The sequence below is a fragment of the Cyprinus carpio genome, chromosome A9 (assembly GCF_018340385.1).
Source record: "Cyprinus carpio isolate SPL01 chromosome A9, ASM1834038v1, whole genome shotgun sequence".
Lineage (NCBI taxonomy): Eukaryota > Metazoa > Chordata > Actinopteri > Cypriniformes > Cyprinidae > Cyprinus > Cyprinus carpio.
The window spans coordinates 9,612,032-9,667,976 of NC_056580.1; the positions used below are offsets into that span (position 1 = coordinate 9,612,032).

General features: G+C 37.3%; 3 protein-coding genes across 5 annotated transcripts; 2 read left to right on the plus strand and 1 right to left on the minus strand.

The window, feature by feature from the left end:
• Window positions 1–2,549: 2,549 nt before the first annotated feature.
• LOC109090682 (desmin-like) lies at window positions 2,550–8,829 on the plus strand. The gene is made up of 9 exons (XM_019104513.2): window positions 2,550–3,174; window positions 5,120–5,180; window positions 5,314–5,409; window positions 6,187–6,348; window positions 6,458–6,583; window positions 6,899–7,119; window positions 7,210–7,253; window positions 7,654–7,754; window positions 8,440–8,829. Exons 1-9 carry the CDS (start codon window positions 2,618–2,620, stop codon window positions 8,479–8,481), a joined length of 1,410 nt encoding a protein of 469 aa, XP_018960058.1. The 5' UTR covers window positions 2,550–2,617; the 3' UTR covers window positions 8,482–8,829.
• A 2,557-nt stretch (window positions 8,830–11,386) lies between these two features.
• Window positions 11,387–31,160, minus strand: LOC109065801 (transmembrane protein 198-B-like). The gene is made up of 5 exons (XM_042763409.1): window positions 30,871–31,160; window positions 17,732–18,017; window positions 15,661–16,236; window positions 13,136–13,383; window positions 11,387–12,995 (listed from the first exon to the last, which is right to left on the minus strand). The coding sequence occupies exons 2-5, from the start codon at window positions 17,898–17,900 to the stop codon at window positions 12,843–12,845; spliced, it is 1,146 nt and encodes a 381-aa protein (XP_042619343.1). The 5' UTR covers window positions 17,901–18,017; window positions 30,871–31,160; the 3' UTR covers window positions 11,387–12,842.
• Window positions 31,161–39,012: 7,852 nt separating this feature from the next.
• On the plus strand, window positions 39,013–51,835 carry LOC109108989 (myc box-dependent-interacting protein 1-like). Of its 3 annotated transcripts, XM_042763410.1 has the most exons (20): window positions 39,013–39,286; window positions 40,805–40,885; window positions 41,038–41,092; window positions 41,198–41,292; window positions 42,586–42,681; window positions 42,763–42,870; window positions 42,972–43,064; window positions 43,202–43,287; window positions 43,902–43,977; window positions 45,427–45,482; window positions 45,697–45,741; window positions 46,231–46,303; window positions 46,858–46,980; window positions 47,284–47,361; window positions 47,546–47,563; window positions 48,035–48,268; window positions 48,578–48,625; window positions 49,406–49,468; window positions 49,563–49,664; window positions 49,749–51,835. In XM_042763410.1, exons 1-20 carry the CDS (start codon window positions 39,200–39,202, stop codon window positions 49,848–49,850), a joined length of 1,719 nt encoding a protein of 572 aa, XP_042619344.1. In that variant the 5' UTR covers window positions 39,013–39,199; the 3' UTR covers window positions 49,851–51,835. The 3 variants fall into 3 exon arrangements, with proteins under 3 accessions (XP_042619344.1, XP_042619346.1, XP_042619345.1); XM_042763412.1 differs by lacking the exon at window positions 48,035–48,268; XM_042763411.1 differs by lacking the exon at window positions 45,697–45,741.
• The last annotated feature ends 4,110 nt before the right edge of the window (window positions 51,836–55,945 follow it).

Sequence of the window (55,945 nt, forward strand, 5' to 3'; positions counted from 1 at the left end):
TTCTTTGCTGCAATGCACAATATAAAGCTTCACACCAAAATGTTTAAAAAATATATTTTTCCAAACTATCCAAAATATTTTGAATAATCATCCTCTTGATTTTTGTTTTCCCTCTTAGTTTTGTTCTGACTGTAAATGTGAAGGTCTAATGAGATGTGGCCTCAAGTCCAGCTCTATATGTAAATGTTTTATAGAGAGACCCTTGCATACTTAACATCTTTCAATCTCTGTCCCGAAATCTCGCCATTTTCCCCTTTATCCCCGCAGCGTGGCATTTCACCTTGGTGGAATCTGTGTATGTCTGTTTGGTAGGTTGCTAAGGCAGCCAGAGGGAGTTTTTGAAAGATGACCTACTGGGCACCACTTCCCATAAACCCTATGTGTGGTTTCACATGTCCTGGCATTTAGACGCCACATTAGCAGACATTATGTTTTAGTTAAATTTCTTATTCAGTGACTCAATAAAAACAAAGCAATTAACAAAGCAATTTTCTTTAGATACTATAAGTAATGTATTTTTTATGGCACTGTCATCTAAAATACAACGGACTTACAAATAAGGAATTAAAAAAAAAAAACTAATTCTGTTTATTGTCTCATTTTATATATTTATTTCAAATTAAGGAATTAGAAAACTATGTAAGTTATTTAACCGATAAATATCATGGCATGCATCTTTATTTAAATAAATAGATTTGACAGCTGCTGTTACTGAAGCACTGATGAATTTCTGTTGTGGTTACCTGGCAACATAAACTCCATGTGTTTTGACCTTGTCAGAATTCATTTTTAAACTATCATCTTCCCATCTGACACATGCCTGTTTCAGAATTGCTCTGTAATCCAGGAATCTTCAGAGGCTGCTCTCATCATGTGCTGAAAATAATTTTGATTAATGATGAAACATTGTGATGACGAAACACATTTGTCAGATTAAATTAAGATCTTAAATGGTAATTTTGCTGTTTTTAATCTGAACATTTTATCTTTGAATGACTATCCTTTCCATTAGATATATACTACACACACAAATAATAATTTGTGCATTTATTTTTTTTATTTCACCACAACCTGTCAGCCTAGAAATATAAATGGCCCCCCAATTTGTGCGTCCTGGCACTGGTGCCCTTGGTTTGCTGAAAATAATGAACTAAAAGACCCCCCACCCCCTGCTACTTCACTCTATTGACCATGTTACACCAGGGACAATACATTCCAGATCACAATACATTGCATTCACACAGATGCATTCAGAGATATAAAATATCTAAAAGATTTAACTCATATTGCATTAATATTTACACGTTTGTATTCTGTATCAACAAGTCTAAATAAAGTGTTATGAGATTGTTGAGTCTCTGCCCCATCATGTCCACTCTTTTTCCAAGAGGCCCTTAGGAAGCAGCCTGGTGACAGGGTTCAGACTGGAAGTCTATTAATAGCTTTGACAGCAGCTGTGGAGTAACATTGGCTTCTCAGGCACTATGGTTAGCCTGGGGAACAGCCAGAACTACGGGGGCTGGAGTAACAGAGATTGTGCTCAGTTACATTACTTCCCAGGTGTAATGTAGGAGTTTATGACACAAGAAGAACAAATTAAGAACATTCCATCATTGAAAGGATGATGTGGTATAACTAAAATATTAAGCCCTCCTCTCATGATTGCATACTATTTTATATAGCTGAAGGCATTTAAGGCAAATACATTAGATTCAGGGAAATACATTTCACACTGCAAGAGCTCTATAATTAAACTCATATTAATCTGGAAATCATTTAGCTTTATCTTTAATATTATTAAAGTTAAAGCAAGAAGGGCATATTTAATCAAAACACACTCATGTTATTTTCTTTTCTAGCTTGAACTCAAAATGTCACAGGATTAATTATGATGAGGTTATAATCTTCTGTGTTTAACAAAGCAAAACCTAAACAGGGATAGTTCACCCAAAAATGAAACTTCTATTATCAAGAACTAAAACTATCAATTTTTATTTGTTATTCTCTGTGTGAGAAATGTAAATACGATTTAGTTAAATGCTATAACACTAACTTCTTTTGGGAAAAAGAAAATCCTCTCCAGGTCAAAATGACCGAAATACACCATGAGCATTAAATCTAATTTCAGATTCAAATAATATTTCAACTAGAAGACAGTGGCTTAAAAGGGAAGTATCCTTAAGTTATTTGTGCAAAGGTGAAAGCCAAAGTTTGGAAATATGTTGAAACTAAAAATATAAGTCTACACAAGCCAAAACCCCATGTAGAAATGATCAATGTAAAATGATTTTTATTCTGGTAAAAGAGCTCCTCATGTTAAGCATCCTCTTGTGTAAAAGAAATGACAGCACATTCTACGTGACCTGTGCCACCTCATGGCCCATCCATTTGCTCCACCCAGCTGCTGGAAACCAGACCTCATGACAGCTGAGGAAGCGAGGTTTAGAAAAGAGAGAGAGAAGTGGCCACCGTGTGGGGTGATAACAGTGACAGAAAAATGTGGGTGGGGGCAGATGGGGTGCTAGCTACACTATATATAGTCCAGCTTTGCTGCTTGACCCTCATTCTACCACACTGCCTTAAGCGAACCGGCATTGCAAACCATACAAACCCAGTCATGAGCAGGGCATATTCAGCTTCAGCCGAGACGGCTTCCTCTTACCGCCGTACCTTCGGCTCAGGCGTGGGCTCCTCCGTTTTCTCTGGCCATGCAGGTTCCTCTGGATCCTCTCGTATGTCCTCCAAAGTTTATGAGATGACCAAGACGGCCTCTTCGCCCATTTTTTCCAGCCACCGTGCATCCAGCTCTTCATTTGGTGGTGGATCAAAGGTCCGTTCCTACGCTGGCCTTGGTGAGAAGCTGGACTTCAATCTGGCCGACGCCATGAACCAGGATTTCCTCAATACACGCACTAATGAGAAGGCAGAGCTGCAACATCTCAACGACCGCTTCGCCAGCTACATCGAGAAGGTACGCTTCCTAGAGCAGCAGAACCAAGCCTTGTCCGTGGAGATTGAACGTCTGCGGGGCCGCGAGCCCACCCGCATCGCAGAGATGTATGAGGAGGAGATGAGAGAGCTGCGCAGACAGGTGGATGCACTGACCAATCAGAGGTCCCGCATTGAGCTAGAGAGGGACAACCTGGCCGATGACCTGCAGAAACTAAAACTGAGGTGAGACCTTCAAGAAGTATTTAAGGCTACGCATTTTAGCTTTTTGACCATTTGATTCATTCAGGTTAATTTACAGGCTAATTTTTGATTCATTCAGGTAACTTTTCTACTAAATGTAGATTGACAGCTTTGTGCTCATCTTCACTGAAGTTTGAAATAAAAGGATATTGCCATAGTTGTTGACAAAACACTAGCTCTGATCTTCAATATCCTGACAATCTTCTCACACTACATAACTGCTTACTTTTTGGAGTCATAGTGACTTTTATTATATAGTATACTCTTAAAAATAAGGGTTCTTTATTGGCATCTATGGTTCCATAAAGAACCTTTAACATCCGTGGAACCTTTCAAATCCACAAAAGATACTTAAACATTCTTTAGATTATGTTCTTCAATCTTCACACTAAGTAAAAATATTCTTGTAAGAACTGTTCACTGAAAGGTTCTTTGGGAACCAAAAATGGTTCTTTACTGGCATCGCTATTAAAAAAATTCCCCTTTTAGAACCTTTATTTTTAAGTGTGTATGTGAGTCCAGGAAGAAGGCACAGTGTACTGGAAGTCATGATTGAGCTTGTGATTTGTGTACGTCATTGAATTGGGAACTTAGAAAAGGAAAAATCTACCTACTATTCATAACTGTTAAACTTCTCCCCAAAACATTCTAGAACAATATGATTGGTATGTATTCAGGTTCTCCAACAATGACATCATGGTCAGATTTCTAAAACACAAGCACTAGACAGGAAATGGAGACCACACAGGAAAGTTCAGAGGTCAGGACCACCTCAGACATAAAGCTTATGTCAGATACGGTAACCGCAAACAGCAACCACTGGTGTAACTCATGTCTGTGTATGATGTTGGAAAGAGTATAAGAGTGTTATTCCTATTTGCAAAAGGACCAAGAGTCACATTACACACTGCCCAGATTAACCTGCTATTATTAGCCTCTTCGATATACCCCCCAGCACTGCAGAGAATGTGTGTCCCTAAAAATAACCCTTATCTCCCTCATAGTGTGTGTGTGTGTGTGTGTGTGTGTGTGTGTGTGTGTGTGTGTGTGTGTGTGTGTGTGTTTTTGATTAAAATATTTTTTTATATTCTAGTATCTTTTTGTGTGTGTGTGTGTGTGTGTGTGTGTGTGTGTGTGTGTGTGTGTGTGTGTGTGTGTGTGTGTGTCTGAGTGCATTGCACTCAAGGGACCCAAAATAACCACCCCACATTATCAGCAGTAATTAATGATAACTGTTTAAAGCCGACCAACAGCAGTTGCTATTGACAGACATTGTTCAAAGTGAACCTGATGGTGGGCTGCTTTGAAATGACATATAGAGATCATATAGAAGTCATTATATGACATGCAGCTATAGCTATGTTATTGCAACCCAGCATTGTATGAAAAAACAACTAAAAAGACTTTAATATCATTATTTTAGCTCTCCATTTTTTTTTAGAGACCATAGGGCCTAAAGAAAAATCTGTATGGTATGGTATGATTTATGGCACAACTCCCTTCATCTCTCTGATGAAAATATCAGATGCCATCTGACTGCCAACAATTACATTCGTGAAACCAGATATGTGCCACATTAACAGCATGCCTCTTTCAAAAGACTCAGGGATGTTTACATTAAACCTAAGCCATGTGTGACTCCGAGCAGTATGTGAGAATGTAATGTTCCATCTTGATCTCTGCGCATGAAGGAATGACATCTTCACAAGTCTCTCTCAGCATTTCTCAAAGACAGAGGACACTCAGGACACCTCTATTTCTGGCCATGTAGGAATTCTTGTGTAACAAACACTACAATATACATTAAAGACCATCTTGCTTAAACTGTAAAGACTTAACAGACTAGTTAGAGCACATTTAGGAGTATTTTAAGTCATTTGATTACTTCAAAATTCTGTAAAGACTCTAATATCTCTTTCTTCCACAGACTTCAAGAGGAGATCCACCTGAAAGAGGAAGCTGAGAACAACCTCTCTGCTTTTAGAGCTGTATGTTCTTTACGTCACCTTTAGTTTTTAGCAAAATGTTGTCAGTTTTTAAGAGTGTTACCTTGGGGGAAACAGAAAATGTTATTGGCAATACCAAAATTGAAGCTTCCTGTTGTTCTTGTGCTTTATGCAGGACGTAGATGCTGCCACTCTGGCCAGGCTGGACCTGGAAAGACGTATTGAAGGCCTTCATGAAGAGATTGCATTCCTCAAGAAGATCCATGAGGAGGTTTGTATACATCTAAAGTTACGTTCCTCAATACTTCCCAAATGTAGACGTGACTTACTGTTCATCTCTTTCACTGTCTCTGTCTGCAACCTCCCCCACTCTCATACCCAGCATACAACACATACACTGACCTTTTACTCATGAGGCTCTGAAGTCAAGTTCTTTAAATGCTCTCTCTGCTTTTTTATTTGACATGTAAGGATAAAATGATCACATGTGTGTCTGTGTGCGTGTCAGCTGCCCACTGACAGTGAGGGGGCAGTGTAAAGCAACAGAACAGGTGGAACAGATGCATCCCTATAATTAAACAGAGACAGATTCTCTGAGACAGCTGTGAGAAGGGAGGAGGAAAAAGTAAAAGGCCTTACAAGGCTTCACAGTCCTACAATTACATAAAACATTACAGCGACACTCTTAAAAATAAAGGTTCCAAAGGGGGTTTTCACACCGATGCCATAGAAGAACCATTTTAATAATCTGAAGAACGTTTTCCAACAATAAAGAACCTTCTTTTTTAATAAAAAGGTTCCATGGATTTTAAAGGTTCTTCATGGACCCATCAATGCCAATAAGGAACCTTTATTTTTTAAGGGTGTATGTTTTATACGCTTAACATTCAACATGCTGGATTCCACTGAAGAAAGTCACATTCAATTTCCACTCCACTCTCAGAATGACACTGGCTTCATACACCAACCCATCCTCAACTTGTCAAGTAAAATGACAACACTTAAGCACGCTCTGAATCCTTGTCTCTGTGTTTACCTTTTCCTTTAGGAGATCCGTGAGCTGCAAAACCAAATGCAGGAGAGTCAGGTGCAGATCCAAATGGACATGTCCAAACCAGACCTGACTGCCGCCCTCAGGGACATCCGCATGCAGTACGAAGCTATCGCTGCCAAGAATATCTCAGAGGCTGAGGAATGGTACAAGTCTAAGGTCTGTATCAGATATTTTGGACAGACACACAAAAGGCTTTATTGATATCTATGCATCTAGACTGAAAGTAGACAGGTGTTAGAGCTAAGCTATTTTGTTCCACCCTCAGGTGTCAGATCTGAACCAGGCAGTAAACAAGAATAATGATGCTCTCAGACAAGCCAAGCTGGAGACCATGGAATTCCGTCACCAGCTCCAGTCCTACACTTGCGAGATCGACTCTCTCAAGGGCACCGTAAGTTCTTAAAGATTCTGTGCGTGGGTTATTATTTCCCAGCCAAAACAAATATTAGCTGAGGCTCAGCACACATGAATCCATCTTATTACCAATCATGAAGTCTTTAATATGTTTCCCTTGATGCTCAATGAGTAAATGTGATTCAGCAAAGAGCCAGTAATGGCCCACTGTAGCGCTAGTTTTTATTAATATTCCACTCAGATCATCTAAAATCTACTTTTTCTCTTCCATCTATAGGCTACATTAGTTTCACCCTACTTCTTGTCTTTCCTTTCTCTCACTTTCTCCATCTTTTTGTCATTCCGTCTGCAGAATGAGTCTTTGATGAGGCAAATGAGGGAGATGGAGGAGAGGAATGGCCGTGAGGCCGGAAGTTATCAGGACACCATCACCCGCCTTGAGGCTGAGATCGCAAAAATGAAGGATGAAATGGCTCGCCATCTCCGTGAGTACCAGGATCTGCTGAATGTTAAGATGGCACTTGATGTGGAGATCGCCACCTACAGGAAGCTTCTGGAAGGAGAGGAGAGCAGGTAAGACATAGGAGGTATTTAGACTTTTGCTTACTGCTCCCTAAACTGATATGACAAAGCTTTATTTTATATTATTTATCATGTTTTCAGGATCTCCCTTCCTGTGCAGTCCTTTTCTGCCTTGAGTTTCAGAGGTGAGTTCTTCACAAGAAAAACTCCTTTCACACTTCTTAAAGGGACAGTTCACTCACCAAAATTCTGTCATTCTAAACATACATCACACAGGTATTATGTATTTTGTGGCCTGCAATGCAAGTCATTGGGGTTTCAAAACACCTCTGGACCCAATTGACTCTCATTTAAAAAAAAAAAAAAAAAAAAAAAAACGTGTTCCTCAGTAGAAAGGGAGTCTTACAGGGTTGAAAGATCATGAGGGTGAATAAATGATGACAGATAAACTGGATAAATACTTACCTGGCCATCTGCTTTGTGTTTGAATACCCAAACTAAAGATGACATCAATAATGCAGTATTTATGTATTAACTATGTGAGGGTGAGTTTAATAATGCCGTGATTGTTAACTGTTGCCATAGAGACCAGCCCAGAGCAGCACCACCAGCAACAACAGCGTGCATCTGAAGTCCACTCTAAGAAAACAGTTCTGATCAAGACCATTGAGACCCGGGATGGCGAGGTAACAAACACACACACATAAACACTCGCCAGTAACACAGGCTAGTAACTGCTTGATACAATTATTGTCATTTATGGATTTTACAGGCTGCGTATCCTCATAAACGTGTTATACACATAAACACACATTAGGATTGTAAATATGCATGTACATTATGGTTATCATCAAAATAATTCTCTATTTTACTCTAGATTAGGACAAATGAGGGCATGCATGCCCTCAGTGCTCAGTGTGTAAATTCAGTCATGGCTCATTTGTTTAATCTGTGTTTACAGTGGTTTTCAAACACTTCACCAAAAAAAAAAAAAAAAAAAAAAATGTCCTGTTTCCTATTAACCAGCACTGGGTTGCACTACAGAATCCTCCAATTCTCATGTGTATCACTGTTATTATCTGAAGATCACACAGAGTGTTTCTGCACAGCACATATGGAGAATTTATTTTATCAAAGAATGTGACCTTGCATTAGCCCACTATTGATTTCCAACAGGAAATGAACTGTTTTAACTTACAGAAATGCCTCTCCCAGCTGTCTCTGTTCCTTATTACTGAGTATCAACCATTCACTTTAAAGCACTTTTGTGTTTTCCCAACATGTATATGCAGCCATCCGTGCATGTGAATCATCTGTATCCTATTCGGACACCGTCGCTCTAATCATTGCCCTTTTTTTCTCTTGCTTCAGGTTGTCAGCGAGTCCACACAGCACCAGCAGGACGTTATGTAAAGCCTATGAAACAGATTGAATTTCACTGAATCCCTTTCCCTAACTTACATTTTCACTTATGGCCTCAGGCTTTTTATGCACACACCCAGTATTGCCATGACCCATTATCACATGTGCGGATGATGCAGAAAGACAAACGGAAAGTGGGCTGAAGAACGAGAGGGAGAACGAGCGAAATGGCATAATATGCATACTGTCTGGAAAGTCCTGTAATTGGCCAGTTGATCTCAAGAGTTTTTGTTGATATGAGTGTATGTGTGCATGTGTGGTAGGGTCATATCTGAGAAACTGTGTTCCACTGCTACAAAAAGACAACAATAAACTGCACAGTATTTTCCTCCTATAAAATTTAAGACTTCTGTGATTTTGATTCATCTCATACATAATATATAGTAAAATAATATATATATACATATAAACATATATTTTTAATAAATAGTATTTATATATATTGTGATATATATAATTATCATATGCAAATATATGATGATTCATTATCAAAGTATATATATATATTATTAGAATATATATTATTAGAATTTTTCTATATATATAAATATAATATATATATATTAGACAGCAGAACTGTTTCCATATACATATATATATAATTTTTTAAATAAAATGCTGTGTACACAACAACACTACCTTAAAATCTTGGTTATATAAAAAAAGATTAAACACGAACGTGAACTGTATATTAAATATTAAACAGCCTTTTATGCAAGATTAAAACAGTCAAATAATTATGAATACAAAAAATGTCAATTTAAAATATAAAACCTATTTAAGAACAACAGAATTTGTAATTAATAAATTGCATAAAATTACCATTTTCATTTATGAAAAACACCCATATATAGATAAAAGCTAAAAAAATTAAATACAAAAAATTGAACTAGGTGTTTGAAATCAACATGCGCTTGCAAGAGATCCAAATAAAAGACAACAGGGAACAAACTGACGGGTTGAGTAAATGATTCCAAGAGATTTCACAGTAAAATACCATCTTCTGTCCTAATTCAGCATCCAGCTCTTTGTTCCTGAGGCGAAGGCAGACACATATCTGCAGACTCACATCACTATAACCTTCACTCTGTCACCTTACAGTTACTTCGCTTTATACTGACAGGTTATGAAGGCATCATCATAACCTTAATGTGACTCTTTTATTAGCGTTAACTCTGACCTTTAGAAAGCCTCCAGGGGTATGTTGTGTTTCAGGCTTGCATGTCTGTTTCTGTTTCAGTGCATATAGGTTTGAAAATAAAAATGAAAAGAGAGTAATGATGCTGCAAGCTGGAGAAATCAAAACCTTTTTTAATCCTTGAATTGATCGATTTTTAAAGAAGGAATTTTTTTCCTGCAATGTTACTTTTAGTTTGATACATTTATATGGAGGCAACTGATAAAAACAAATTTAATTTTAGTCTAATTAATTTTAATCTAATTAAACTGATATAATTTGGCACAAAGCACCCCAAAGCTACAGACATGAACCAGCATGCACAGTCTTTCTTATCACCAGATTTCAAAAATATAATACACACAAAAAGTACAAAATTATCACTGAGGCGGTATGTGGACTTTCACTGCTAACTCTTCTCTTCAAACACACCCACACACACAAAAAAACATAAGCCGTTTTAGAGTTTATTGAGTAAAGAAAACACTGTTCTTATCAGTTATTAGTCTTGAGGATGACCAATAGCACCGATTTAAAATAATAATAACGAAATATAATAGAGATAGGGAGATAGGATATTGTTCCACGGCACACCTGACTACCTCGGAAACCCAAATCCTGACCCAAGTCAGGGTTAACTATTTGAAGTGTGAAAAGCTCTTTTAGGTACTAAAATGTATTTTTAAAGTACTAATATTTATTTAAGGTACCAAATAAGGATGTAAGGGTAAGCTAAGGTACAAAGCCCCGGCGATAGCTTTGTACCTTTTTTCTAAGAGTGTGGTTGTTGGTATTGTTAGTGTTGGATTAAAGATGGGCTTCTCCCTCTAAATGAAATGACAAGAAATGTCCCACACAGATTGTGGCTATTAATATAAGAGAGTACAAAACAGGCTGTAATTGGGAGCATGTAATCATGCTAAATCTAGCTGATAGTGTCTTCTAATCTAGAGAATCTAGACCGCCACAGAAAGCACATATTCTGAGCATGTACACATACATGAAAGAGAAGCTTTATCAGCTCAGCCCCCCTGTCTGAAACTCAGTGGACATAAACTAGACTCTTTTACCTTCTAAAAGATGATTGTGACCATTGCAGAAAAGCAAGGGTATATTTACATTTTGTTGAAGTAATTTACTAATTTAAACTATGCAAGAGCTCATAAGATGTGAAATTTTGAAAGACTGATAATTAAAAGGAAACCACAGCTAAAATCACATCTCTAGCTTTTCCCTTCAATTTGCAAGTAAAACAATAGGATGACAACAATTATCCATTTTAATGGGATTTTTCATTTTCCATGTAAATGAATTCTGCCCCTGCAGGGATATGCACATTTATTTTCGAAATGGAAAATTATGCTGTGCATCACAGAGCTACTTAAACATGTTTTGTCTTTATTGCTGGCGCTTTCCCGCCAGTAACTAGTTCACACGGTTTAATATGTTTCACCCCGTGCCTCAAAGGCATCAACCTCCACGTTCTTTGCCATCTATCTGCCAGCTTCTTTTGTAAACAGCAGTATGTTAAAAGGGAAATGGACACATACACACACACATGCTTGACTTCAGGAGCACAACATTTATGGTTATCGGTACTATACAAATACATGCTCAGGAATAATAAAAATAATAATAATGGTCAACATCAATTTAATTACATACAGAGCTCCACTTGAAGTCTTAATCTAATAAATTAGAAATAAATTATAATTACAAATGACTATCAATGGGACAATTCAAAAAGACAGTTCTTCAGCACACAGATGTAACCACTGATTAGAAAAAAGAAAGAAAACATTTATAAAATTAACCAAAGCACTAGCAAGAATAAAGAAATGTAAGCATATTTACATTCAGACAATGTACAAAAATATACAGGAGAGCCAAGCTGTCACTTCGAAAGGGACACAGTAAACAGAGAGGAATTTAAGACTTTGAGCCCTTTCACTACTTCAGAGTGAGGAAAAGATTAGAGTTTGACCCTTCATTGCTCCGAGAGCCCTGATAAACACAGACGGGAAACTGGGTGTGAAATCACCCCACATCCAAATATGAAGGTAAATCAGAAATTAAGACTTAACCCTGCAGCCAATCTGCTGCAGACTCACAGTATGACAAACGCTTCCACACATCCATACACCACACAAAATACTCCAAATACAGAGACAGAGAAGTCCACCATTGTAAATCTCTTCCACCCTTCTTAGGCATCTTTCTTTAATCCCTTTCAAAACTCTCTCTTGTAGGCAAGGACACTTAAATCAGTCCCATAAAACCCCTTAGTGTTCACTATTACATCGTTAGGGCTCCTCTCGATGCCACAGCCCCTGAGATTTAACTGGGAGCCAGCCAAACAGTCTCTAGATACTAAGCCTTAAACAGAAAAAAACAACTAAAAAAATAGATGTAACTACAACAAAAAAAGCAATGGTAGCACTTTGCCCACATGCACTGGCTAATGATAAACACACATTATATTTCATTATATGCTTGTGCGATAGGCTCAGACTGAACAGAGATTGTGTTCACCATACACGGTTTGACAGATTTTGTGTAGGCCCTGACACAGAGCAGATAAAGCCATTTGAAACGGTTATAAAACGATACACACTTCCCTGCCTGTGCTGTAAACATAATGTTATCTGAAACATCTTTAAAAGGTCACAAACGAACAGGAGGATTGAAGCTTGAATCTGTAAACTGGATATACGAATAGTCTCCCTGGCAGAATCCGAGCATGCTTTATGACAGTCCGGCCACAAAAAAAGCCAAAGCCATATTTGGTCCCGAGTTCAGATTGTACATTATAGATCTTCTGCAGTGGTAATGAGACCATTCTTCTCGGATGGAGTGAAACAGCAGCCTAATTATGGGAAGATGAGCAGACAAACATACCACAACCATCTTCAGCAATATATAATGGAGTTAAATGCAGGAGAACAGAGCCATACTGTGGTTCCACATTGTTTTGTAGGCAAATGATTCATTTGCTGCAAGGTTTGTGGCATTTAAACAAAAATAAAGCATGGGAATACAGCAAATCGATTTTGGTATGAAAGTCGTGTCAGCCATTGTGGCGGCTGAGGTAACCACATGCTCTAGATTTGATCCGGCCGCAAAGTTCTCGGAATGTTTTGTGCAGTGCAATTCCTGTTCAGTGAAGAGTACAGGGTCAGCCTCTCACTGCGGGGCCTGTATGGGCCGTTAGGGGCACTCGGGAGCCGTAGTCATATTCCAAATCTACAACATGTGAGCCGCCAATCAACCTGTCATGAGAGTAGCCCCTCCTGTCCGTACGTCTGTCACGGAAGTTCTGGATGTAACTCTAAAAGAGAAAGCGAACGTGTATTTAATCACTGATTAATTGAAAAGATAAGCATAGGGATTCATTTGTCAGGTTTTGCAGATCTGGTTTCAAGATAATGTGAACTGGCAGATGGATTTGAGGCGAGACAGATGACTTACCGGAGAAAGCACATCTCCATCGAAGCGGCGAATGGTGTTGGGTTTGCGGCGGTGGGTGGGCTCTGGAGGCTGGAGTTTGGGAGGAGGGTTTGGGGGAGGAGGGTTGGTCTGAATGGGGTGGTGGTACTTCTGTTGCTGTGGCGGCTGTATCTGTGGCTTTTTCTTCTTTTTCTTTCGGCATTCCCTTCTTTGTTCCTTTTGACGAATCCGCATTAACTGCACTCGTCTCTGCTGGTGACTGATAAAGACTAAAAAAAAAAACAAGAATGGAATTAAGAGAGACAGATTGTAATGGAAGAAATATTCTTACATGGCTTTAGCACATCAGGTCACCACTGCAAAACAAGAGGCGTTATTCTACTCTGTAAAGACATGATGCAGTGTGTATTGGCTGGGTCTCTCAAACAGTGGTCCAAAGCCAAGCTGATAAACAAACCGTTGAGTGTTTTGACACATTCTGCTCTGCGCAGGGCTAAATCGACATTCTGTTCTCTGTCATTATTAAAAACAGACAGATTATTTCTGCCCATTCAGTCATGGCCCTTCGTGGCCCATCTGTCAGGGAATTCATGTAATGATCTTTCTCTCTCTCTCTCTCCCCCTCAGAAAACACTCCTCCCACCCATGTCTCTATTCTTCTGCCCCTTCCTCATCACAGCCCCCTCCCCCCATTCAGCCAAACAAGGGCCCAGCTTGTAGCCATGGCAACCACCCCCCAGCGCAGTTCGTGCTGCCTGTTTTCCCAGTGCGCACTTTAATTCTGAATACTAGTGTTTTGTTTAGCCTTGCACTTGACAAGGAAAAGTAGAGTATGCATGTGCACTTTTAAAGAGATCCTGTAGATATCTGGCCATATCCTCCTTCGAATTCAACTTCCCACGATTCCGTTCTAACTGTGGGACAAGTATTCTTGTTCTTTTCAGTCATAGACCTTGATCAGGGTAGCACCATATATTTTATTTCTGGAAGGAATGAAAACTACTAGACTGTGAGGGATACAAGTGCAGTGTGTTCAATGGATTGTACTGTTGTTTCACAACACATCGACCGTTCAGCTGACAAAATGCCTTTCCAAAAAAAGAAAAAAAATTCAGTCAGTGAAAACACTTTTGAGTTATAAAAATGACATGATTTAGGACTTTTACACAGTGAGTGCCATTGTAAAGGCTGAAAGACCATCCCTCACAGCTTTGCTTTCATTTGCATTAAATTCAATATTCTAACTTGAGTTCTATGGAGAGTGGGACTTATACCCACTTTTATAGAAATTTCATGCATACTCTCTTGCGCTGCTGAAGATGTTGGTGGTTGCTTTCTACAAGACAGTGATGAAGCAATTTAAAAGTCCCCATTCATGGATTTCAGGTCAAGCCTTCCCATTGAGTCACTCGGAGACTCTATGGGAGCTTGTTTGCAGGGCACAGCTGAGCCAGTCGGATCTGCACAGGAGGACACCCATAAATAGAAAATCACCCCAAACACCAAGGTTACCCAGGGGGGATTTCAGAAAGACACCTTGTTGTAATGAAGTCCATGGAGGGACGTCCTATTAAAGGAATAGTTCACTCAAAAATATAAATTCTGCTGTTGCGAACTCATATGGCTTTCTTTCTGTTACAGAACACAAAAGAAGATATTCTGAAAAATGTCTTGGATTCTTTTGCCCATTAAATGAAAATCAGCATCCAAAACATAATAGGGCATAAAGATTTATTCACTCTTTTTGGAGCTTGAAAGTTATCGACCCCACTGACTTTCATAATATGCATCAGAGATGTGGGAATTCATTCAGCGTGACCCTCAGAATGCATGGGTGTTCTCTAATGGCTATCGGTTAAGTGTATATTGGTTGTCCACTCGTTATTGCGGTGCATTATAAGATGAAAAAATGAGTTCGCTCCATAATGTCCACTATGGATTTGGAAACCACAACAAATATCTGAACCTTCAAACACCACTTTATAAGGGTATAGGGGATGATTTCTGGTAACTCTTGAGGACCGGATCAGGAGTGGCCACCACTTGTGTTACACTAAAGGCCCGGGTTTACTTCATTTCCTGTATTCCACTCCGTTCGGCACACAGTTGGGCGCACAAGCTATTCAAAGTATACTTCACTGACCATGAGCATGGATGGATGCACTACCTAGTGGACCTATGTTCTAAAAGTACTCGCACATTAAAAGTACATACTTAGTGACTGATACCATCTCTTATGGAACACACTTGTTGGTTCGCATTGAGTTACAACTTACATGTTTTCATTTATTTTCAAGATCTGAGGTAAACTATCTATTGTTGTTTTCAGTATGGCTATAAAGGTAACACAAAATGATCAGTACCAGTACCAATGTTCTTCAAAATATCTTTCTTATCTATCTTTTGTGTTCAACAGAATAAAGAAACTCATACAGGTTTGGAACAACTTGAGGCTGAGTAAATGATGACAGAATTTTCCTTTTGGGTGAACAATTCCTTTAAGCCCCTTAACAGTCCCTTTGCCTACAATTGCTTGCCAAACTTACCTTCTGTGTGTGAATATCCTTCAGCAGTGACCTTCCACTGAATAAGAACACCCAGCAGCGCCAGCACGGGCCAGACTCCCATGACCACCCATGTGAACCAACACACTGGGCGAGGCGGATCCACCTTCACCCTCTCATAGATATACCTTGTCAAAGCAAAGAGCTCGACAAAATAATCCACAGTCACAGTCACCACAGCGGATCCAAAGACGGCAGTGGAGAGGGTGGTGAAACAGCGCTGCCACTGCAACGTGAGCACAGCAAACAGCATGCCCGAACCCAGCAGCACACCCAGGGGAAGCCACACTGTCCTCGGGTGGTAAAACTCCTCCAGAACCACCAGAGAGGCAAGGGCCACCAGTAAACCCAGGAGAAGTCCAACCATGAAAAGCCCCACGCTACGGACCAGCATAGTGACCAAACCACACAACGTGCCAATGCCCAGGCCGATGCCCACGCTGGCCTCCACACTGAGCTGAGTGTCCATGACCCTCTCCTTATAGCAAAGCATGAAGATGACGATGGAACCAAACATCAGACCCGTGAGGAACATTACAGCCTTGAAGCAGCGGTACCCTACAAGGAAGAGAAGAGAAGTTTTGGAAGAGAAGATTATTTTAGTAGTAAATGGCATCACAATAAAATATATGTTGACAACAATCATAAGCTCGGGACATTTTTATTCAATATGGATAAATCTAACAGCCTATCACACAGAAGAAATAACCGGGACAGTCACTTTTTGACTTGCATTTCAAAGTACATGCCAATTGTAAGCTACAGGTGAAAAATAACATTCAAAATGCACACTGAAACTCTGGAGGTCTTCATTGCCAAATTAAAAGCTTGTTTTAGCTTGAATTAATTAGGACAGAAATACTACTATTGTATAGTTATTTGCCTTTATAGTAAATTACTTTATGTAATTTACTGTAATATTCATATTCTTTTTTAATGAATATCGTACAACCAAGATATTTTGCATTTGTTTTCATTTATAAAGCATATAAGTTCTATTGTGCAGGACCTTATTTGACAAAAAATTTAAATAGCGTTAATTTTTATATTTTAATTTCAAGTAAATTCATTTCATTAGATAAAATTTGTAATTGATAATAAAATTTATAATAAATTTATTTTGGACCCTAAATTTAAAAACATATTCAACGTTAAAATTCATTCTCAAGGAAAAAAAAAAAATTAAAAACATAAATTGACCAAAATTCAAACAGATTTCAATGGACCCTAAATTTAAAAACATATTCAACGTTAAAATTCATTCTCAAGGTCTAACTAATATGCATAATTCAAATATTACAAAAAAAACATCACAACTTGAAATTCCAGTGATAAACGTTATGTTTGGTAACATATAATATAGATGATCAAAACATAAATAATTTATGTTTGGTAACATATGAGTGGGATGATCAGAACTGCCTTAAGTGAAGGTGTTTGTGCCATTAACGCCCATTCTATTGCTACAGTTACTGTACAAAAGTAGCTTTTAAATCAACAACAGCCTTTCATAATGCATCATGCTTTTCACTAAGAGGTTATCTGCTTTCACCTGATGCAATTTAGAACTGTTAATAATGGTCTAAATTGGCAGCAGAAGGGCAAGAAGAATGAGTAACATGTTTTAACATTTTAACAGTCACACTGGGGCCTGAATGCCACAGACAGAAGACACTCTATATGCTGCTGTTCACCACAGCTGAAATGTCCTCGATCCTCTCTCCCTCACTCTCTCTTAGCAAGTAATGGTCAGTGAAAGCAAATTTCACAGTCAAGTGAAAGTGATAAAGCTTATCTAATAGAGAGGGACATAGATTTGTCACCCTTGTCTGTTTGTCACATTCAGATGGTTATTATGTGAATTAAATTTGGCTATGAACAACCACAGCTGAAACCATGTCTGTGATAATGAGACAAAAACATAACCCATGCATTCAGGTCATGCCAGAATCTGTGCTCATTCTGAGTAATACTTTCTTACGTAAATCTACATTTCTCCAAACCAGACAGATCCCAGTCTTCTAAATATACTCGTTCATCCTTCGCAACCTACCGAAGAAGCAGTAGATGATGCCAAAGAGGCAACACATGGAGCAGACGACAGACGGGACCACCTCGTAGCGCCGTTCAATGTCCTCATCACAGCTGAACAGACGCTCTGGACTCCCATCCTGAGAGGGTGGGGAAAGCTTAAACTCCAGAATCTGGGAAGTGGACGCCATGCTGTCAGTGTGTGTTAGAGAGTGTTATGTATCTTCACGGGAGCCGAGGAAACGGGGAGAGTGGGGTCATGTGGAAGGCAGAGGGCGCAGAGAAGGTTCCCATCCACTACAATTAACCTGTTCAAAGAGATAAGAAGAAGATGTGCAGATATTAACTCAATGAGCATCAGAGAGAGTTTGACTCTACCTGTCAAAATAAACACAGTTCAGCCAGATCACATTAAAAAAAATTCTCTTTGTGTCAAGTCTAATGCCAAGCTGCTGTCAGACTCTATTAAACTCTTAGGTCAAGTAATATTTTCTCTTAATTTAGTCTTCAAAATATACAGTGGCTTTACCTGACATTTAAAAACTGAAAATGTCAGTCTGGGATAAATAACCCCTAACGTCAACACTCTGGCTCAGAAAAGCCCTAAAAGGCTTATTCAAACTGCCTTAGTAAACATAATAAAAGTATTTTATAATTCTAATCTAAAACCGAACAGTGCTGTATATTTTGTCAGTGGATTTGTGCACTGCGTTGGTTGACAGCAGTGCTTTAATTGCTTTTAAGTGCATCACACTGAGCATATTTGCCTTATTGAAAAGTCAATATTTGTTAGTGTGTACTTCAAAGAAGCAAAGTGAGCACTTGTTAATGCACAAGCCCAAAGGACAGAACAGAACATGCTCATGTTGTTTCGCAAAATATGAATTAGATTTTTTACAGGATTCCTCCTACGTTTTAGATAAAACATCCAAACACAAAAGACTACATCTCTTTGTCAGTGAGAGATTTTTCTTGCTTTAGAAATATGTACTACAACAAAAGCCTCCATCACACTACAAATGGTCCATTGCACAATACGGTTTCATGGGGGAAAACTGCTCCATTAATTTATATGCTGGTTTCCTCTGCTATTCAGACATGAGGCATTATATTATATCCATTTATTCAAAAATATATATTTTTTTCATATGATTCCAGTAGGGCTTGGTGCCGTTTGGGATGGTAATATAATGCCTGACGTCCCAAAATGCATCAAACTCTATTAAAAAAAAAAAAAAAAAAAAAAAAAAAAAAAAAAAAAGAGTATATATTTTGAATAAATTGAATACTGGTGCTGGAAAAATTGCAAATATCCACTCTGCTACTCTCAGAGGAATGCCTTATCTCTCTCTAGTCATGCTTTGATTTGGCCTGAAATGACATTATCCAACTTAAAAATAAAAAATAATTAAGCCTCTATTAAGCTCCTACATGTATCCAACTTTCACTTGGACTATGGGGTATTCATTAGTCAAATTCAGACTAAAATATCTCAAAAATACACTTTACCTTGCCCTTTGGCATTTACTGTGAATCTGACATTAACAGATATGCTTCATTAATGAACAGAGACATATTATTATCATCAGTGCCAAAAAATCTTAACTGAATAACCAGGCAGAGCATTTCTATTTATTTACATCATGACGCATGTTTCAGAACAATATAGCTCTTCAGCTCTGTGACAGAATGCTAGGAGTAACCTCAAGTTGGCAATAAGGCCAGACATTATTATTGGAAGCCTCTTGTGTTATGAGAGATTCTCCAGTGCAAATGAATGTTTTCTTGGTGCAAGAAATGTTATAGAAGCCTTTATATAACTACAATAACACCTCACTTCCTGTCTGTTTTTCATAACAACAAGTGTAATTCTGGGATGCTACAAGTTGCACAAAATACACCATTTGGCTGAGATGAGGAGAGCAACCAGCCACCATGGCAACAGCCTGAGAACCAATCAATGTTTTAGCCTTCCTTGCAGTTTTTTCAGTGGTGGAGAGTTTTCTCCTCCCCTTCTGCACCCAAGACGTGCAAATAACAACTTGGCCCACTTGGGAGAGCCTGGGAAAGAGAGAATGATTGGAAGAAATATAGATAAATCAACAACAACAAAAAAAAAGTGATCAGGAGACAAACAAAATAATAATAAAAAAAAGCTGGTAGCTGTGATTGGGAAAATGGTCATTGGTTTCTGCTGGTCCAAACTGGTCCATGCATCGGCTGGTCCAAGACAGCTTGGATGTGCCACAAACCAGATGGTTTTGTGAACATGCTGACTTGTCAATCATCCAATGACCAGCTACGACCAACTAATGGCCAGCACCAGTTATAAGAATAGTTCACCCAAAAATGAACATGCGAGTCCAAACCACAATAATCCACAAGTTATCCATTTCATGCAACTTGATTTCATGGTCGATCAACTAATAGCTTGTGAAGTGAAAACAAAGCCCTCGTTAAGGCATTTTAACTTTATACCATTGCTTCCGTCCCAAACTACAAGTCCATAATCCATAATAACATGTCCTTCAATGAAAAAAAATCCATCCCCTTGTTGCTGTTCTCTCATATCAAAATCAATCAACATATTTGTTTAGAACGGTTTTGGACTATTTTTGTTTATAAACAGTACTTGATCTGTGCATATTTATCTACTGTGCAACTCTGTTACTGGAGTAAAACTTGTATTTTAGCTGAAAGCTCTTCAAAGTTAAAAATGTCTTAAAGTGCCCCTATTATGCCATTTTTAAGGTTCGGACCGTCAAATTAAAAGTCCTGCCATGAACGCATCAGCCAAACAGAAAAACGTATCGGCCAATGCCGATATTTGAAAAATGCCAAATATGCAAAACTACATGCAAGGTCAAAAAAAGCTTTTGTTTTCACAAAATATGCATTTAATATCACCTAATTTTCCAATGATTCTTAAACGATTCGATACTCTGATTGGTCAGATGGCCCAGTCTGTTGTGATTGGTCTACCGTGTACAGCCCGTGTTGGAAACGATATGCCCATTGCCATAGTTCTGTATTTAGAACGCTTGATAGAAAATATGAACATCTATTATTTATCATACTTCCAGGCTGTGATTCAGAGGAGCCAGCTGGTCCAAATAAACTGAGTACTGAGTCATCTTTCAAGAGCAAGTGTTTTGTGAATCCCGCGTTGAACTCCCTGAGATTATATAAGCAATCGTCAGTAAAATGACGGGAACACAAAAAAGACCGGGGTTGTACTGCTCTGGTACAGTGAAAAAAAATTTCACCACTGATTCTTTATAGCCTCACCATTCGGAAGTGAAAATAAAATGAATTTACTTTCACAGCGTAGGACACAGTGTCTTCTCAACACAAACAAGCTACAGTGTTTGAGGGCGGGTCAAGTTGTTTGCAGCCGACCAATGTAGAACATAGGCGGGTATTATGTAAACGTGTTACCCCGTAACGTGTAGCCATCACAGAAGCGGGATTCAAATTACTGACGACTCATTTAGGCTGTTCAGAGTTGATTCTTTCTTTTGAGAGACAATACCTTTATTTATCATGCACTTTCGGCTTTCCAACTTTGCACATCATTTACATTCACATACAGCTGCATTACACAAAGCATGAAAGGCAATATTTGAAATGGCATAATAGGGGCATAATGGCAATCACTTTAATGATCGATTTATTAATTACAAACAGGCAGCTTGACACTTCACAAGATGTTAATAGATGGACTGGAGTAGTGTGGATTATTATGATGTTTTAATCAGCTGTTTGGACTCTCATTCTGACGGCAACCATTTACTGCAGAGGAACCATGTCCATTAGTGAGCAAGTGACGTAAAGCTTAATTTCTCCAAATCTGTTCCAATGAAAAAAAAAAAAACTCATCTACATTTCAGATCACCTGAGGGTAAATACAATTTTCAGTCAATTTAAATTTTTGGGTGAATTATTCCTTTAATAACCAACCTGGATCACCAGGAAACCAGCAACCATGTTCTAAAGCTACCAGCTTAAACTGGAACAGAGAAAAACAGATGTAGATGAGAAGAGAGAGAGAGAATTTTATTAAGCCATGTTTGCCTTCATCCATGCACGAGTAAACTTGTAGCACACAGTTCAAACAGGCTCGTGTTACAACAAGGAAAAAGAAATTGATCTCGACCAACATTTCACAACAACTTTCAGCACTCAGGTGAAAAATTCATCAATTGGATGGAGAGACAGAAATAGAGAACATTACATGAAATTTCACCACTGGAATGGCCTGGGAAAACCACTTTCAGGTATTACTTTCAGGTATTATCTCCATGCAAGGAGCATTATTCAATGCCAACTGTCTCAGAGGACAATAATCTGTCTTCAACGTCTTTCCAATCACTAAAAAAAATTTCTGTTATTCTCTTTTTATCTTCTGATGGTACCTTAGGAAGGTCCCAGTGCACTTCAGATCATGAGCAATGAGTCCTTGTCTGCCTCAGGTGTAGATGTCAGTCATGATGTAGAACAAAAGGCTCTATTGAGCTTGCAACTTCACATTAATATTTTACAGGCTGCTGAAAGGCCCGCAGAGAAAATGTCAGCAGAATGAAGCTCAAATCATTTATTATGCACGTGTATATAGATTGTATATGTGTCCTGTGCATCAGATTGAAAATGGCAGATCAATGTAAACAGCTGTCCGGATGAACAAAAACAGACAATGTGATGGGCTTGAGAACAGCCTCTGGAGACAGTCTCTAGAACTAGCAGCCTTGCTTGAGAGCACAAAGAATGAAAAACATTGTGGAAAATTAGCCCAGATCTGTGCTACAACCAGCCCCATGTGTGCATCTAGGTAACTGCTACAGCAGTCACTCGGCACCTGGTGGTCCTGAACATGCATCATGCCCCCTATGTCTGCAATAATGTGGGACACTGGATGCACAATTCACAGATGACAGAATCAGGTAAACACCCATCCAGCTTGAAAGAAAAACAGCATAATGCTTCTGTATTCCATGTAAAGAGATGTAGAAAGGAGAAAACTCAATTACTTAAGTTAAGGACAATCCCTTATTTAAAACTAATTCTCTCTTATTAAAGGAATAGTTCACCCAAAATGAAAATTATGCCATCATTTATATACCCTTATATTGTTCCAAAACTGACTTTGTTTCTGCTGTAGATATAAGATATTCTGGGAAATGTCTTGGTGTGTTTTTGTCCACACAATTGAAATCAAAGGACACTAAAGATTAACATTCTTCAAAATATCTCGTGTTCTACAGAGGAACGAAAGTCAAACTGGAACTAACTAAATGGAACAATAGCATTTTATGTATTTAGAAATAACCGAATCTATCCTACTTCCTACTAATTACTTCAATAAGACATGTGGCCAAGTTGCTGAACAGCAAGCAGATGCAGTTGATGTATTCATGTGTTAATGAATTCATCATTTAGCTCTGTTTTTGTAGATTTAATAAATTGTCTCTTTGGGTGTTCTTAAATTTATGTTTTCATGGGACATCAAACTTTTATTTCAAAAGATCAAGAAAATGTGATTTATGCACTGTATGACCCATTTTAAGTCATTCTAAGGTCAATACTAATCATATTTTCTACTCTGGTTAGAGGAACATCTGCAGAATGGTTTTAAACACGGCAAAGTGTTTGAAAGCGGGCTGAGAGTGCTAGCTCTTAATGGTAGCTGAAAACTTAATGAAATTAGCCAAAACATAAATATAAATCAAAAGACAAGCTTTGTGTGAGAATAGTCCGTCTTTGTGGGCCTAGCTATTGCTCACGGTCATTTCAATCCCACTATGAGCTAAACTAACAGGTTCAAGAGCTACAGAAGGAAGCCTCAATAATCCTTCTGCACATACACTAAACGCTGAATCCCAGCACCCCATTCATTAGCTCCCTGCAGAGCACTTGCAGGTGTGGAAGGCAGCATCTGACAGGTAAAATGTACTGCTCCTGCTCTCTCAACAATCACTTACTCGTCTGGAACGAGAGCAGATACCAGCCGAGGCTTTGAGCAATGGAGATAAAGGTGCATACTACTAAACTGTCCATTTCTTATTGCGCGGCATGTAGTCACCATTGTGGAGGTCTCCCTGGCGATGGTTGCCAGGTTAAAGGGACAGACAGTGGTCGTGTAGAGAAATGTGAGCGGCTGAACGGAGGGGTGGGTAAGCGCGCAAGGGAATAAAAGAGAGGAAGTGTTGACGTGTTTGTCTGTGAGATAAAGAGAACGGACATGTATATTTGAGAGGGAAGGGTATTTGTGTTTGTGTGTTTGAAAAAGAAAGAAAAGGAGAGCGAGTGGTTGGACTGAGTGATTTAGCGGACAAGGCGATGGCCCTGCTGAACCTCGTTAATCCTGTTGAGAGCTTCTGCTCTAAATTCCATTAGCACTGGACTGCTTTTCCTTCTGGGTGTTTGTATGCTGTGTGTATGTGGTCATGTGCAAACTGATGTGTGTGTCTTTCAGTCTGGGATTCTTCAGTTTTATGCCCTGGCCGTCGGCTTGAAACAATGACTAACCCTAACACAGCCCCACTGTGCGTTCTGAGTCAGAGGGGAGAGAGAACAACCATGGAGACTAACACAGCAGCCAGTCAGCTCTGCAAACATCATGACTTCCATAGTAGGGATGTTCATTTAGGTTATTTTTCCTAACCGACGCTCGTTAACCGATTATTAACTGCTAACCAACAAGATGATTTTAAATTAGAATTGAATTAAATTAGAAAGGATCAGTGTCTGTGACCCATTAAAAATACTAACATTTGTTTCCCGGGGATTAATTTTACATGCCAAAAAGCAGCAAACAACAGAACATGAGGATTCACATGCTCATCATATCACATCACGCACCTGCAGCGCAGAAAAACATAATAAAGCTAGGCTATATTATATATATATATATATATATATATATATATATATATATATATATATATATATATATATATATATATATATATATAAATGAATAAATAGGCCTATATGAGAAATATATTTTGACTTAATAAATTAAGAAAATGAATGAAAAACGCTGTTTCGGTTCATTTTTGTGCTGCACGAAAGGAAACCAGATGGCAGAAAGCGGCATCCTATTTTTCTTTAGGCTTATTTTACGCACAAAGATATGTTTTTATTGTGAATGTACACAAATAAAGGCAAACCGTTCACAATTCTGATTATCTAATTGATTCTTGGGATTTATGAATCGACATTGTTTCATAAAAATGAGAATCAATTAAAATCGCGAAATTAATATTTCTTACCCAGACCTAGTTTTCAGTGAACTTTCAAAATGTCCTATTTCTTGAGAAAACATGAAAATGCAGGGTTTTTTTGTTTTGTTTTTTTACAATGTACATTTTTTTTTATTTACAGTTTAGACTTTTTTTTGCTGATTTATTCAAATATGTTTTGTGTCAAATACTATGTGATTTTTGGTAATCGAGATCTGGCAGTAACCGCATATTTTCACATTTCATTTTCATAAGCTCTATGTATGTACACTGATCAGTTTTTATATGAATAAAAGTCTAAATTAATTCTGTTCATCACGATATCTTTAAGAATTTTAAAACATCAAGGTTTTGGTGTAATGGACTTTGGGGCAGAAATGTATCAAGTTTTATTAAAAACATAATTTGTGTTTCAAAAGTAAACAAAGGTATAATGGACTTGGAATTACAGGAGGGTGACTGATTACACAATTTTAATTTTTGGTTGAACAATCCATATAATGGTGCTTTTCTTAGTTTTTTTTTTTTTTTTTTTTAGTTTTTTTTGGAAGTTGACAGCAGATGGTTACCGTGAACTCTCAAAGTACATCAAAAGCTGCATGAGGACTATTCAATAACAGCATATGGGTTTGGAACAACATCAGGGTGAATGAATAATTATCAAATTTAAATTTGTGGATGAACTACTCCTTTAAGACTGCACTATATGTGTGTGTGTCTATCTGATTTGAGTGTGTGATTATGAGTCCAAACATCATTAGCAACACAATCACCACCTTAGAACCAGTGCAGCAGACTTCAGATCAGAACTGGTCTACTCAGTTACACATCAGTCCTGTACGGCTCGAAATGCTACAGAGCAGAACACACCGATCTAACATTTTCAAAAGAAAAAAAAAAGTAGATTGCATCAGCATGGGGGCTAACAGAGCATTTACTCAATGCTCTTGGCACACAGTCAAGCTGGGAGGCCCCTGGGTGAACCCCTCCAAACTCATTCCACTTTCACAGACAGGACAAAGGAAAAGCGAAAAAGAGTCTGAGGTTTGCAATAAAAACTAGTGACTTTAAAGAATACACAGCAAGAAGTCTAAGAAAAAACAACAACAACAACAACAACAAAAGCAGTGGCATTTCACACTCCTGATCCAGCAATTCATCATCATCTGCTGTTCATTATATTCATTGTTTCATTAGAGGCCCATTTACCTCTGATTGCTCTTGATTGTGCTGTGGGTGTATCAGTAATCAATGGGCCCCAGCCACAATCAGTTGTTAGCATGTAAATCTGAGCAAGTACATAACATAATTACGTCTGAGCCTTGGATTCACATTACATTTGTCCCAATACACCTGTGGAGCAAGCATATTCTTATGCACACACACATACAAACCATCAAGCTTACAAAAGGACTGGGAGACCTCTGTCACATACTTTGTGTCCAAATCAAATGCTTTGGTGATTTTCCCAGGCTTCTCTCGGGATGATACAGAGCATCTATTTAGCTTTTCTTGGCTTGGCCAGGAACAGAGTCTCTGACAGTACACTAGAGCAGAAGGGGACAGAGTAAAGACAGGCCTGAGGGAAGAGAGGGTGCTATCCGGCATGCACAGGAAGAAAAAAATCTAAAAAACAGGAATAAAGAGGAACGGGCAGATAAAGAGCTATTTTATGGGAGATTTATGGAGGAAATACATAAAGTGCATCATTCTCCCCTGCAGTCAGGAAAAAACACATTAAAAATCATAATAAGCGCATGAAAAGAATAGCTTAAGAATAGTTAAGATCATGTGATTTTGGCCAAATCCCACTTATGAAGACCTCTGAGCTTTTGAGGCTGAAATTTAAAGCAATGTCAGAGAAGAGTATAATAATTAGAAGAAATCAATGGGGAAAATGAAATTTAGTCAGAAAAACTGGAGGCTTGTATAAGTCACCACGGAATTAAAATCGACAATTCTTATTTTTAATAGAATATCACAGTGTTTATTATAAATTATTTATCCGTGCACTTCCATATTTCAATGCCTACTGTATCATATTTGATACACAAATTTCTAAGGCCCATGAATTGCCAACATGGTCAAAAATTTGCTGAAAAACCTGTTGTACTCAATATGCTACATTTCTTTTGTCATCTTGTTATACTTTTTAGCAGAGGCCTTTTAGTAAAATTCTAAAAAAAAAAAAAGAAAATGCATGAAATGCTTTGCCCCCCACACTAAAACAAGCCTTAGATCAATAAATGAAGCATTTAAATATGATCTTACTAAAACATATTATTGGGAGATATAAAGTGACAAATGCCATTTATATGCAAGTAGACTACTATACTGTTATAAAGTTCTCATTTACATTCTCATTCTGGCCATATTAATATCATCAACAGTACCAAATTGCTCACTTTGGACTTCTAAAAAAAAAAGAGTTTTTTTCCCCTCCTCAAATATGAGCTCTATATTCTCCTATATAATATTTTTCAAAAGTAAAAGCCTAATTTATCAATATCATACTCAACAACGATCCAATGATAGAAGCAGTTCCCAATGGACAAAATCAAGTCCCACGGTAGATTTTTTCTACTTCAAGAAGCCGTTTCATAATATGTCACAACAGCAAAGAAAAGACGATCACAATATCCTTTTCATATTTCAGCAGGAAGAATTAGCCTCTTTAATCCAGCTGAGCTTTTAAAATCACAACTCCTGATTTAACCAACAGCAAAGATAAATCCAAACATCCTCAAGATATAAATACCCATTTCACTTCTTGCCTTGGAGTCTTCTGGTGATTTTCACTGGGGTTGAGTCTGTGAGATGAAGATCTAAATAGGCTTTTCTCAGATTAAAGTGTCCCTCCTCAGCCAAGTCCAACATTACGACTACAACTCAAGTCTAAAAACAAACATTAGCTTAACCGTCATCTGTTGCTTAAACAATCTTCTTACCCATTAAGAAGCTTGAAATTTGGCTTGAACTGATAAATTAAGTTATCAGAAATCCATCTACCAATAAATGTAGGCAGCTGATAATAAAATGACTCCAGTTCAAGCTCATACAAAAATCATTTCTTTTTTCCCCACTTGAGAGAACACTGTGAAGCCAAACAAAGAAAGACACTTAGCTCTCACATCCACAGCAAAGAACACAGGGTGGTGTGCTAATTTGAACCATAAATCTCAATGGCATGGCAGGGAAACAGTAGATAGATGTACAATATTCACTGGGGAATATTTTGCCTGGCTCTTATATCATTACATGACTCACCAAACATCTGCTCTAATGTATCATATTATAGAGTACAAACTTAGAGACATTTAAAGTCTTTTTAAAACCAAGGACGAATAAAAAGATGAGTGATGTGCATATGAGACTATTCTAATCTGCCAGTATTTTTTCCCAAGCACAAAGACGTGTTGCTTGCAGAAGACAGAAAAACTGATCGGAGACAAATGCGAGATAGGGATGGAAAGCTAATTCAACTGTAGATCAGTGCAAGAACAGATCGAAGAAAAGAGACAGCAGATGTAATGGAAAATGCTTCGTCACAAAAAAGGATTACAGATAAACTGCATGAAAATTTCCGTCCTCTTGTGAAGCATGAGTTATTATTTCCCTGCATTAAAAAAAAGTTACGGCAATGGATATCTGAAAAGCATTTTTTATATATCCATATTTTAATGGTTTAATGATATCTTTAAATCAGTTTGATTTTTTATTTATTAATAAATCCATAATATATAGTACAGAGAATGATTTATAATGTTTTAGAATTGGAATTGAACACTTATGGTCTTATTGATTGGTTGAATAAGGCCAGCTTCAGAAAGTCTCAAGTGTTGGTGCATGCAGAAACTATGACTGCTGGGCAGAGCAGCAGTGAGATGGATTTATCATTGACTTTCTCCTGCTCTCCCACTCACCTCTCTACGTGTCTCTTTCCGTTCTCCCTGCTCTGGCCTATCATCATGCATTCTTCTCTCTGCAGTATTCAAATCCATTCATTCTTTGCATCACATGATCTCGTTCTTTCTCACTATCTCTCCTTCGAGCATCCTCTTCCACTCTCCCTCAAATCAAAGAGAGAAATGTTTGGTGTGCTGCAGCCGGACTCAATTAGACATGGATCTCTGAGGGGCACTGCTGCTTCCTTCATCCATCTATTATTACATAACAGTAATCACTATGGAAAACGGCACTTGGCTTTCATACAACTTCACTCTCTTCGTATTTTTTCCAGTCCACCGGTTGTATTATAATCCTTGAACAGATGAGGTCATTTCTTTATAATTTTGTAACAATATTTCCTTACATAATCACGCTGTCTTGTTTGTGGAAAAAGCTTTGTTTTTCATAAATGTTTCATAATAGTGGTGGGAAAATGACCAGCCTTATAATATATCAGTTATCCATGGCACATTAGAGGTGTTCAGCAAATCGGCAATAAAAGCTTTTAGAAAATGTTCATGTTTTTTCTTTAGTAAAAGCTCTGTTATTCATCCAAAAATAGATCAAATTTATTCACATAAATTTCTGATGCAAGGTCCCACTCTGCCCAAATCAGAAATCTGCCACAAAACAAAAAAGAAAAAAGAGAAAGAAACCTAACCCTGACAGCACACGTACATCTCGGAGACATTTATTTGAAGTCTGCAAGACGCATATTTTAGAGCGTTTGCTCATCTGTAATACGTCTATAGGACGTTTCCTATCAGATGTCAAATAGACGTTTAGAAAATCTCTTTAAGATGTTTATGATTTAGAATGTATGACATCTTAGAGACGTCTATTAGATGTTTGTACACAGCAGATGCTTTTCACATGAAGCGATCTTTAACAGACATCTCCCAGACATACGTGTGTTATTTGGGTGAGCTATCTAGGAATACAAGAAAGGATGCAAAATGTTTCTATACGTATATAGAAAAATACACACATATACACTCTTAAGAAACATTTTTTCCATCCAAATTCCATCCAAGGGGCTGAAATGTTAAAGTAAGCATGATGTTTTCAATTAACTGTATTTTATTATTTGTATTCGAACATGACTTTGGAATTTGTACTTAATTTGCATTAATGTAGAATTCACACCGATTTTCTCACGCCTTAAATTATATATTTATTAGACAGTCAATCCTATCAATCCTAAAGTATCCCAAAGATATCGGTACCAGTAATCAGTAAACAAAAGAGGAAGAAAAAAACAATTATGTAACAAAACTATAATTAGTTTTGATACTATAAAACTATATATTAAACTATATAGTCACCTCAGATTTAATATAATGCAATAGTTCGTCAAGCAATATGTTTTTGGTAAAGTGTGGGTACAGGATTACTACAGTGACGAGATGACAAAACAATAAGCGAGTTCTGTCGTGAGAAACACGTGAAATCGAGCAGGAGATCAATCCCGCTTGTTTTCACGGCGGGATACCTTCATTAGTGTACGTGAAAACCGTTTGTGCACAACCAAGAACTATGCAGTTCCTATTGTGATAGCAGCTTATTGCTGCTCCCATGACACAGTACTCAGCTGCTGTGCACGCCATTGGACAAAAACAGCCACATATACGGCACAATGTATACAGCGCGAGAAACAAAAGAACACGCACACAATGGACTGAACAATGAGTGACGACGAATCCGCTGCCAAAAACTGTTATCACATATAGATATATAAAAGGCGAAAATACTCTACAAAGCTCTTTTGTCTTGTGATACTTCATTTTAACATTTTAATCCAGCCCACCGTAATCAAACGCTCTGTGGACAAAGGACTCAACAAACCCTCCAACATACAACCTTCTAGTGATTAGTATCTTCATCTTCAAAGACTTTTTCGCGATTTATTAAGGTTTGAAAACTTCTTTGGTTACAAAGAAAAATCTCGGTAATAAAACGACACAAAACTCACCTTTGTGACAGCTCGAGATCAGTGGTTTTCGCTGCTTACACACTTACAGTTTTAGCATCCTCTGTGGCGAAGGTTTCCTCGTTCCGAGGCATTCAGAATCCGGTCTGTGATCTTATAAGACAACCGGTGTGTCACGGTATTACGCCTATAGTATGGAAAGCCTATAGTACTGATTCGGTATTAGCATTTGCCTGCATTTTTGCCATCCCTCCGGTTTCCTCTCTTTCTAGCGTTTGTCTGATGGCACTCAGTGTTTTCATTTTGATTCACATGCTCCGTGTCTTTGGAGTGTACCATTCACTTAAGAGTGGGGGGGGGAGGTGCACAACGGGGGCCTCAGTGAATGAAGCACCCCATTCAGTATTAGTTTTAACAAATTGTCCATTCGTGTAAGGATATACTTTAAATTCTGGATGTGCAAAATGTTAGTGTAAACAATATAACTGTAAGTGGGAAAAGTAAATGCAACCACACAACGTGTAACGTGACGTGACAGCCTTCTAACAACGTTATGGCAACATGCTGAAAATTGCAATTTGTTGTATGCTGAATGTTGTCACAAAGCTGTCACAATGTTTATTTTTTTCAAACCTTCAACATTTTTTATTTATCTATTTCTCATCAAATAACCTAAAAAAAAAAAAACAACAAAAAAAAAAAATTAATTAAAAAATAAAAAAACAATATAAACAGGTTATTATAGTAAACTTTCTTTCAATTAGACATAATTCTCACGTACAAAATATTTATGCCAACACTATATTAATGTAATTGATTTCCTTTTCAGCTGTCACCACAAGATCCATCGAGCAAATGAGACACGGAATGCAATAAGTCCACTAACCCTATAAAGCTTGCAGTATCATGTTTGATATGTACATTTCTAAGGGCTCTAAAATATCAGCATGATCAAAACTTTGCAGAAACTTGTTGTACACAATCAATCCCTCTGTTTGATTTGGTTTATTTTTTTCGAGATGAACATTTACTATTTTCATAAAATAAATTTAAGAATAACTTGTTATATTGTTAGTAATATTTCGAGATGAACATTTACTGGACTGAAGCAACTTTAGTGATTATCTTACTATTGGTTATTTTGATTACCCATACATTTTTTTTTATTATTTTTTTTTTAGGAAAGGAAAACATGCATGAAAATGTAAGTATCAAATATGATAGTACGACAGGCTTTGAAGAGCGTTTATGTTCATCTCTCAATCATCATTGTGTCACGAAGTGACTTTGAGGGCGGAACCAAAGTGAGAGGAGAAGTTCCGCCCGGACCGGAAATGTGTAAGCCCTTGTCACTTCCGGGAAAACCCCGAACGCTCCAAATCCAAGGGAAATCTGCAGCAGGTGTGTCCAATGATGTGGCGATTGCAGACAGGGCAGTTCATGGGGTATAAAGAGGGCATCGAGGATACAGGAAGGGGTGTTGTTTTTTGGCCTCAAGGAACGCCACAAGTGGGACGGAGTGTTTGGGCGCTGGAGTAGGGCGAAGCATGATGAGAGTAATTGTGGAGTCGCTAAAGCGAATTGGAGGATTTGAAAACCGGCCACTGGAACAGGTTTGCCAAAGTGAAGTTTATGGAAAGAAGCCGTACTCACTCGTGTCTGTTGTACGAAGGTTGCCGTAGAGAAATAGTGACATTGTGGAACAACGAAGACCTTTCTGGGCGTTGCACGAAGCTGGGGAGAGAAAGAGAGCGGTGAGGAGACCAGTATTACGAAGATGTGAGTACTTTGGATTGCTTAGATTGTTGTGTTATCTGGATGAGAAAGGGAGCGGGAGAGGACCTATCACGAAGATTGTGAGTACATTGGATTGTTTACATATTCCTTGCTTCATACTTGGATGTGGATATTGTTGGAGTGATTAACAGCTTTGAGCGGCCCCATCGTTGGAGGACGAGACGAGTGGGTGAGCCGAAGTAGAGCGTGGGTGAATGGATGTTATTTGGCTGTGGCCACACCGTAAAGTTTGGAACACTTACCGTGACAGCGACTGCAAATTCCTCCAGGACGAAATCCCGACCGGGTGTGGAGTACCGACCTTAAAAATCACTGAAGTGTTGTGTAGTGCAGTGGGTGAGTCTGTCTTTGACGTGTGTGCACTAAAGCTTGCAGTGCTGTGCCGTGGTCCCTGTTGTCTGTACTTGCCCTCCGGCCGAGAAAAGTTCCTGTTGGAAAGAACGTAGGCTGCCGTGGCGGTGCCCACCTATTCCACCCTACGCCCGCCCGCCATATAACTCCGTTCTCCGGACCCAGCTTGAAGGTGAAGCGCGAAAGCAAAACAAGGTATTGTGCGGATTTGTGGGAAAAGCTATATTGCCCTTGAATACGCCCTGTAAAGGCCCAGCGTGAAGATACAGTCACTTGTTGAATACTTACCTGTCTGTACGAGCTAAAAGCTATTGTCCTTGAATACGCTCTGTAAGCCCCAGCGTGAAGATACAGTCACTTGTTGAATACTTACCTGTCTGTACGAGCTAAAAGCTATTGTCCTTGAATACGCCCTGTAAGCCCAGCGTGAAGATACAATCACTTGTTGAATACTTATCGTCTGTACGAGCTAAAAGCTATTGTCCTTGAATACGCTCTGTAAGCCCAGCGTGAAGATACAGTCACTTGTTGAATACTTACCTGTCTGTACGAGCTAAAAGCTATTGTCCTTGAACGCTCTGTAAGCCCAGCGTGAAGATACAGCTACTTGTTGAATACTTATCCGTCTGCACGAGTTAAAAGCCATTGTTCTGGAACACAACACCGCTCAGTAAGCCTAGTGTGAAGAGTCAGTCACTTTGCTCAATACCTATCTGTGTTACGAGTAAAAAGTTACTCGCTTCGGATATACCGGGGGACATCCAGGGGCATTTGGCCTAGTTACCTTGCTACAAAAATCCTTACCGTTGTTACTTACCTGTGCCCTCAGGGATTTGTGTGTCACCTTATACTTCCTAGGAGTCTAGAATGGAGGAGCTGTCCAGACGCTGGTGAAGTACAACCCAAAGAGCAAAGAAGCTAGGAACAAGGCATTCTTCTCCGTTTTATCTATTACTCAACTGTGTGTTCTGTTGCCTTCAGGAGAAGAGAAGGGGCGCCACGGGAAATCAAAGCCGCTAAGGAAGGACTTAGGATTAGTCAAGACTTGGTAGAAGTTCTGCGAAAGGACGAAAGAGCCCTTTGCCCCCCCCCTCCCCTTGTGATTACTTACCAAAAGACCTCCAGAGTTCTCAGCTCAGTTCCCTCCTGCCAAGAGACGAAGATCAAAATTTTAGATTCCCCTTTTCTCCTTTTCTTAGATTACCTTTTTAAATAATTTAAATAAAGTTGTTTTAAATTACCCTTAACTTATCTTGTGTGTCTGGTCCTTGGGGTGATCTTTGGGACCTCCTCGAGGTGGAAGTCGGGAAGGGGCGTGACTCGCAACACCTGTGGTCCGCTCCGACCTGTGACAATTGTACTGAAGGCACTATATGCTTTGCCCCATACAATGAAATCTACAGAGCTTTGATTAAAGCATTTAAATATCATCTTAATAAGATATAAAGTATTCAAATATACTGATAGTGAGATATAGTGACAACTGATACTTATATGCATTTTATGTAAGTAATCTACTTTACAGATTTGAAGATCTCATTGATTTACATTACATACAGAATTTCATTCATCTTTTTGGACATATATAAATAACTGCATCAAATCGCATGTTTTGCTTGGTTTGGGCTTCTGAATATAATTAACCAACCCCACCTCCCAACTGTGAGCTCTATAGTCTTACTATATCATACTATGAGCCATAAATGATGTTAATTATAATACAAACTATAATCAAATATGTGCAAAAAAAATAGAGTTTTATATACAAACCTGATTCCAAAAAAGTTTGGACACTGTACAAATTGTGAGTAAAAAAAGGAATGGAATAATTTACAAATCTCATAAACTTATATTTTATTCACAATAAAATATAGATAACATAAAATGTTGAAAGTGAGACATTTTGAAATGTCATGCCAAATATTGGCTCATTTTGGATTTCATGAGAGTTACACATTCCAAAAACGTTGGGACAGGTAGCAATAAGAGGCCAAAAAGTTAAATGTACATATAAGGAACAGTTAGAGGACCAATTTGCAACTTATTAGGTCAATTGGCAACATGATTGGGTATAAAAAGAGCCTCTCAGAGTGGCAGTGTCTCTCAGAAGTCAAGAGGGACAGAGGATCACCAATTCCCCCAATACTGCGGCGAAAAATAGTGGAGCAATATCAGAAAGGAGTTTCTCAGAGAAAAATTGCAAAGAGTTTGAAGTTATCATCATCTACAGTGCATAATATCATCCAAAGATTCAGAGAATCTGGAACAATCTCTGTGCGTAAGGGTCAAGGCCGGAAAACCACACTGGATGCCCGTGATCTTCGGGCCCTTAGACGGCACTGCATCACATACAGGAATGTTACTGTAATGGAAATCACAACATGGGCTCAGGAATACTTCCAGAAAACATTGTCGGTGAACACAATCCACCGTGCCATTCGCCGCTGCCGGGTAAAACTCTATAGGTCAAAAAAGAAGCCATATCTAAACATGATCCAGAAGCGCAGGTGTTTTTCTCTGGACAAGGCTCTTTTAAATGGACTGTGGCAAAGTGGAAAACTGTTCTGTGGTCAGACGAATCAAAATTTGAAGTTATTTTTGGAAAACCGGGACGCCATGTCATCCGGACTAAAGAGGACAAGGACAACCCAAGTTGTTATCAGTGCTCAGTTCAGAAGCCTGCATCTCTGATGGTATGGGGTTGCATGAGTGCATGTGGCATGGGCAACTTACACATCTGGAAAGGCACCATCATTGCTGAAAGGTATATCCAAGTTCTAGAACAACATATGCTCCCATCCAGACATCATCTCTTTCAGGGAAGACCTTGCATTTTCCAACATGACAATGCCAGACCACATACTGCATCAATTACAACATCATGACTGTGCAGAAGAAGGATCCGGGTACTGAAATGGCCAGCCTGCAGTCCAGATCTTTCACCCATAGAAAAAATTTGGCACATCATAAAGAGGAAGATGCGACAAAGAAGACCTAAGACAGTTGAGCAACTAGAAGCCTGTATAAGACAAGAATGGGACAACATTCCTATTCCTAAACTTGAGCAACTTGTCTCCTCAGTCCCCAGACGTTTGCAGACTGTTATAAAAAGAAGAGGGGATGCCACACAGTGGTAAACATGGCCTTGTCCCAACTTTTTTGAGATGTGTTGATGCCATGAAATTTAAAATCAACTTATTTTTCCCTTAAAATTATACATTTTTCTCAGTTTATACATTTGATATGTCATCTATGTTGTATTCTGAATAAAATATTGAAATTTGAAACTTCCACATCATTGCATTCTGTTTTTATTCACAATTTGTACAGTGTCCCAACTTTTTTGGAATCGGGTTTGTATAAAGTATATAAGATTGCACATTTCTTTCATAAGAAATACATCACAGAAAAGGTTTGACTAATTCCTGGCGCTGTCTAGTTCTGAAACCTAACACGATTAATAGAAAAGCTTCAAAATCATCGAAGATATACAGTATGACTCGTCTAAATAGACCGATGACCGTTAATGAGCTGTAAAGAAACCTCCGTGTATATATACAGTGCATACTGTTTCTGTTCATCTGTGCAGGGGATGGCTTTTGCTGGTGCGATCTATAGCACACCATTCAGGTTTTCAGCATCTGGTTGCAACAGATGAACTTGCTCTATTTCAACGGGGTGAGATATGAAGAACTATCGCCCTCCTGCGTGACAGCTGCATCAGTACAATAGCATTCACTTCAGAGAGAGAAAATCCTACAAACCTCTGAAACTGCAATAATAATAATAATAATAATAATAAACAAAGAACATGGGAAAATAGCTTTTCTCTCTGTATCTTTAATACTCTTTTGTATATTATATTTTTATGTTATATACAACTGTATATATTTATACTGTATAAAAACATATTTACAAATATAAAAAAAAATCTATTTGTTTTTTGTATTTTATTTATTTATTTTGCCAACTTTAGAATAAAATGTTTCCTATTTTTTTTTTTTTTTATTAAAATGAAATGAGTGTTGGAGTTATGTAGGCTATACAAATTAGCATGTAAATAGACTAAATTTACACAAAATTATTCCAAATTCAGACTGACTTCCATGTTTAAATTAGTATTACAAACCACTTTCCTTGCAACAGCACTTTCTGTTAGGGATAAGTAGTGGATTTCAGCCTTTATTTTGTAGCAGATCAATGAAAATGTAAGATCACATATAAAACAGACGCTAAAGCATGTTTTACTCAATATTTTCCCACTTACTGCACAAAATTATTTTTTTATTTTTATTTTGTTTTCTTCACATATGGCCCTATGTGTCACATTGTACACACTCTTAACTGACACCGTTGTCTCCTTGTTAAACAAGTTTGACTAATTTTTGATTACACGTTACGACTTGGGCAAAATTGCTTAGTGTGGAAATATCCCTTTTAAAGTCATTATAGAAATAATTGTCTATGAACAGCATACTCTGAACAGTTACGCGTGCAAAGTCCTCCCTCTGCTGGTGATACTTTGAAACTGCTGCGGGCTGTGGTTCTCCAACCTCTCCATGAACTACCCCCAGCACTGCACATTTTGTATGTCTGATCTGATACACCCACTTCAGGTCTTGCAGTCTCCACTAATGAGCTGATGAGTTCAATCAGGTGTGACAGATGAGGGAGACATACAAAATTTGCAGGGCTGGGGGTACTCCAGGACAGGTTTGAGAACCACTGGCTGCGGGGATAGGTTAAACGAGACAATACATGTTGGAATACATTCTGTAAAGGGACAGCTCACCCAAAAATTCTGTCATTAATTACTCACCCTCATGTCATTTCAAACACGTAAGACCTTCGTTCATCTTCAAAACACAAATTAAGATATTTTTGAGTAAATCTAAAAGAGCGTTCTGACCCTGCATAGACAGCAACACAACTATCACTTTCAAGGGCCAGAAAGGCAGTAAGAACATCGTTAAAATAGTCCATGTGACATCAGTGGTTTCAACCTTAATTTTATGAAGCTACGAGAATACTTCTTGTGCGCAAAGACTTCAACAATTCTTCTCTTCCATGTCAGTCTCCTCCTCTATTCAAGAGAGTACTACAATGTTTCTGGGCCTTGAACATGTCAGTTGCCTTGCTGTCTGCATGGATGGTTTAAATGTTTTTTTTTTTCTTAACAGAATTATTCTGGAAACCTCAGCAGCCAGTTATATTTTGTAGAAACATCAGGATGTAATATATATATATATGACGTTCTAGGTCACATTTGCATCTTTGCATGTTTGAGTGATTTTAAAATGCATAGACACATGAAGTATATGACAAAGTCTATGTGAGTTCACTTAGCCACCAAAATTAAAAATTTTTTTTACCAATATTTGGTATATTTAGTGTATGTTTCATCTTAAATATGAATATTTTCCTTTTGTTTCCATTGTTGTGCATGCAGCCGATGACTATTGGTTTTGAAATAGTAATTACATCACTTGCAGCTTCCCTAGAGACTGTGCCTTGAGGTCTCACCACAAACTATCAAATGCCCTGGACTGCCTAATTCTGGTGCTCCAATAAATGTTTGATCCATGAACCACTAAGAGGCTGGCTATGTAACACAAATAAATCAGAACCATCTGCTGAAACGTGATGGAGAGTTTATGAAGTTCTGTTCATGCCAATCCGCAAATGAGGCTGACCCATGCACAACCCACAAACATTTATTTTCCTTTTTTCTTCCTTTTTAATGTATTTAAAGCACACGTAACTGATTTAAATATACTACTGAAGCAAATCATTGAGTTCTGTTTTTATGATTGTTTATGGCATAGCTTGAAGTAGTAGCTTTGAACCCATTTTCAGTAATCCAGGTGGTAAACACAACGTCCTTCGGAAAGAAACAGCTCTTATACAAGACCTGGCCTCAAGTATATTTCTATTACACATTTCACTGTAAAATCGACAACAGGCCTAAAATAATGGGTTGCAGCCTCGTTGGTATGACATGAAAAAATAGTGTCCTGTCTCTTTAAGACTGCGCTATTGTCATTGGTGAACCTCCAGCTGTATCGAGTGCGCTTGTGCAGGTTTATTCTGTTCCAGGGGCGTGTTATTACAAGGCCTAGAATTTAATGCACCTGCATTGAGCGAAATACTACTCTGGTGAATAACATATTGTAACAAATGCTCTTTTGACTCCTTATTAGCAAATAACACAATCCAGATAAAAATGGCTGAGTTACCGATGGGGAAAGGGGTCTCCGCGGGGAAAATAGCAAGCAATGTACAGAAAAAAATTACCAGGGCTCAGGAAAAGGTAAGACACTTTAATAATCCGATATACATCAATTACATTATCTCAAACTGATCTTAGATTAGCTACCTTACATCTCAATAAAACCTCCTCTATGGTGAAATAAACGCGGAACGTGTCAGAGCCAAGCCTCATCCATATACTGACTAACAAATACTAAAATACACGCATTTGCCTCGATATATCTGCAGATGTTTTAAGAAATTTATGGATCGGACAATTTTGAAGACGCAAGCTCGCTGTTTATTTCACTGCAGCGGGGCTGATATGGAAACGAGTAGAAAGCTGCGCCTGAAACACTAGATTTGTGCGATTTAAAACCACGACGATCTGCTCTCTCTGTGTGTTTCACGCTTAAACAACCAATTTATTGTCTTTGAACCACTGCATTAACCTGTCCTCTTCCTAGAGATGAGCGCGGCGGTGATGTCCGGATTCGTAAACGAATCGTTCTTTTGAGTAGGATCTTAATGAATCGGTTCAAAAAAACAAGTCCAAACGATTCGTTCACGAATCCGATCACGAGTTATCGGCTCACTCATTCATTAACCCGAGAAGCGCCACTATCATGCATGTCCGATTTGTCACACGAGAACTGTGATGTAAGTGCATTTTAGTATTTTAATACGTGTTAGAATCGAAAGACGTTTTTATGAGTTGAAAAGTATATAGGTAGAATAGTTGAAGTTGATTTTTTTTATAAGTTTACTTATGGCTACTACAAACTAAAATTAGGAATCACAATGAACTAAATTAATTATTAATGAAATAAACAGAAATATGAGCGTGCATATTGGATTATTTTAGAACATCACGTTGGGATGGCAGGAGGTACGCGATGACGCAATTACGTTGTTTTAACCGGTTCTTCGAACGAATTGTTCTAAAGAACCGATTCGCGGAAATGAGTCAGTCTTCCTTTCACCACAGTAAATGAGCAGCTGCCCATCATCCTTCATCACTTTTGATCGCTGCAGCCTCACATTTGGCATCTTTATGTACAATTAACTTTTTTTAGACTCTTCAAACTCAAAAGTAAATTGTGGTCATAAATGTTACCAGTGGGATTAAATGGGACCATGTGGCTTTTCTGACTATTAATTGTGTGTTTCCTTTAGAATGGTGTTTGGGTTCTTCACACCAGCTGTCACTGAATAAGGTTAAGGAAATGAGAGATTCCATGGTCTTTGAGCAATAGATATGGCATTGACAATTTATCGATCATATTTGTACAGCATTTAATAAATATAGTCCCACTTAAATTGTCTCTGTGGTCTTCTGTGCAGCTACAGGAGCTTGACTTTAATCTGGTGCTGTCGTTTTCTAAAGAACAGCAGTGTTTTATGTGGTAAACGCACATTTATAGGATAATACACATATCCAGGTTTAACCTGTGTCGTTCTCATCAATGCAATGAAGCTCTCTCTGTATAAAAGTTCTGGTTTATCATTGCATACTGAAAAACAACATATTTTTTAAAATATATGAGTAATGTGGTCAATAATGCAAAAATCTTCTCAGGTTCTCCAAAAGCTTGGCAAGGCAGATGAGACTAAAGATCTGGCATTTGAAGAGGGTGTGATCAACTTCAACAAACAGCTGGTGAGTTTTTTTTTTTTTTTTGTTTTTTTGTCTCTAACTCATAATGTTTTCAAATGTTCATCTGAAGCAGTGTAAGCATCGGGGATCTGTTCTGGTTTTATCCTCTTGGTCTATGACTCTCTGTTTAAATTTTGTGTCACGTGCTCACATAGGTTGAGGGTACCAAACTGCAGAAAGACCTTCGGGCCTATCTGGCTGCTGTGAAAGGTGAGATAATCGATGGACAAATTTACACACCTACTGTAAATGCAACATGAATTAAATATGTTGTTTTCTTAGCCTTGCTGATCTCTTTCTCATGGTTTCCCCCAGCCATGCATGAGTCTTCTAAACATCTGTACGAGTGCCTGGACGACATGTATGAGTCTGACTGGTATGGCAAAAAGGATGTGGACTCACTCTTGGAGGTTATTTTATACTTAAGTCATTGTCAGTAAAATGTGTTTTAGACTCTCACAGTAATTCAGGAGTAGATTGAGCCACCATTTTCATATGAGAAAATGTGTTGTTTTTGTCTGAAATTATAAAGTATACATTCAGCCAAAAATAACTTGAACTTTACTTAAGTATACTTAATAAAATAAACTTGAAGTCCCTTTTATAACTTGAATCGGAAAATGAACCAAAATTTGATGAGTATAAAATCTTGGTCCAATAAAAAAAATGCCCTCCCCCAAACTTGACTGTAGTAACTCGACTTTTTTTCATGGGTAAGGGAGTAAACCAGGATCAAGAATGACAAAAAAAAATCCCCTACAGTTGGTAAGATTTTTTAAAATTTCCATTTTATTGTTTTTAATTCACACCCATCTGTCATTTCACCATGCTTTTATTACATATTACACTACCGTTAAAAGTTTGGGATTGGTAAGATTTTTTAAAATGTTTTGAAAGAAGTCTCTAATGCTAGCCAAGGCTGCATGTAATTGATTAAAAATACAGAAAACAACAATATTGTGAAATATTATCGCAATTAAAAAAAAAAACTGAACTGAACTATGTTCTCTTTAAATATATATTAAAACGTAATTTATTTCTGTGAAGCCAAGGCTTAATTTTAGCAGCCATAACTCCAGACTTTAGTGATTCACATGATTAGAAATCATGCTGATTTGCCGCTCGAGAAACATTTCTTGTTATTCATGATAAAAACAATGCTTAAAGATTTTATGTAAATAGTAATACTTTTTTTCAGGGTTCTTTACTCTCACTTTTGATCAATTTAATTTGTCCTAGCTGAATAAATGTATTAATTTCCTTTTCCCTTTCTTTTTTTATTTTATCTTACGGACCCCAAACATTTGAACAGTAGTGTATGTCTTTCCATTCTACATGTCCACCATCTTTATTTGATTTCTGCTTTCTTTGAAAGGAATGTTAGGAGTGAGGAAACAGATGGGAGGTAATTCAAGGGGTTTTGATTATAATTTAGCTTTTTTTCATTGTTTATTCTCATAGCTAGTTTATAAACATGTAAATGCTAGTAACCACAAGAAAGTATTATTTAACCACACAAGTAGTGACACTAGAATCAGCCTAAATAGTTTTACAACACTAAGGATCCAGCTGCTCTGTAGTTTTCTCTATACATGCAGTACATGTCTCTGTGAATGTATGTGGAGTTGTAGTGTTTTTAATGTATTTAAGATGGTATTGCACCATCATGATATTTTGTATCTATTGTCGTGTGTGTATAACAGGATTCAGACCTCCTTTGGACAGACTTCCATCAGAAACTTGTGGATCATGCGCTTATATCCATGGACACTTACCTGGGCCAGTTTCCTGACATCAAAGTACTAAGATCCCATGAAGATGTTGTAGTTTAGCATATCATGCTGTGATTTTCTGTTTAATGTCTGTATAATTCTTTCCAGGCCCGTATTGCGAAGCGTGACAGGAAGCTGGTGGACTATGACAGCGCACGACACAACTATGCCGCAGTGAACAAAGGCAAGAAAAAGGAGGGAATCAAGATCACCAAGGTACAGCCCTTAGTTTTGAAGTTGTTTTAATGTTTCTACAGTCAGTTCATATCGAGGAAGATTTGTTTCATGTATTTTTTATTTGTTTTTTCTCTACATAGCCAGCTTCCCTGCTGGAGAGGGCTGCCCCAGGCTGGGCACAGGGGATCCTGTCTGCCCATAACGTGGCTCAGACCAACCTCACCAGGAGTCAGGTGACACACTTTAACTTAACACGATAGTCTGTCATCATTTACTTACCCTCAAGTTGTTCCAAACCCGTTTTGCCTTGTGGGTGAATGAGGTGATTGAACTCCATGTCATGTGATAATGTAATTTTATGTGTTTATAGGCAGAGGAAGAGCTGGAGAGGGCGCAGAAAGTGTTTGAGGAGATTAATATAGATTTGCAGGAGGAACTGCCATCTCTGTGGAACAGGTCTGGATTTATCTTACTTTCACAGATCTTCTCTGTATTTACTCCCAGTTTTTTTAATTATTATTATTTTATTAGCAAGTAAATAAATAAATAGCAGACATTTGACTGCTAGCTTATTCTGGCAAAAAAAAAAAAAAAATTGGCTACTTGTACAGAAAAAAAGTGTCTGCCTGTCATGTAAAACATTTCTTTATGTGAAATGCGGATAAATGTAAAATCAGCAATAATAATAGACTGGTGTTTAACAGTGCAGTAGTACAATCAAATTATTGCACAACAGTCTCTGTTTTACAGACAACATCAAAGACATTAGTGGAAAATGCATCAGTTTTTAAATAATAAATATGCAGTTTAATTGCTAAGAGCAGGTGCCTCAAACAAAAGTCTAAACATATTTCACAGATTCAGTGCCATGAGCCTCTGTGTTTGCTACTTTGTCAAATATAGTACCTGTACACCTTTACACATTCACAGAAATTATGCAGAAGCCTGAGAATCTGATTGACTGTGCAATATGCACCAGATGGGTCATAAATGGTCCGTGGGTGTTATGTCTTAGACTGAGATCAGTGGTCTTCTTATGGAGGGCTAAGATTGTGTTTGTTCTCTTCCAGTCGGGTTGGCTTTTATGTGAATACATTCCAGAGTGTGGCTGGTCTGGAGGAGAAGTTTCACAGAGAAATGGGAAAAGTAAGGACTCCAGCACAACCCCATCAACTGACAGAACTTTATGGTTATGTTTTGAATATAAGTTGTAATTTAATTAGTATATATATATATATATATATATATATGTGATATATAGCTATATATATATATATATATATATATATCACATGATCCTTTAGAAATCATTCTAATATTCTGATTTATTATGATTGTTGGAAACAGTTCTGCTGTCTAATATATTTGATGAATAAAATGTAAAAAAAAACTGCATTTATTCAAAATAAAAATAAAAAATTCTAATAATATAAATATTCTAATAATATATTTTCTTTACTATCACTTTTTATCAATTTAACACATCCTTGCCGAATAAAAGTATTGATTTCTTTTAAAAAAAAAAAAAAAAAAATTTACTTACGACCCAGTAGTGTATATTGTTATATTGTTACAAAATATTTATATTTTAAAAACATAGCTTCTTTTTTTTTTTTTTACTTTTTATTCATCAAAGTATCCTAAAAAAGTATCACATGTTCTGAAAAAAAATATTAAGCGGCCAGCACTGTTTCCAACTTTGATAATGAATCATCATATTAGAATGATTTCTAAAGGATCATGTGATAGTCATGATCCTAAAAATTCAGCTTTGCATCACAGAAATAAATGATATTTTAAAGGATAATTAAATTTAAAAACAATTATTTTAAATTGTAATAATATATCACAAGATTACATTTTTTTTTTTTTTTGCATTTTTGATCAAATAAATGCAGGCTTGATGAGAGGAAGAAACTTCTGAAAAATAGTAATGTTTCCAAACTTTTGACCTGTACTGTATATATATGACTAAAATTGTAGTTAGTAACGTAATCCGTTAGGTATTGCCTACACATTTTAGGTAATAGAATCAGATATCATATTTTTTGATAACTTGTTTATCACATTGATTTGAATAGGATAACCTTGTACCATATTGATATAAAAATACAAAGAGTAAGAAAATATATTCAATTTGTTGTAATTAACAACATAAAACAATGCACAAAAAATGCAGTAAACTTTACATTATGTCAAGGTTTCACAATGGTTTTAAATTTAAGTAAATAATTGTAAAATAAAATAAAATCAATCAAAATAAAACACTTACAAAAAAAAAAGAAATATATTATTTGTTTACCTGCATGTAGGCCATTAACCAACGTCAGAGAATGGTGAATATGTAAACGTGATACTTAATTATTCAAATATTTATTTTAAAATCTTGGTGGTACCTCAGTTAAATATATTAGATGAAAGATTTTCAGGATTACATGTAAATAAGAAATAATGTGAATTTGTACATTTGAATTTGTTTAAAAGACAAAAGCTTTCCAAAGACACATAATTACATGGTGAAATAACCTTCTGAGTAAATCAGACAATCACCTGACTAGTGACTGGTCTTTGTGTGAATGAACCTTTCTCTTACAGATTAATCAGAATCTGAATGATACGCTGGAGAAATTAGAAAATCAAGATATGTCCAGGTTAGTCAAATTTATAAGCAGCATACATACATAGAGTTTCATTTATAAGTACTGAATTGTATTTATTGTACATTTTAACCATGCTGGTTAATTCTTATCCATTCTGCCTCAAAATGGTGTCTAAATTGTGCATATGGCAATAATTAGTATTGGTATAATTACGTACAGTTTATACAATTATTTAAATGAACAAACCCCAACACCACTCTCACAGAAAAACAGGAAGCCAAGGGGTGAGGACATCCACAGCCCAGAAGAGGTAACCGCGGTAGCCCTACAGTGGTGTGTGTGTGTGTGTGCGTGTGTCTCTGCATTCTGTACTAAAGCTTTTTGCGTGCCCTCAAGTGCTGCCCAGCTAGACAATGGTTTGTGCAGTCCGTCTGCAGCACTGAAACTGTAGGTGCTATACAGTAATAATTTCCAGCAATAGTTTTGCATTCTGAAATTGTGTGTTTTAGATGATGCCTTCACAGTGCGTTTGAGTTCACTGCATGAGCAGAATGATTTTGCACAGGAAGTAACTGCGTCTGCATGGATAACTGTTAAGTTTGAGACCATCCTTCTAGTTACAGTATGTGAGTTCTGGCTTGTAAGTATCCTAGATAGGCTTTTGGTCACACTGGTCATCTAAGACTAGGACTTGCAGTGTAAAGTATTGGTGCTTGGGTTGAGCCTAATCAAAGCATGACACAGAGAGGCTCTTCATAGCCATGGTACTGTATATCTTTATCTGTTCTTTATGCTTCAGTGACAGAACACAAGATGCCAATCACACATTGAGCCCAGGAGGACCGCCAGCCATTCCCAAATCTCCGTCCAAGGTATGCATTTAGAAATCAACATGTATTTGCCATGTACAATAACACAGCCCTGTATCTTGAGAAAAAAAAAGCTAGAGATTTGCAAAAAAAAAAAAAAAAAAATGTAATAATGCCGAATACAAAAAAATAAGTAAAAAACTTTCCCAGCACATACAGTTTTCACAAAATAAGAATGAAAATTTTCCAAATTATGTAAATGTGTATATTTGGTTTTAATGTCAATTAAAAAGAAGTATTCAAAATGAATTAACTTACAGAGCTGCATCAGGAAACATAAAATAACGTCATTCATACGTGAAATAAGTGAAAATTGGCTGAGAATTGAACAAATAGAGGAAGACAGGAATCCTGTCTTTGTGGAAGTTTTTTTCTGGTGATTAAGAGATATTACAAGACCATACAAGTGGTTACTGAAAAAAAAGCTACAAAATGCTGTCATATTTTATAAGTACGACATGCTTGAGCAAAAATTAGTAATTGCCATGATTTCTCAATACTGCAGTGATTTCTCAATGAAATATGAAACCGTATTTCATATTTATGTGTGTTTCCAGCTAAAGCCTGTGGTTCCTCCACCTCCTAAAGTTACTCCATCAATGGATATGAAGCAGGAGAACATTATCAATCTGTTTGGTGAGGCTGCCACTCCAAACATCAGTGTCACTTCGCCAACACAGGTCAGCAGTACTTTCTTCTCATGTTCTCCTCGTCTTCAGGAATGAAGATGCTTCTTATAAAAACACCAGCGTTGGCTTAAATACACCCCTGCCACTTCATCAATAGGAATCCACGTAATCTGGAATTTCAAAGATTTCCCCACTCAGATTTAGCAACGGGCTTAAGTCAGTAAAATTAATTCCCTACTTTACTTGTTCTGCCCACAACAAGTAAAATCAGTCACTTGATGATATGAAATGCTCACTGAAGTTATAAAACCAAAAAATGAAAGAAAAAAAAAATATACCTTCTTTTTTTATCAGTATGATACTCCAGCCACTGCTAATCTGCTGGATATGGATCTGGACTCACTTCAGGCTGCCACCACACCAGCTGCGCAGGTCTGTCAGAATTAGAGGAACTAAGTATTTCATACTTTTATTCAATTTAGCTTATAGCAGTGTTCTAGTACTTGAGTCCAGGCAACATATTTAAAATATATTCATGCAATGGAACTTCAGTGTAAATGCCTTTAATCATTCAGTCCAGTCATTCATTTTGCTTTGTTTTTGTGCATTTTGACAGACTTGGGATTCATGGGAGGTGAGTGTGCCTTTTATGTTTGCTCAAAATTGTAATGTGTATCAGAATACATAACCTTTCCTTTTAATTCAAACAGATTTCTACGCTATTTTGAATAATTTAGCCAGTATCATTCAATATACAGTATGTAATGGTAAGAGAAATCATTCTGCCCTTGTCAAACAGTTGCAAAAAAGCTATTCCATTAAATTTCCTTTCACTGCAAAGCTTTCCTGCATAAAGATTGTAAATGTCTGTCTGTCCTGCTTTAGTAACTGTCCACAATATTAATGTTGCACGTCGCACGTCATTCCATAGAGGCTAGATGACCTCCAGTATTGTGTTCAGGTGCTGTGTTTCACACTCTCTCTGGCTTCTCATTCTTTCTCCACTCTGAATGATCCCTGCTCATGCTTTTCTCCGGCTCCCACATGCCCCCTTCCCCACCATTCCCCTCACCACCATACCTGCCCACCTCCCTGGCACATGTAGCAATCACAGAATGAAGCTGAGGTGCCTCAGACATGGGACGATGATGATACCCAGCCTGTGCACTCTGGCTGGGGCGATGATGGTACCCAGGCTACCTGGGATGATGATGATAGCCAACCTGTGCGTGCTCCGGCCGCATACCCCGCCTGGGATGATGATGGCTCTCAGCCTGTGCAGGGGAATGTCAATGATTCTACCCAGCAGGCCCAGGGGTGTGACGATGATGGGGCTCAGGTACAAATCTCATAGAGCAAGCTGACAGGAGCTGAGCTGTGCTATATAGAGGTCGTGCTCCTGCAGGAAACTCTGGATGGGAGCGATTGGGAGAATGCTGGTAGAAGTGCTAGTAGCAGCAGTAGTAGCAGTAGTTGTAGTAGTAGTTACAGCAACAGCTGGGCTTGCTACGTTATGAGGATAGCTGTGTTATTTGCATCTTTTTGTTCTCTCTTTCAATTCTTGCCTCTCTCTTGGTATTTCTACCTGTCATTCCTCAATCTGTATTGGCTTTCTCCTTCTTTATCTCCCGGTCTTTCCATTTTGCAGGCCACAGAAAAGGCAGCTGTTACAGAAGAGGCGCTTGCTGAAACTGAAGTAAGTGATGAGTAAATGAATAAAATATGGCATAGCATATGATCCAAAAGTGAAAATCTGATAATCAAACCCAAAGCAATAGCCTTAAGGACATACAGGAAGTCTATAGGTGACTCAAACCTTGCATCAACATAAACTACCATTCAAAAAACAATAATAATTTAAAGAAATATATTTTTGTTCAGCAAGGACTCATTAGGCTGATCAAAAGTGACAGTTAAGACACTTGATGTAAACTCTTTCTTTTTCAAATACTGTTGAAGTTTCTGTTAATCAAAGTATGGAATTTGGAAAAGCAAATGTATCACAGTTGTCAACTGTTTTCTACAATGATAATAAGAAATGTTTCTTGAGCAGCAGATCAGTATGATAGAATGGTTTCTGAAGGATCATGGGACACTGAAGACTGGAGCTGAATATTCTTCTTTGTCATCACAGAAATAAATATTAAAATAGAAAACAGTTATTTTAAATTGTAATAATATTTTACAATGTTACTGTTTTTACTGTGTTTTTGATCAAATAAATGCAGCCCTTGTTTTAAAAATATTAAAACTCTTTTAAATGGTAGTGTATGCTGATAATCAGGTGATTATTACTCCCTCTGGTGGACTGAAGGAGCAGCTGCGGACTCCCTCATCCTTTAGGATTTGAAAGGATAGCATTAGCTTTTCACTAAGTGGAGAACCTTTAATGTTTTGATGCTAATTATTCATATAATACATTAAAACGTATAACGTTTATGTCTGGTGTTGTATCAACATTTATTGTTTAATCCAGCCTGCACAGGTGACCACTGAGAGCACAGAGAGTGTAGAGATGCCAGAATCCTTCCTGTTTAAAGTAAGTGAAAAATGATGGTTTAATTTAACTATCATTGGTCTTTTAATCAGAATTTGAAGCAGAAGAAGTGAGACAGGTATTTGTGTGAATATAGGTGAAAACAATACACGACTACAATGCCACTGACTCCGATGAGTTGGAGTTGAAGGCTGGAGATGTGGTGCTGGTAATGAGCTATGAAAACCCAGAAGAGCAGGTTAGTTTAGTATTTGTTTTGACCAGTTCTTACCCAAGAGCTCTTGGTGTTAGGATCACCTAACTTGAGTTTCTGTGCTTACAGGATGAAGGGTGGTTGATGGGAGTCAGAGAGTCCGACTGGGTTCAGAATAAAGATCTTGGGAAAAAAGGGGTCTTTCCTGAAAACTTCACCCAGAGGATGTGAGAGCCTGTGATCCGCTTGATCTGTTGTTAACCCTTCTATATAACTCCTTATTGCTTCCCTTCAAAATGCAGACAAGAAACAGTGTACTAGACCAACACATGCACAGCCACAGGCAGTCTGCTGGTTATGTTTGTGAAAGTTGTTGACAGGTTAGTATTTGCATTGTTTTGGGTGTCCTCACTGTGACTCATATTTGTCATGGTGCAAGTATAAGAAGATTGCATCAACCTTTGTCTAAAAAAATGGTATTCTGTTAACTAGAAACATACCCAGAGTAAGTCCTTGCTGTAAATGTTTTTAGACAAGCCACTCTGAACCCTGTCCCATTTTGTGTGGAAATGTTTTAAAGTCATATCCCAAAAGAGCTCACAAGTCTCTATAGTCTAATAGTGAGCTCTATCATGAGCTGTATAGTTATGTCACAGTCGGAAGCGAACAGTATTTCTTTTTAAAAAGTGAATAATATTCCTCTCAATGCTGGAATACACTTTAACAGCTGAGTGCTCCTTCATGCAAATGGAGTGTGACTGCTCAGAGTCAAACATCTACCAGCACAATATCTGCATGTTAAATCAGGAACTAAAAATAAAACAGACTAAAGGAGTATTTTATGCTTCTCATTAACAAACAAAAAACATATGCACTCTTTCCATATGCAGTTATTGTTGACACTAATGAGGCTGACGTATTTAACCCCAGACTCTTGCTCAGGTTATATTTATATGAACCTGAACCTGTCTTTTACCCTTACCTTTACACAGTATTACTGTCCACCTATTTCTTTCTTTCTTTCTTTCTTTCTTTCTTTTTTGATGAAGCCATTTCAGATTTTAATATGTAATTAATATTGTACTTCACTGTGCAAATACTTGTCTCGGTCATTTAGTAAAATACAGATTTATTCAGTGAAGGAGAATTTCTGTCCTTTTTAACATGAAATGCAATAATCTCTGCACAGATTTTTATTTCTTTATGAACTGTATTCCTAGACATGTCGGAAATATTGGATATTGGCATTTTGTGATTTGAAAGTGGATATCAACGCTCACTTGTGTGAGTTTTAATCCAGTGCAACATTCAAAAGTGAATCAGAATATGCATAATACGAATTCAGTCCTCTGTAATTATAGTTTTATTTTTATATATTGTGAGACAAATGAGAGTTAAAATGATTCTATCTATGTGCCATGAACACTGGCTTTTAACTGGGGTCTTTCTCAGTTCTGTATACTCTTGTCTTTTCATGTTCGGATCAAAACGTACCATCATAGCAACAAGAGCAGAGCAGGTTTAGTGAGGATTATGAGCTTTTATAAGGACTGAACTCAAGCTGGTATGGCAGAGATATTGATTCTCCAGTCATCTGTTGTGCTGAATGAGAACTTGTTTGCTTTTTGTTTGGTTTGCTTGCTACCCCTGATCTAGACGTGTCATGTGAGCCAAGCTTGGAGGGAGTTCTTGCCACGCTTCACCAGTTTTGAAGCAAGTGTGTGTGTGTTTGCGTGCTTGGTTTTTGTATCCTGTACTGAGAAACCAATGTGATCTGTATAGAGACTGATTACTGAGTTATTTAAGCTGCCAATGCATCTTTAATGACCTCTCGCGCAAGCTCTTAATTAAATCGAAAGTCCTCGTGGATGGACAAACACTTCCTCTTCATGTATTTGAGCGCAGTTATGATATTTGCTAGTGTTATTGTGTTGTTGCATTTGTAGCCTTGATCATTGTGTAGTTTTGTTGAGTTTTGTCACTGAAGATACCAATTATCTGAGCATATCTATATCTGTTATTAGTGTGAATGTGAAAGGGGCATGCTTAAATCCATGAGCAGTGTGTCTGTGTGTAGTGACTTGATGTTTTCTTGCTGAGGTGACCTAGGAAACTAGAGCCACTTTACGCCTCTAAGCCATGAGTTTTAGTCATTCTACAGTCCTGTATCCTGCTGACACACCAATGCTAATAAACATGGATTTAGTCCTGTCATATTTCATCTTTTGTGTCCACATTCAAGTACACTATACTGCTCCAATGTATACATATATATATATTGTTCTAGTAAACTCAATTTAAAAAAACTGAACATTTAAATAATATAAAACAAACAAAAAAAACTTAACACAAAATACAACATAAAAAATGAGTATTACAGAAATAATGTACTTTTAAAGAATATACTCAAGTGCAAACTGAATGTAATTTCATTAATTGTGATTGGTCATTGTAATTCAGTTAAAACATATTATAGATTAAGTACTTTAATAGGTCATTGTCTTTGAAATATGGTTAAAGTGCACTGTCGAAATTAAAATATACTTAATGTCATTTCTACTGAAAATTTTGTCATATATAAATACAAATAAAAAAAATACTTGTAATTACCCATTTGTAATGAAGTTGCAGTTCAGTTTAAAATATATTAATTTTAAATGCAATATTGTATAACACACTACAGTTAAATTATATGATCAAGTACTTTACATTTGCTTTAGTATGTTAGCACATCAACTTTAAAGCTTGACAAAAGATAATTAAAATATTGATTTAAAATGTATTTTAAAGTAAAACTTTAAATTTGACATTATTGAAGTGCATTTTTTTATTCTTTGTAAGTACACTTAACTGGCATTTTACTTAATTTATATTAGCACAGATTTTTTTAAAGAATGCTTTTAAGATTTGAAGTACACGGCAATTGCACATTTAATACAATTAAGCACTCTTCTTTTCAAAAGGGAAAGTTTAACAGTAGACTTACAGTGCTTACAGTGGCAATCAAGTCATATCAGCTTCCCAAGCAAAGCTGATGCAATAACCCATTGTTATTTAATGTCAGTGGGAAGATAATGATTAAAAAGATTAATGTTGATGAAAAAACTCTGTGTTGCATAATTGAGACAAAGGCCATTGTGTGAGGAGGAAACCCAAGTAAGTATTTATTTATGTGTTTCTTATCATTGAGAGCCCAAATACTAATCAAAGGAAAAAAAAAGAAGAAGGAAGTCCTTCATTGTTGCTGAATATTGCCCTTGCACTCCAAGTAAGTATTTATTTATGTGTTTCTTATCATTATAAAATACTCCTGCGTGGATCACAGCTATATAGTTGTTAAAACTGAAGTCACCCTTTATTTCTTTTTGTTACTTAAGAATAAACTTTAATATTTTACGAATGCTGAAATCTTAAAGTCATAATGCACAAATGAATGCTTCTCAATCTTAAATTCATAATGAAGTACAAAAGTCTGTTTTATATATCTCCATCGACACTGCTGCTGTAGTGTGCTGGATTGGATCATGGAATTAAGATTGCATTGTGCTCCTCCCTGCCCTGGCCATACCCTGTTGCTTTCCATGTAAGCTGATATAGTTGTACTAAAGCATCTATAGGGTTAAGTCCAATGTTTCTTCTGTTTAGTTTGCCATTGATCCTGGCTCCATCTTTGGACTTTCTGATCCCTGCCCTGGCCATGCTTTCTGCTCAGTCAGGTGAGAATGGCAGAATTAAAGTGAAGCCAAAGACATTCTAATAATCTACCCAATTAAACTTATTAACAAACCCAATGAAACCCATCTAAAGAATTGGGCCTGCAGGGGGCATTTCACAGAACCTGATGAGCCCTTCACCCCACAACACACAGAAACAGAGAAGCACATTGCCCCACAACACCCAGAACATACAGACAGCACAGTGCTGTCCATGGTGCTGAACATTCAGACCACCCTCCATTGTCACTTTGTTCTACAGTAGCGCATGATAACATATTACCAAAAAGGCGTAGCCAAAGTTTGTTTGTCAGGATTGTTATAGATAGCTAAAACAATTTAAAACATTTCTGTTACTTGAAATAAAATAAAAGTTAACTGGAATAAAATATATATTTATTTATTTGTCAGGGTTATTACAGATAACTAATACAATTTAAAACATTTCTGTTACATGACATAAAATAAATGTTAACTGGAATAAAATATTTATTTATTTATTGATAGCTAAAACCATTTAAACATTTCTGTTACTTGACTTTAAATAAATTTGAAAATTTGAAAACCCAAAATTACTAAAATTTGCTTTACATCACAAAATCTAATTCAAAAAAAAAAGTTATTGTAACACTATTTGTAAAAATATTATATGGTATTGCTGTTTTAAATAAAATCTATTTAAATTAAAATATCGTAACACTATTTGTAAAAATATTATATGGTATTGCTGTTTTAAATAAAATCTATTTAAATTAAAATATCATCAAAAACTATAATAATATATAAATGATACTAAAATAGCAATGATTTATTTATTTGTCTTTTGAGCAAATGTTTTGATATTTCATATTTATCACCTTAATTTGTGTGTATGCATCTGTGCAAGTTTGTCAGTGCTTGTCCAGTAAAGTTTCATTATACTTATTATACTTGGCGTATTGTGTGTATGTGTTGGTGTGTGTGCAGTTGAGAGGCATGGCTGTGGTGGCAGGTATGGTGCAGCTCGCTGTGGGTTTGACTGGTCTGAGTGGCTTTGCACTGGGACGTTGTGCACCATTAGTTCTGGCTCCTCTCCTCTGCCTTCTGGGGTTTTTCATCTACAGGGAGGCAGCGCTGCTTTGTTCTGACCACTGGGGCATGGCTGCACTGTAAGGACACACTTTTCTGAAGTCTTTCAAATTGCGTACACTGTCCAGGAAAAAATAACATTAGCAATTTGTAATATGTTTAATTTTAGTTGAACAATATTAATTAAACAATATAGAAATACCTTATAAAAACAGATTGGAAGGAATAAGTGTTTCTTTTGCACTGTTGCAGTCAGTGTGTAACTTTTATTTCAGGGCAGTTGTTCTTCTGGTGATCCTGTCTCAGCATCTGCCCTCCTTTCTGTGGCTGTCTGTGTTCTCCCTCTGCAGAAGACTCTCTCTGAGTCAAATCAAGGGTTTTTGTTTAAATTCAGGATGACTTAAGACTGAAATACACTGTAAGACTGAACTGATTTTAAAACACTAGGCATGATACACTTGCTGACTTTCTTTGTAAATGGTAATAGAGAGAAACTGGGCATAATACACTAAACAACTGAGGATCGCATACTAACTTGCACAGAAACAAGTGCCTTTTTTCTGGGAGACAAATTGAAACATGATGAATTGGGTTAAAAATATTAAACATGTTCAATATCCTCCAACTGGATGGAATCAAAAGCTAAAAAATCAGAGTCTGTGCCTATCAAACACTAAATTATTTTCTGTGAAATGTCAGCTTTAATCTGCAGACTGTCTCTGATTTTCGGCAACTAGTGTTCCCTCATCCAGACTGGGAAAGTCATGTAGTGTATTCCAGCCTTTAGTTTGATTTTGAGAGCCAAGTTTACTTTCACTTCCAAAACTAGTCTAACACAGACACCTTCAGTCATGATTTATGGGATTTCCTGTGTTGTGGTAGTCGAGCTCTTTTACAGCTTTTAACCTGCAGTACATTAGATCAGTGTTTTGCCTATAAGAAGATTATATCATTGATCTGGGCAAAGTTTCCCAACAAAGATGTGCCTTGTGTTACAGTGATCTTTGGCTAAAATGTTCTTAATTTAATATGAGGTTGAATGTTGTCAAAGGTTATGGGAAACAGTTTAAAGCTTTTTATGAGTGATCGTAAGCTCGTATTGGAATCTTGCTTTTGGGAAATCCTTATTGGTTTTTCTCTGCTGTGTGGAAGTAGACAGTGCCTGACTGTCTAGTTATTATTCTCATCCATCTAAGGCTGTGTAAATGTTTTGATGTGGGGTTGTTTGCGTGCAGCTAAAAATGTATGAATTGCAATATCCAGTTTGATGTATTTTTTAAAGCATTTATTTGTAAATGTACATGTTACAATGCATGTGTAGAAATTGATATTAACCTATATTAATGGTTGTTGGAAAATATTTTCAAATTAGACTTTACACTACCCTTGTAAAGTTTTGGGCCAGTAAGATTTATTTTTTAAGAAATGTATACTTTTTCAGCAAGGGTGCATTATATTGATCAAAAGTGACAGTGAAGACATTTAAGGATCATGTGATAAAATTACATACTAAATATACATTCAAATAGAAAACATTTTAAATGT

What these genes read in the sequence shown, in the direction of transcription:
- LOC109090682 (XM_019104513.2), top strand. Translation starts at nt 2,618, where the DNA reads ATGAGCAGGGCATATTCAGCTTCAGCCGAGACGGCTTCCTCTTACCGC. An exon ending in TCGACTCTCTCAAGGGCACC is followed by an intron (nt 6,584 to 6,898) that starts GTAAGTTCTTAA and finishes TTCCGTCTGCAG; the next exon opens with AATGAGTCTTTGATGAGGCA. An exon ending in CTGGAAGGAGAGGAGAGCAG is followed by an intron (nt 7,120 to 7,209) that starts GTAAGACATAGG and finishes TCATGTTTTCAG; the next exon opens with GATCTCCCTTCCTGTGCAGT.
- LOC109065801 (XM_042763409.1), bottom strand. Translation starts at nt 17,900, where the DNA reads ATGGCGTCCACTTCCCAGATTCTGGAGTTTAAGCTTTCCCCACCCTCT. An exon ending in CATCATCTACTGCTTCTTCG is followed by an intron (nt 16,237 to 17,731) that starts GTAGGTTGCGAA and finishes TCTTCCTTGTAG; the next exon opens with GGTACCGCTGCTTCAAGGCT. An exon ending in AGGATATTCACACACAGAAG is followed by an intron (nt 13,384 to 15,660) that starts GTAAGTTTGGCA and finishes TTTTTTTTTTAG; the next exon opens with TCTTTATCAGTCACCAGCAG.
- LOC109108989 (XM_042763410.1), top strand. Translation starts at nt 39,200, where the DNA reads ATGGCTGAGTTACCGATGGGGAAAGGGGTCTCCGCGGGGAAAATAGCA. An exon ending in TCAACTTCAACAAACAGCTG is followed by an intron (nt 40,886 to 41,037) that starts GTGAGTTTTTTT and finishes GTGCTCACATAG; the next exon opens with GTTGAGGGTACCAAACTGCA. An exon ending in ATGTGGACTCACTCTTGGAG is followed by an intron (nt 41,293 to 42,585) that starts GTTATTTTATAC and finishes TGTGTATAACAG; the next exon opens with GATTCAGACCTCCTTTGGAC.